The following is a 60,948-nucleotide window of genomic DNA, read 5'->3' on the forward strand; positions in this document are numbered from 1 at the left end:
TTAAACAAGAGCAGCCCTCACGAGAGCGCCTATGTGAAAGCATTAAAACACACACACGCACGGGCCCATGCACACCCACCACCAGCAGCCACACACACAATCAGCACATATACACCCACCACCAGCACACACACACACACACACACAGATCAGCACATACACACACACACACATCAGTCCCCCACCACACACATGGCCCACATACCAGCACACCCACACACCAGCAAAAACACCCACACACCCCAGCACACACATACACCAGCGCGCGCGCGCACGCGCGCGCACACACACACACACACACACACACACTTTAAATATAAATTCTGGTGCTATCACTTCCAGGACAGTTGAAGGCTACTTGACTCTGGCCTCCCTTTCCTCATTTGCCGACTTGAGATGACAACTCCCACCTCCAAAAATGTCATAAAAATTCACTTTGCCTGTATTGTGGAGGAACAAACCCAGTTGTTTCACAGAGCCAGAGGAGACACTGGAGTTTATAAAAATTAAGTGGAGGGTCCTATTGTCCAGGGAAGCAGAAGGAGGCATCAACACACAAGCTCGGAGATCCCTTGTGGCTCCGTGGGTTAAGGATCAGGCATTGTCACTGCTGTGGCACAGGTTTGATCCCTGACCCCAGGAACTTCGGCATGCCCTGGGCAGGGCCAAAACAAACAAAGAAACCCAAACAAAACAAAAACCTGTATGTAAAGAATCACCGGTGTAATGACGAAAGGTTGTTACAGTACAGTGGGGGAGATTATGGTCTTTTCAAAAGCAATTGGATAATTCCATGGAAAAATACTACCTTTGACAGCTGCTTCACCCCACCTGCAATCATGATGTCAGGTGGGCATAAATCAGAGGGTAGAGCGTGAGGTCGGCATTCTGGTGGATGGAGACGCCCCCTTCATCCCTCCCCTGCAGTCTGCAGCCACTGAGACAGCCAGTCTGCATCCACTAAGGTGCTTCTGTCCACCACACCAGGGGGCCAGAGGACTCTCCGTATCTGTACATCAGCAGGCGGGAGGATGGGACACGTAGAGGGCAGACCCGACAGAGCAGCTGAGCAGGCGCCTGCAATCCCAGGCCTCTGGCCCTAGCAGCTGATCTGCCAAGCTTGAGAACCTGGTCATAGCAGGGTGCTGGGGCACCAAAGTTTGGCCTCCTGACTGCAGCCATGCCCTTGGTCACAGGTAACTGGGATCATGTCCCACCAGCCATGAAGACTCCTGTAATTCCTACCGTTCCCCATCCACAGTGTGGATCCCACAAATGTGCCAGCACTGGAGACAGCAGAGGCCTCTGTGCACACCCAGATCCTGCTGCTCCCCCTCCACCGTAGTGGAGCCTGCAACTCAAGAGATCTCAGATAGGGTGAGAGGGCCCACCCTCCCGGGGACCTGGAATTAGCAGGGCACAAGTGATCTCAGAGGAACAATCATTAATAGTGAGGGCACAGAGAGAAACCTTTGAGAGAGACAGTGGAGGGTGCGATGTGCCCCCTCTCACATAAAATCAAGGACAGCTCTGGCAAGAGAAACCAAAAATGTGTGCCACGTTGCTGCCACCTATTGGAAAACAAAAGCAAGTCCTCTAATTTCAAAGCTGTTGAATACTTAGAATCAAGTTGGAAAGGTGTTTGCTATGTAAACTGTCCCTGGACAGTGACAACTCGGCAGGAACCTCGAAGAACTACAGTCACTGTGTACCATAAACAGAAAATGACAGCCCTCCTGAAGCAACCTAAAGTCATGGAGCGTTGTGATGTAACCATTAGAGAAGTCAGAAGAGCTCTCAGGAAACTCAAATGAGCTACAAAAACCCTCAGAAGGTAGCTCAGTGAACTCAGGCATATGATGCATGAACAGAAAGGATACTTTACAGAGAGCTTGCAACTCTAAAAAGGAACCAATCATCAATTTCGGAGCTGAAGAGGTCAATACACAAGATGAAGGATACACCGGAAAGCCTTGGAAACTGAGCAAACTACATGGAAGAGAGAATCAGCAAGCTTCAAGTTAGAAGTCTGGCAATGACACAAGCACAGAGCATTAAGGTATTTAAAATGAGGAAGAAGAGGAGATCAAGATGCTGAAGGAGGAGGAATCTGAGCTCACCTCACCAACACATCCAAACTACAGCTACCTGTGGAGTGACTCTCACTGAACTCCACCTGGGGATGGCAGAACAGCTCTGTAAAACCAAGGCTGCAAAGGTCCACATGGGATCAAGCAGGAAGGAAGGAATGATCGTAGTTTTTAACTGAAATAGAAAAGGCTCCCACAAGAATGAGAAGTTAAAGAAGGTAAATCATGCTGGTAAAGACAAATATATAGTGAATGCTGTGGATCAAGCCTTAAATAAGATAGTATGAGGCTTAGCAGACAAAAACCACAAATCAACTATAACCACAATACATAATTACTTAATGGATAGACATGAAGATGTAAAATATATCAAAATCAGGGAGTTCCCACTGTGGCTCAATGGTGGACACAGGTTTTATCCCTGGCTTTGCTCAGTGGATTAAGGATCTGGCGTTGCCATGAGCTGTAGTGTGGGTCACAGACATGGCTTGGATCCCACCTTGCTGTGGCTGTGGAGTAGGTTGGCAGTTACAGCTCCGGTTTGACCCCTAGCCTGTGAACCTCCATGTGCCACAAGTATGGCCCTAAAAAGACAAAATAAAAATAAAATATGTCAAAATGACAACATGTTGAGGGTAGTAAATAAGATAGAGCTTTGAGAATATGTTTAAACTTAAGTGATTCCATTTAAAACAAGTAGGTGTAGGAGTTCCCATAGTGGCTCAGAGGTAACGAACATGACTAGTATCCATGAGGATGTGGGTTTGATCCTTGGCCTCACTTAGTGGGTTAAGGATCTGGCATCACTGCGAGCTATGGTATAAGTCGAAGATGTGGCTCGGATATGGCATTGCTGTTGCTGTGGTGCAGATTAGCAGCTATAGCTCCAATTCAGACCCTGGCCTGAGAACTTCCATATGCTGGGCCTACGGCCCTAAAAAGACCAGAAAAGTAGATATTTATAGGTCTATATATATGAACTCCATGGTACCCCCAAATCAAAAACATACCTATATACACAAAAACTAGAGAGAAAAGAACACAAACATAAAGAAAATCATCCAGTCACAAGGAAAGAAACAAAAAGTATAAGTGAACAGAGACGAACTAAAAAACCAGAAAATTAGAAATAAAATGGCAATAAGTATATACCTATCAATAAATACTTTAAATGCCAATGGATTAAGTGCTCCAGTCAAAAGACATGGGGTGGCTGAATGGATGAAAATGCAGGACCCATCTACGTACTGCCCATAAGAGACTCACTAGACCTAATGACACACATGGACTGAAAGTGAGGGGATGGAAAAAAAGATATTTTTCACCACCAGAAATTGACAAGAAAGCAAGGGTAGCAATATTCATATCATATAAAGCAGATATTAAAATCTATAAGAGAAGACAAGGTTTTTACACAATGTTCAAAGGCTCAAGTAAAGGATACTTCACTCATTAACATGTATGCATTGATCCATATATACAATGATATATATACATGCCATGATAACATATACATCAATAAAGGGATCATGAAAAGGATTTTACACTTATAAACAGCCAATAAGGAGCACCTAAATATAAGCAGCAAATAGTAGCAGGCATTAAGGGAGAATTTGATAACAACACAATAATAGTAGGGGACATTAACAAGCCACTGACCTCAATGGACAAATCAGAGAAAATCAATAAGGCAGAAGGGTTTTAAATGACACAATAGATCAATTGGTCTTAGTAGATATGTAGAGGACATTATATCGAAAACAACAGAATATGATATTTTTTCAAGTGCACATGGTATGTTCTCCAGGATAGAACACACTCTGGGACACAAAACAAGTCTCAGCACATTGAATAGAAACATCATATCAAGAAGTGTTCTGACCACAGTGGTATGAAATGAGCAATCAAATCCAAAAAGAAAAGCTGGATCTAACAAGCATCCCACAGCTTGTCAGAATGCCAGATCCTTAACCCACTGAGCCAGACCAGGGATCAAACCCACATCCTCACAGAGACAATGTCAGGTCTTTAACTCACTGAACCACAGTGGAAATGCCTATATATTCTTCTTTATGTTCTTTTTCATCACAGTCTATGCCAGGAGATTGGGTACAGGTCCCTGTGTTATACAGTAGGACTTTGTTGTCTATCCATTCTAAATGTCATAGTTTGCATCTTCTAACCCCAAACTCCCAATCCACCTCACTTCCTCCCCATCCCCCTTGGCAACGACAAGCCTCTTCTCTAGATCTGTGAGTCTGTTTCTGTTTTGTGGCTAGGTTCATTTGTGCCATATTTTAGATTGCACATGTAAGTGATATCATAGGATATTTGTCTTTCTGTTTCTTAGTTCACTAAGTATGACAATCTCTAGTTGCATCTGTGTTGCTGCAAATGACATTATTTCATTCCATTTTTATGGCTTAGTAGTATTCCATTGTATATATGTACCACATCTTCTTAATGCATTCATCTGTCAATGGACGCTTAGGTTGCTTCCATGTCTTGGCTATTTTGAATAGTTCTTATGTCAACATTGGTATGTCTGTTCCCTTTTGAATTGTGGTTTTGTCTGGATATATGCCAAGGAGTGAGATTTCTGGATCATATGGGAATTCTACAGTGTACCATTTTCACTGACTTGAAAAAAAAGTATAGTTGATTTACAGTATTATATTAGTTTCAGGTGTACAACATAGTGATTCAATATTTTAATAGATTATATTCAACTCAAAGCTATTACAAAATAATGGCTGTATTTCCCTATGGTGTAAAATAGACGTTTATTGCCCACCTGTTCTATACGTAGTAGTTTGTATCCCTTAATCCCCTCCCCCTATCTTGCCCCTAATTTCTCTCTCCCCACTGGTAACCACTAGTTTCCTAGATCTGTGAGGTCATTTCTATTTTGTTATATTCATTCATTTGTTTTATTTTTTAGATTTCATATGCAAGTGATCTCGTTGAGTATGTAACTTTATCTGCCTTCTTTCACTGAGCATAAAACTCTTCAGGTCCATCCATGTTGTTGCAGATGGCAACATTTCATTATTTTCCATGTCTGGGGATGATTCCATGGTATATGTATATACTATGTCTTCTATATCCATTCATCTGTGGATGGTTGCTTACGTTGTCTCCATATCTTGGCCATTGTAAGGACGCTACAGTGAACATTGCAATGCATATATCTTTTCTAATTCGTGGGGTTTTTGGCAGTGCCCACTGCATGTGGAAGTTCCCAGGCCAGGGACCAAATCTGCACCACCGCAGCGACCAAAGCCACTTCAGTGTCAATGCAGGGTCTTAATCCATTTGGCCACAAGAAAATTCCTAGTGTGTTTGTATTTTAAGGGTATGTACCCAGGAGTATAATTGCTGGGTTTTCTGAGGAACCTCCATACTGTTTTCCACAGTGGCTGTACCAATTTATTTTCCCACCTACAGTGCACAGAATTTCCCTTTTCTTCACGTCCTCACCGACATTTGTCACTTGAGGGCTTTTGATGATATCCATTAGGACAAGAGTGAACTGATAATCGCACTGCGATTTTGATTTGCATTTCCCTGACGATTAGTGTTGTTGAGCATCTTTTCATGTGCCTGTTGGCAAGCCATCCGTCTACAGTGTTTGCAGCCATTACCGAGATGGAAATATTAGTGCTTACAATGTGGAAAATTTCTCTGGAAAATGGTTTCTAAGTATTCGAATACTGTACAATCTTGGAAGTGTTTTAATGTCAGGTTTCTCGCTCCCCATGTTCTCTTGACCAGAAGCAGTTACAACATCTTTTATCTGCAGATCCATTGAACAGTGACCAATTTTATTGGAAATTCCACATGGTTATCAAAGTAAAGTAGGAACATTGTGGCTGTGGACCTTTACCTGAACTCCACGCCTGCATCGAAACAAAGCTGTCTTTCTGTTCCTAACACTAAGGCGCTCATTAGCTTTATGTCCCAAAGGCCTAAGGTAATTGCAGATACTATGAAGAAATAACAGGCCTAAGAACAAAAGAGAGGCTTGAGTCAATGGCAAGAAAAGGGACCATGTTATTGATGGCCTCAAGGTACACGATGGTTATGAAAAGATAAAATTCAAGCAATGCATCCCCCATTTATCAAAAATCCACTATTGTTTCAATATCGATGGTTTTTTTCAGAATGATTTGTTCCAGATATGGACATTTGCCTTAAAAGACAGGCATTTCAAAGCATTGACTCAGACAGAGGCATGGAGGCTTTCACACTTATTTTAAAGGGTCGATGTTGAGGTTTTCTCTGTGTTGACATTTTCACTGGCCACAGAAGGAAAAATTAAGGTTAGCGTAGTCATCTGGGATCTGTATATCATAGAACATAGACTAAAAGAGCATCGTGAGAAAAAACGTTAGAAGGAAAGTGGAAAGGGATAGAGGAGTGGAAAGAGGAGGAGCAGTGGGACGCGGAGGAGGAACAGAGAGGAAGACAAATAGGAAGAAAGAGAAGGGGGGAGGGGAGGAGAAGAGGAAGAGAGAGAAAAGCCCATGAGGTGGAATATTAGGGGCAATGGGCAGAAGGAAGGGAGCAAACGCTCTAAGATCCGGTATAGACCTGAAAACAGTCTCATGCGTGCTGTCCATCAGTGGAACCGAGCTTGCCCGGCTCCTTCTCCTTGGGTCCTGGAAGTAGCTTTCTTGTGTACAGGAGGTGAGGTCAGCCTTGTCATATTCACTCAGCCCCGTTCAGTCCACGTTCCTCAGTTTCCAACTCTTGTCCCTTCACGTTTCCACCAGGGCAGGGCCCACACTGCCAGCAGAGCCAGGAAGACCAGCCCTCCCATGCCCATCCTGAAGGAATTCCCCACAGTGTGGTCCTGGAGAATGGGGGCTAGGGGAGAACCAGACATCTTTATATGTGAGCCAGGCCCACCCCCACCAGGAACTCTGAAACAGAGCCCATTTCCCTCCCACTTTGCCACGGTTCCTTCTGCCTAGATCCTCTCCCATTGTCCTCAGAGCATCAGGAACCCCTGGAGCTGCACACAGGTAGGAAGGACTCTTATTTAGCCCTCCCTCGTCTTGGCAGATTTCCTTTGAGCCTACTGGGTACCTTCCTCATGCATGTCCTTTAATATTTCTGCCAAGTGAACAATGTCAGAAACCTCCACCTCCCCTCTGCACCGACTTCACCCCTTGTAACTAAAGTGCGTTCTTTTCTTACCTCCTGGAGAGGGAGCCCTCGTGTGGCCCACAAACAGGTGAGGAGAGGAAATTCAGAAGTAATCCAGTCCACCTACACTGAGTTCCATGAAAATAGACCTCGTCCCCTGTGTGTCCAGCTGACTGTGCCTTACGTGAATCCGGTGGCCCGCATCCTTCTCTAGTTGTCACGGGGATGAATTGGGACGTGCGGTTCAACCTCAGTTCATTCCCCTTGGTAATGACCAGGGCCCTCCTCTCTGAAACTCCCACAGATGAGCCCCAAGTAAGCCCATCCTTCAGAGACAGGGTGTTTGGATGACCCAGAAGCTCAGGAATTTTCCTCTTTGGGCGACACTCGAGAGAGGGAGTGACCCTTGGAGTGAGTCTAGCTAATGATAGGAGAAAAGCCTCATGGACGTGTGGCTAAGCCCAGAGCTCCCCAACAGGACCTGAGATTCTGTTTTAGTTCCTCACCAATGCTGTGAGTTTCCAAACCAGGAGTGCCCCCTCCCCGTGGGCTGTGGGGGGTTCTTACTCTCTTACCTGTCTTGAGGCCTGGCTTGGGGGCTCCTGCAATAAGAAACACAGCAGGGTGAGGGGTGGGGTCCAGTGGAAGTTCTAGCCGAGCTCTTCCTCCTGAGTTCTGCACTGTGAGCCCTGTATTCCTTCTTCAAAACAGCCAGGATTTTGGCCTCACTTGAACGTGCTATGATGTAATTGGATTTTCTTTTCTCCCGGATGTGGCTGCATAGGCACCTCGCAGACTGAGAGATTATACATCCTTCTTACTGTGAGCCTTTCCACAGCTGGCTTTGTCGATTTCCTACTTATCTAAGTCACCTGCCTCACCTGGGCAGAGAGTCTTCAACGCATCAAGAGCTGTGAGCACAGTGCCAGTTGAGGCTATGGGATGGTCCTATTTGCTGAGAATTAGGGAAACGTACACTCTTGTGACTGTCATGCGGATGGGCCATCACTTTAGCAACTCAGACCACTTATCTCTGGGAACTGGGCTTCAGGAGGACCTTGGCTTCAGCCCAGGTGTCCTGGAAGACAGATAGAGGATCCCTGAATATTCACAGGAGAACCTTCGGGACATGTTCTGACCATCTCTTTTGTTCTTTGTCACTAAACTTCATGCTCCAGAAGAGGGACCCAGGGTGGCTGCGGGGTCTGAGGGGCAGTAGGATGGGGTTGGCTGGGGCGACACTGAGGTGACAGAACGCATGAGCATCGAGGCCAGAGGAAGAAGCTGGGGTTTTCTTCTGAGTCTACTGGGGAGCCACTGAGGGAATCAGCTTCAGCTGTTGAGTGGATTCAAGATTGGGAATGATCACTGCAAAGAACCCAACTCCATGAGGCAAAGCAGGAAGCGTATAGGGCTTACAGTGAGGTCCACTGCATTTTGATGGAGATGCCAGCTCCATGTGCACTTATACCTGTGTGAGCTAGGCAAGCTAGGAGAACTCAGGTGCGCGCACACACACACACAGCCCTAACATAAGGGTGGGCCAGCCAGGAGCTCTGTGATTCCTTCCACCAGAATCCACTGAACGACCCCTCCCTCCCCTAGGCTAAGGTCGCAGAGTTGGAGCAAGATGGTTCTGGATGAAGATGTTCATTCTTCCCCAGGCGCAGGTGTCTCTCCTGCCACCTGGAAATCCCTCTGTGCGGGAGAGGCCAGGAGAGGTTTCTAGCAAATAGATAAGGTGATGGGCTGGTGCAGCCTGTGATCTCCCATCACGGGCTGTTGGCTCCCTCTCCTGGGTCTGCCTTGCCCCTCTCTGCATCTTCCTGGATGTCGCATGGATCCTGAGGGGGACCTCGCATGAGACAAGGAGGGGGGTTGGAGGCCCCCCTCTGACTCCATCTTGGGAGAAGCTAGGACACCCTAGAGTCTTACATGTGGTCACTTCTGAGGACTGTTTCTGGGGCTTGTTCTTGTCCCTGTGCCCACAGTCCCTGTGCTCCCCACCACCACCTGGGGATCCTCTCAGACATGCCTTACAAGTTAGTCTGAGTCACAAGACATGGGATGTGCTCACCTGTGCCAGAAAGGTACAGTGGGTCACTTGATTCCGACCACCTGTAGGGAGAGGGATTGAAGGAGCCATAGCAGCTGTAGATCCCACTGTGGGCTGGGGTCCCAGGACCCAGGAGAAGTCTGCCTAGGCTGTGCTCTTGTGGCTCTGCCCTCTGCTCTGCTAGGATCCTGGGGCCTCCCCCTCCCTCAGCAGATGGTACACCTCAAAGGAGCTCTGGGAACCGCAGGACAAGGTCACGTTGTCTCCTGACCTCACCTGGACTGAGAGAGAGGGTTTATGGTGTAGACCTGGAAGAAAGAGCAGCAGTTTAGATAGAAGAGCTCTTCCTTACTCACACTGTCCTTCATGCTGCACCTTCTTCTTACAGTCTTTTTTTCTTGAAACTCTTCTCTGTAAGTGGTTGGTTTTCTGCCTGTTTCTTCTATCTGAATCACTTTTTTTTGTCTTGTTCCCATCTTTCTGCATCCATCTATCTATCCATCCATCCACCTAGCTACCTACCTATATTTATTTTTTATCTAGCTACTTATCTATTTATCAATTATATCAATTTGTATCTATTACTTGTTCACCTCCATACCTATTATATATCTACCTACTTACCAACCTGTCTATTTATCTATCATCTATCTGCCTGTATGTGTTACTTATGTACCTATCACCTACCCACCTACCTATTGTCTATCTATATATCTACCTACTATTTATCTATCCTTTATCTCTTATCTTTCTACTCATCTGTTTATGTACTTATCTATCATCTGTTCTCTATCTGCCTGTATCAATTACTTGCCTACCCATCATCAACCTACCTACCTACCATCTACCCATCTACTTACCTATCCTCTGTGGTCAATCTATTATCCATCCACCTATCGTCTCTTATCTGTCAATCAGTCTGTCGATGACCCGTCTATCATCTCTATGGCTATGCTGTGTCTCTACCATCTCTCCATCTCCACATCTCTCTCTGCTTCTCTGACTCTGCTTCTCTCTGGGGAGCTGTCATCCACCTCCACACGACCATCCTTCTCTATCTTTGTGGGCCCCTCAGGGCTCTGAATTTGAGGACTTCCCTGACCTCCCACCTTTCTCTCTATTTCTCTACCCTTTTCTTCCTCACCCTCTCTGTGTCTCTGAATTGCTCTCTCACTCTTCTCTCTCTGTCTCTCTGCTATCACCTTTGTATAAGCACATGGGGGCTCTGTCCCTCTCACATCCTATAATTCATTCTCTGCCCCTAGGTGCATGCCTTTTTCATGAATCTGAATGTCTTTGACTCTGCCTTCTCCCTCACTGTATCTCTGTGGGTTTGTAGCTCAGTAATCCTGTAACAGCTGGGCAGCTTGGAACATGAGCCTGAGAATCCAGAATGGGGCCCCAGAGACACACAGCAGACAGGAGCTGGTGTTCAGATCCTTAACTCTGAACGAGTGAGGTTTCCCCGTGTGTGCCTTTCTCCTTCCTGTCTGCGTCTCCATGTCCTTTTCTGTCTGAATGTCCCCCTCTGTCTACACCTCCTCCACCTCTCTCCCTCCCTTGTTTCTGATTCTCTGTCTCCAGCAGCACCAGACTCCATCCCCACTGTGCTTGTCCTTGGCACCTTTGCTGTTGTATCTGATCCCCACAGGCCCCTTTCCTGATTTCTGTGCCAGGGGTGGGGAGGGTGACCCCTCCAGGATGCATTTCCAGGCTTTATTACCAGCCATGTTCATGCTCTTTTTGACAAACTGGAATCCCTGGTAGGAGGTAAAAATGGAGCAGTAAGGCAGGGACTACAGTACCTCTCAAAGTCCACCGAACCCACGCCTGTGGATGTGGGGACAGCACATCTCCTTCCATGTCTGTGTCTTCTCCAATGTCTCACCTTCTGCAGGGCACCCTGAGACCAGCGCCACGAACACAGACCCCGCCCTATGTCACTCCAGCCTAGCGGTGGCACCAGCATCCTGCCCTTACCTGTTGCTGGGTAGTCTCATGTCCCCTCGTTGCAGTCCTAACTTGTCCTTCACCTGGATACCTCTCTTGTTACCTAGTGCTGCTATAATACTTTGCCACAAACATAGTTGCTGAAAAGAACACAAATTGGTTTTCTTGTAGTTCTGGGGTTGGAAGTCTGACACAGGTCTCATGGGGTCAAAATCAAGGTGTTGGTAGGGCAGTGTTCCTTTTGGAACTCTAGGGAAGCATCTGTTCCTGTGCTGTTCCAGCATCTAGAAGCTGCCTGAATTCCTTTTCTCGTGACCCCTTTCTCCATCTTCCCAGCCCGCAGGGGGTGGTGGAGTCCTTCTCGTACTGCCTGACTCTAAAGTTCACTCCACGTTTCCGTCTACCCTGGTGACTACACTGAGCCTGCCTGGATAATCCAGGGTCCTCCTAATCTCCAGGTCACCAGAGGGAAGAGTTGGGAAAGGGGGAAGGCAATTTAGAGGGAAGGGATTCAGAGATACAGAGTAAAATGTATAGGTAGACAAGCTGCAGGAATATATTGTATGGGAGTTTCCACTGCAGCAGAACGGCATCAGCGGGATCCACAGTACCAGGTTCAGGTTCGTTTTCTAGCCCTGCACTGTAGGTTCAAGGATCCGGCATTGCTGAAGCTTCAGCATAGGTTGCGACTGTGGCTCATATCTGATTCCTGGCTGGGGAACTCATTATGCCACGGGGTGGATATATATATATATATATATATATATATATATATATATATATACTATATAGCACAGGGAATTGTAGTCAGTGTCTTGTAATAGCTTTTAATGGAGTACAATCTGTAAAAATATGGAGTCACTATGCTCTGCACTTGAAGCTAATATAACACCTGAATAGTCTATAGTCAAAATTTCAAAAAAGGAATTCTGCTTTCAAATTGTGACATCAGGAGTTCCTGTTTTGGCTCAGTGGGTTAAGAACCCAGCAATCAAGACAGTGGAGGAGTAAGACGTGGCACTCATCTTCTTCCACAAACACATTAAAAAAAAAAAACCATCTACATGTAGAACAATTCATACAGAGCATCTACCGAACACCAGTAGAAGACCTTAAACCTCCCAAAAGGCAAGAAATCCTCCTCATAAATGGGTAGAACAAAAGGGAGAACAGAGAGAGAGAATTGGATGGAACTGGCACTCCTGAGAGGGGAGCTGTTAAACAGGAAAGGAACCCACATCCTGAAAAGCCACCTAACTGGCAGGAGATCATCCAAGACGGAGGGACCTCAGTCGAAGAGAAAAGCACAGAAGCTGGACTGAGGAGGGCAAGTCAGAGAGAGAGCTGCACAGACCATCTACACCACCGTCCCCTGGACACCACAGCCTGAGATACTCTGGGAGGGGCGGGCACTGAGACCCAGGCTTCAGAGGTCGGTTCCAGGGAAAGGACTAGGGTTGGCTGTGTGGAGACATCCTAAGGGGCCAGGGAGTGGTGTGCCACCAGCTGGGGAGTGGAGAGCCACAGCCAAGGGAGCCCGGGAGGAGGTCTGTGCCTGCAGGAGAAGCAAGGTGCCATTGTTGGGGAGGGCAAGAGGAGGAGGGGCAGGCAACCATAGGAATGTCTCTCCCTGCACAGGCACCAACTCTCAGAGCACAGGCCCCTCCAGTGCAGGCCTCAGGTGTCAAGGAGCCACTTGCATGGGCTGTGGGCGATGGGGCACTTCTTCTTTGGGCTGCAGTTGGCTGGACACCTCTTGTGGGGCTTACAGCAGTGCAGGGGGCGGGGAGGTGCCAAGTGCAATGTGTTGGCTCTTGTGTGGTCTACAGGCAGCAGGGACAAACCACAGCAGTCATCTCAGGCACCAGAGGTGGGCGTGGCCTGCTACCACTAGGGGTCTGTGAACAGGCACCACTTGCAGCCTCAGTCACCTCAGAGGTCAGCAAAGAAGAAGGCACTGCAACCAATCACCAGTGGTTGTTGCTTTCACTCCCCTGGGAACTCACCTGCCCTGCTTCTGCCACTGCCAAACACTCTGGACGCCACCTACACCTGTCTGATCCCTGTCACTTCCCAGGGCCCTGTCACTTCCTTGTGCCACCTTCCCTCGGGTCCTTGTCACTGTCAAGGGCCCAGCAACCAGGCACTAGCTACCAGCCCTGCCCATTGCCTCCGCCTCCCTGGAAGCACGCATGGCACCCTAAAAATAAAAAGTAAGTTATCACAAAATACCCAGGGGCATGCACTCATATCAATAGTCCTCCGAGACTATTGATACTTGTTTCCCCTAAACTCACAGAATGAGAAAAATGTAAGCAAAATGAAGAAGCTCAGGAACCATTCCCAGTTAAAAGAATAGGAGAATTCACCTGAAAGAGCAAACAACGAAACAGACTTCTGTGGCCTAACAGACACCGAGTTCCAAAAGGAGACAGTGAAAATCCTGAAGGAATTAAGCACGAATATGAAAGAATTAAGAGTGGACATGAACAGTAATGCAGATTACCTTAGAAAGGAACTAGAAACTATAAGGAGGAGCCAAGAAAAAGTAGAAAATTCATTTGCAGAGACACAAGCTGAGTTAAAGGCCTCAAAGAGAAGAATGGATAATGCAGAGACATGAATTAGCACCTTGGAAGATAGAAAAATGGCAATCACCCAATCAGGACAGCAGACAGAAAACCAAATGAAACAACATAAAAGCAACCAAAGGGCTCTATGGGATAATAGAAGGCAGGCCAATCTGTGCATAATAGGGATTCCAGAAGGAAAAGAAAAGGAAACGAAGATTGAAAGTGTAATTTGAAGAAATTATGACTGGAAACTTTGCAAATCTAAAGGGAAAAGTTATCAAGATACAGGAAGCACAAGGGCCCTGAACAAGTTGAACCCAAACAGGCCCACACCAAGACATAATAAAAATGGCAAAAGTGAAAGAGAAAGAGAGGATTCTGAAGGCAGCAAGAGAAAAACAACGCGTTCATTGTAAGGGAACACCCATAAGGCTGTCAGCTGATTTTTCTACAGAAACACTATAGGCCAGAAGAGAGTGGCAAGATATCTTCAAAATTCTAAAAGGGAAAAATGTGCAGCCTAGAATACTCTACCCAGCAAGAATATAATTTAAAATAGAAGGAGAAATAAAGAATTTCTCCAACAAAAATTAAAAGAGGACAGCCGTATAGTACGAAATTGACAAAACAATGTAAACCAGCTGTAATGGAGAAGAAATCATTAATAAAGAAACTAAAATAGGAGTTCCCATCGTGGCGCAGTGGTTAACGAATCCGACTAGGAACCATGAGGTTGCGGGTTCGGTCCCTGCCCTTGCTCAGTGGGTTAACGATCCGGCGTTGCCGTGAGCTGTGGTGTAGGTTGCAGACGCGGCTCGGATCCTGCGTTGTTGTGGCTCTGGCGTAGGCTGGTGGCTACAGCTCCGATTCAACCCCTAGCCTGGGAACCTCCATATGCCGCGGGAGTGGCCCAAGAAATAGCAACAACAACAACAAAAAGACAAAAGACGAAAGACAAAAAAAAAAAAAAAAAAAAAAAGAAACTAAAATAAAATATAAGGAGAGGTAATTTCTCCAAGAAGCAAAAACTTACAGAGTACAGCAATACTTGTTACTGCAAATGGCATTATTTTCTTTATTATGGCTGAGTTGCAGCAACATGGATGGAACTAGAGACTCTCTGAGTGAAGTAAATCAGAAAGAGAAAGACAAATACCATATGATATCACTTATACCCGGAATCTAATATCTGGCACAAATGAACCTTTCTACAGAAAAGAAACTCATGGACTTGAGGAACAGGGGGCAGGGGAGGGAGTGGGGTGGGTTAGGAGTTTGGGGTGAGTAGATGCAAACTATTGCATTGGGAGTGGAGAAGCAATGAGCTCCTGCTGTATAGCACGGGGAACTATGTCCAGTCACTTGTGATGGCACACGATGGAGGATACTGTGAGAAAAAGAATGTATATGTTTGTATGACAAGATGATGGTGAAGTTCAGAAAAAAATCTTGTATAGCCAGTATCTCCTGGCTCACTGGCAAATGGTCTTTAGTCATAATAATGAAATTAGTAAACACTGACCTAAACAAACAGGCAAACCAAAAATGCACCAAGAAATGAATACACTAGAAAAGAAAAAAACAGATACGGAGAACAAACCCGCAGTTACCAGTGGAGTGAGGAAAGGGGAGGGGAAAGACGGTGTGGGACATGAGGACATGCAAACTCTTACGTATCGATTAAGCAAATGCCAAGTGTACATCAGAGGGAATACAGCCAATATTTTATAACTACGAAGGGGGCATAATCTATAAAAATTGTGAATTACTGTGTTGTATACCCGAAACGAATATAATATTGGAAGTCAACTATACTTCAGTACAAAATTATGTAAGAAACAAAATACTTGGGGAGTTCCCATCGTGGCTCAGCGGTCAATGAACCCAACTAGGAACCACGAGGTTACAGGTTCAATCCCTGGCCTCGCTCAGTGGGTTAAGGATCCAGCATTGCTGTGAGCTGTGGCATAGGTCGCAGATGCAGCTCAGATCCAGCCTTGCTGGGGCTGTGGTGTAGGCTGGCGGCTACAACTCCGATTCGACCCCTGGCCTGGGAACCTCCATATGCCGCAGGTGTGGCCCTAAAAAGACAAAAATAAATAAATAAAATGAATTCTAATGTATAAATCAAAGTGATTTTCCAAGCTAATATTTCCAGTAATGTGTCAGTCCTCATTAAAATTTATTGATTTCCCTGTAGCAGGATTATTTAGAATCCTAGGATTCCACTACTAGCAAGGAGCAAGAAATGTTACTTCTGGATCTTTTAGTCTTCCTGCCTCCCTCCCTCCGTCTCTCTTTCTTTCTCCCCCCTTTTTCTCTCTCTTTCCCTCCTTCCCTCCCTCTCTCCCTCCTTTCTTTCCTTCTTTCTCCCTTTCTCTCCCTCACTTTTGTTCCCACACCCACGGCGTATGGAAGTTTGCAGGTTGGGGGTGGCATCACAGCTGCAGTGGCCGGCCCACACCACAGCCACAGCAACACCAGATCCGAGCCAGGTCTGTGACCTGCAGCACAGCTCACAGTAACGCTGGATCCCTAACCCACTGAGCAGGGCCAGGGATCAAACCCGTGACCTCATGGGTACGAGTTGGGTTCGTTACCGCTGAGCCACAACAGGAATACCTGTATCTTTCAGTCTTGTCTGAAATTCATCTGATTGCTCAGAGATCCAGACTCAGAGATTCATCACCCTCGTTCTCTCTCTCTGTCTCTGTGTTTTATTTAAATACAATAATCTATTAACATAAATTTGTAGAAAGTCACCTTTATTACAGCCAATTAAGAAGGTAGGAAAAAGCGCACTCCAGCATATTTCTTAAAAAAAAAAAAAAAGCCCCAAAATATTAACAGCTTCCATCTTGAATTCAACAACCATATCACCTAACCCTCCTGCATATTTTGACCATATCCTTTTCTCTCTTTCAACTGCATATCTTAAAATTTGAGATAACTTTTCTATTAAGCATTGTAAATACAGTTTTATATCAATTATATCTCCTCGTAAAATAGGTGTTTTTATAAATGTAAACACAGATATTTATATACACATACATAATGTACACACATATAAAGTTACAAAATTAAAAACTGATAAACCTTTGCTTCTTCTTTTTTGTACCTAGGTTAATTTTGCTATTGTACACACAAATTTTTTTATAGCTCTGTTTCATTCTTTTGGATTACAATATAATACATCTTGCATGAATATATCAATTTGCATTTATCCTTTCTTGTTATTATAGACAGTTGTCTCATCTGAATATCTGGGTAACATAGGTCATAAGTCATTTTTAACAATAGTATTCTTCTAATACACGAACATTGGATATCTTTCTGCTTGTGTGTTCTTCAGTCGATTCATCGGCCTTTTTTTTTGTCCCCAGAGTCTGTTTATTGTCTCTTTTTATTGATTTTTATTTTTTCCATCACAGTTGGTTTACAGCGTTCTGTCAATTTTCCACTGCACAGAAAATCGACCCAGTCACACAAATATACATACATGCTTTTTCTCACATTATCCTCCCTCATGTTGCATCACAAGTGACTAGATAGAGTTCCCTGGGCTATACAGCAGGATCTCATTGCTGATCCACTCCAAAGGCGATAGTTTGCATCTGTTAACCCCAGATTCCCAGTAGGAGAGTCTCTAGTTCCATCCATGTTGCTGCAAATGGCATTATGTCATTCTTTTTATGGCTGAGTAGTATTCCATTGTGTATATATACACCACATCTTCCTAATCCCATCATCTGTCGATGGACATTTGGATTGTTTCCATGTCCTGGCTATTATGAATAGTGCTGCAATGAACATGCGGGTGCATGTGTCTCTTTTAAGTAGAGTTTTGTCCGGATAGATGCCCAAGAGTGGGATTGTGGGGTCCTACAGAAGTTCTTTGTATAGATATCTAAGGTATCTCCAACTGTTCTCCACAGTGGTTGTACCAGTTGACATTCCCACCAACAGTGCAGGAGGGTTCCCTTTTCTCCACAGCCCCTCCAGCACTTGTTATTTGTGGACTTCTTAATGATGGCCATTCTGACTGGTGTGAGGTGGTATCTCATGGGAGTTTTGATTTGCATTTCTCTTATAATCAGCGATGTTGAGCATTTTTTCATGTGTTTTCTGGCCATCTGTATATCTTCTTTGGAGAAATGTCTATTCAGGTCTTCTGCCCATTTTTCCATTGGGTGATTGGTTTTTTTGCTGTTGAGTTGTATCAGTTGCTTATATATTCTAGAGATTAAGCCCTTGTCAGTTGCATCATTTGAAACTGTTTTCTCCCATTCTGTAAGTTGTCTTTTTGTTTTCTTTTGGGTTTCCTTTGCTGTGCAAAAGCTTTTCAGTTTGATGAGGTCCCATGGGTTTATTTTTGCTCTAATTTCTATTGCTTTGGGAGACTGACCTGAGAAAATATTCATGAGGTTGATGTCAGAGAGTGTTTTGCCTATGTTTTCTTCTAGGAGTTTGATGGTGTCCTGTCGTATATTTAAGTCTTTCAGCCATTTGGAGTTTATTTTTGTGCATGGTGTGAGGGTGTGTTCTAGTTTCACTGCTTTGCATGCAGCTGTCCAGGTTTCCCAGCAATGCTTGCTGAATAGACTTTCTTTTTCCCATTTTATGTTCTTGCCTCCCTTGTCAAAGATTAATTGACCATAGGTGTCAGGGTTTATTTATGAGTTCTCTATTCTGTTCCATTGGTCTGTCTGTCTGTTTTGATACCAGTACCACACTGTTTTGATGACTGTGGCTTTGTAGTATTGCTTGAAGTCTGGGAGAGTTATGCCCCTTGCTTGGTTTTTGTTTCTCAGGATTGCTTTGGCGATTCTGGGTCTTTTGTGGTTCCATATAAATGTTTGGATTGTTTGTTCTAGTTCTGTGAAAAATATCATGGGTCATTGGATAGGGATTGCATTGAATCTGTAGATTGCTTTGGGTAGTATGGCCATTTTTACAATATTGATTTTTCCAATCCAGGAACATGGAATATTGTTCCATTTCTTTTCATCTTCTTTGACTTCTTTGATTAAAGTTTTATAGTTCTCGGCATATAGGTCCTTTACCTCCTTGGTCAGGTGTATTCCAAGGTATTTGATTTTGTGAGGTGCAATTTTAAAGGTATTGTATTTTTGTATTCCTTCTCTAATGTTTCATTGTCGGTATACAGAAATGCGACTGACTTCTGAATGTTAATCTTATATCCTGCCACTTTGCTGAATTTATTAATCAGTTCAAGTAGTTTTGGGGTTGAGTCCTTAGGGTTTTCTATGTATAGTATCATGTCATCTGCATACAGTGACAGTTTGATCTCTTCTCTTCCTATATGGATGCCTTTTATTTCTTTTGTTTGTCTAATTGCTGTGGCTAGGACTTCCAAAACTATGTTGAAGAGCAGTGGTGAGAGTGGGCACTCCTGTCTTGTTCCAGATTTGAGTGAGAAGGCTTTCAGTTTTTCCCTATTGAGTATTATATTTGCTGTGGGTTTGTCATAAATGGCTTTGATTATGTTCAGGAATGTTCCCTCTATACCTATTTTGGCGAGAGTTTTGATCATGAATGGATGTTGGACTTTGTCAAAAGCTTTTTCTGCATCTATTGAGATGACCATATGGTCTTTGACTTTTCTTTCGTTAATGTGGTGTATGATGCTGATTGATTTGCCTATGTTGAACCATCCTTGTGAACCTGGGATGAACCCTACCTGGTCATGGTGTATGATCTTTTCGATATGTTATTGGATTTGGTTGGCTAAAATTTTGTTGAGAATTTTTGCATCTATATTCATCAAAGATATTGGCTGATAGTTTTCTTTTTTGGTGGTATCTTTGTCTGGTTTTGGAATGAGGGTGATGGTGGCCTCATAGAATGTCTTTGGGAGTGTTCCTTCTTCTGCAACCTTTAGGAAAAGTTTAAGGAGGATGGGTCTAAGTTCCTCTTTGTATGTTTGGTAGAATTCACCTGTGAAGCTCTCTGGGCCTGGACTTTTTTTAGTAGGGAGTGTTTTCATTACCTATTCCATTTCATTTATAGGGATCGGTCTGTTCAGTTGATCTCTTTCTGCTTGATTCAGTTTTGGCAGGCTGTAAGGTTCTAGAAAATTGTCCATTTCTTCCTGATTGTCAAATTTCTTGGCATATAGTTGTTCATAGTATTCTCTTATGGTATTTTGTATTTCTGCAGTATTTGTTGTGATTTCTCCTTTTTCCTTTCTAATTTTGTTTATTTGGGTTCTTTCTCTCCTCTTCTTAGTGAGTCTGGCCAGGGGTTTGTCAATTTTGTTTACCTTTTCAAAGAACCAGCTCTTGGTTTTATTAATTTTCTCTATTGTTTTTTGAATCTCTATTTCATTGATTTCCTCTTGATCTTTATAATTTCCTTCCTTCTGCTGACTTTAGGTCTTGTTTGTTCTTTTTCTAATTCGTTAAGGTGGAGGGTTAAGTTGTCAATTTGGGATCTTCTTTTCTGAAGAAGGCCCGTATCGCTATGAATTTCCCTCTGAGCACTGCTTTTGCAGCATCCCATAGATTTTGAGAGGTTGTATCTTCATTATTGTTTGTCTCAAGGTATTTTTTAATTTCCTTCTTGATTTTCTCATTGACCCATTGGTTTTTTTAGTAGCATCTTGTTCAGTCTCCATGTAGTAGGTTTTTTCTCATTTCTTCTCTTGTGGTTGATTTCTAGTTTCATGCCACTGTGGTCAGAGAAGATACTTGAAATAATTTCTATGCTCCTAAATTTGTTGAGGTTAGCTTGGTGTCCCAATATGTGGTCGATTCTTGAGAATGTTCCATGAGCATTTGAGAAGAATGTGTATTCCGATGTTTTTGGATGTAGTGTCCTGAAGATATCAATTAAATCTAACTTTTCTATTGTTTCCTTTAGGATCTCTGTTGCTTTATTGGTTTTCTGTCTAGAGGATCTGTCCACTGATGTGAGTGGGGTATTAAAATTTCCTACTCTGATTGTATTCCCATCAATTCCTCCCTTTTGTCTGTTAATATTTGTTGTATGTATCTGGGTGCTCCTGTATTTGGGGTATATATGTTGATGGTAGTAATACCCTCTTCTTGAATGGATCCCTTAATCATTAAGTAGTGTCCTTCTTTGTCTTTCTTTATGTCTTTTGTTTTCAAGTCTATTTTGTCTGATATGAGTATTGCAACTCCTGCTTTCCTGTCATGTCTATTAGCATGAAATATTTTTTCCCACCCCTTCATTTTCAATCTATATGTGTCCTTTGTCCTAAGGTGAGTTTCTTGTAGGCAGCAGATTGAAGGTTTTTGCTTTTTTATCCACTCTGAGTCTTTTGATTGGAGCATTCAGTCCATTGACATTTAAGGTGATAATTGATAGATGATTATTTATTGCCATTTTAAACCTCGTGTTCCAGTCATTCTATGATTCTCCATTCTTCCTTTCTTTTTTTGTTTGGATGGTCTCCAATTGTTTTCTGCTTGAGTGTTTTTCTTTTCATTTTTTGCAAATGCAATGTTTGGCTTTGATTTGTGGTTGCCCTGTTTTTTAAGTATGCTAACACCTTCCTATGACTGTGTGTTTTAGCCTGATGGTCCTGTAGTTCAAACACTTCATTACTATACTAAAATTAAGAAGAGAAACAAAAAAAGAAAGAAAGAAAGAAAGAAAGAAAGAAAGAAAGAAAGAAAGAAAGGAAGGAAGGAAGAAAGAAAGAAAGAAAGAAAAAGAGAAAGAGAGAGAAAAGAAAAAAAATTAAAAAAAGAGTCTATTTATTTCCTTACTTCCCTTGCCCACATTTTATGATTTTGATGCCTTTTTTTTCTTTTTAATTTTATTTTGTTTGAAACATGTTCATGATTAAATCTGTATACTGGCTTATTTGAGTGACTGCTTTCTGATTGTGGTTTCCTCAATCCTAGTTCTTCCTCTTTTTTTTTCCCTTTCTTTCCTTCCTTTCTTTTTGGTTTAGAGAAGCCCTTTCAGTATTTCTTTTAGCCTGGGTTTTGTATTGCTCTATTCTTTTACCTTTTGTTTGTTGGAAAAAATTTTAATTTCCCCTTCTATTTTAAATGATGTTCTTGCTGGATATAATATTCTAGGTTGCATATTTTTTCCTTTTAGCACTTTAAATATCTCTTGCCATTCTTTGTTTCTTTTTCTGATGTTTTGTTATTTGTGTATAGAAACATAACAGATTTTTGTATGTTGTTTTGTATGCTGCAACATTCCTGAATTCTTTGATTAGTTCTAGAGTTTGGGGTGGCGTCTTGAGGGTTTTTTGGTATATAGAATATCATATCTTCTACAAACAAAGACAATTTTAGTCCTTCCTTTCCTGTTTGGGTGCCTTGTTTCTTGACTTGTCTGCTTGCTGTGGCTGAGACTTTGAGGACTCTGCTGAGTAGAAGTGGCGAGAGTGGGCATTGCAGCCTTGTTCCTGATCTTGAAGGAAAGGCTTTTAGTGATTCATCACTGAGTGTGAGGTGCACTCTGGCCTTGTCATGTATGCGTTTAGCTATGGCTCCAGGTTCAGCAGCTAGGAACCATGGCAGGCTGTGATTGGAGCTGGTGATGTGCACACACTCCCAGCAGGGGCCTGTGTACGTGTTCAGGACAGTTGCAGACGTGCCTGTAGTGATGGGGGCCAAGGCAGGAACAGGGTGAACTCAGGGCTCACTGGCAGCTGCAGAGGCCCCGGCTGCACATTCTCCTCCCAGGCATGCACACTGCAGTGGAAGCCAGCAATAGTTGTGTGGTTGGGGCGGGCAAGTGAACAGTTATGGGGAAGTTAAGGCAGGTGCAGTGATGTTGAGAAGTGACAAAAGGCAGAGGTGGGGGTAAAGCTCTCAGGGTGCTCTCCTGTGGCTGCCCTCTCTCTGCATCAGCGTGCACATTGCACTGAGGTTGGTGACCTGAGTCAGGTCGATGATGTGCAGGTGCACAGCTGGAGGGGCCTGACAGGCATGTGGGAATATGCCATGGTGCTGTGGCTGTGTCCTGCACTCACACAGTCACAGAAGTTTGCGGTGGCTGCTAGTGTGATTGAGAAGCTGGATGGTCCTCACTTGGGAAACATGATTTATTCCTTATTTCTCCACTCTGATTTGGTACATCCACAAGGCACCCTCAGATTGGCCGGGAAGGGAGTGTTTTCACCAGAGAAATAGACAAAGGAGGTAAATCTTGGAGTTTTAAACAATGACTTAATCCTAAACCCCATTTACCACCACACCACCTGAATGACACTTGAAACTCGGGGTTCATTCACCTGATGGTGTTTCTGAAAAATCCACACCAGGTGTCCTCGGATGAGGAGAGAAGACCTTTTGGAGTCTAGAGAAGTATTAAGGAAATTGTTTTTGATTGATCTGTCCCAAACTAGATGTGATTTTTCCTAGTGTGTTCTGTAATTTAAAGCATATTCAGTGTTCTGAGATGAGGGTATGGCAGTCAGTATCACACACCAGAGAATGTCAAAATTAAAAATAAAGGAAACTACATTGCAAGAAACTGGACCAGAGCACGCAGGTGTGTAAGGTCTGGGCACACACCTGCTATGTGGGCTGCGCCTCAAGTCCCAGGTGAGAGAAGACAGGCCGTCAGAGAGAGGCGTCCAAGGAGGAGGAGAGCACCTCGGTTTAACAGAGGCAGAGCCCTGCACAGGGACGCCCCAGTCCTCACCCCGCACCCACATCCCGTCTCCCCCTCCATGGTCTCAGCAGGCAGTTCTCACAACACTGCAGATTCTCTTCCAGAACCTCCTGGCCCATCGGCTCATTGCCAAGGTTCTGCCACTCTGGGCGGTGCCCTGTGGCCTCTGTGCTCAGCTCCTGGCCGCATCTTGGGTTCCTCCATGGCCGTGTCGAGCCTGGAAGAGCAGAATCCCGAGGCCCAGCAGGATCAGGGCAGCCACGGCCATCCGGACAAGGTTCTCCACTGTGTAGTCTTCAGGGGGAGAGGCTAGAGGTTGTGGACAGAGAGGTCACAGAGGTCAGGGCAGATCCCAGTCCCCCCAGAATCCTGGGCACAGCCTCCCCTTTATAGGACATGCACCCCAGAACCCAGCCCCATAACTGAGGATTTCTCTTCCTCACCACTCGTGGGATCTGGCTGGTTTTGAGATGGGCGGATGGTGTCTGCTTGTCTTGAGAATCATGAAGTAGGGATGTGAGTGAGGAGCTGGGGACACACAGCCCTATCCTGGGTTCTGTGCCCCCTCAGTGGAGTCTTCCCTGTGTTCCCTCTTGTATGACTGTCTCAGACTTTTCTGGGATTCAGGACACTGTGCTGAGCGAGCTCCAACAGGATAGACTCGGGACACCCCCCCAAGAACAGGAAGCTCAGCTGGTCAGTGGGGTGTGACCCAGCCATGTCCCCCGGGAACCCCCCCTCCACAGACCCACGCTAACCCCTGTGGGGGACTGAGTCCGTGGGGGGGAGGGGAGCCTCCCATCGGTGGAGAGGTTCCTGTGGGTCTGATGGGAGGTGAGGGGGCTGGTACCAACATCTCCCTCCCGTGACCCCCTTCACCCACCACCCTCAGAACCCCTGGAGCCATGGCTCCCCCCATCTCTGCCTGACCCCACCCCCCCAGACAACCAGCCTGTCCTCGAGCCTCTGAGCAGCATTAGCTCCTCCAAGACTCAAAACTGCCCTGGGGTGGCCTGTGCTCCCTGTGAACAAATGGGCTCCGAGACTCCCCCGTTGTTGCACTGGGGCCTGGGGTGGGGACCAGGGCTCCCAGGGGTCCTAGGAATGAGGCCAGGAAGGGGCCAGGGGCTGAGACTGCCCCTGGAGTCCTCGCCTCACTAAACTCTCCCTACACCTGCCCTGTCTCCTCCCGAAGACCCGCCCATTGCCCACCTGGCAGCTTCCAGACCCGGGGGAGGGGAGGGGGAGGCAGGGGCAGCAGGGCCTTTGAGGGGCAGGTCCCCTCACTCCCAACCCAGCCAGGAGCTCTCAGGGCACAGGGTCCTGGGTTGCCTGAGCTCAGGACAAGGTCAGGGTGCCCTCACCTGAGACCATGAGCTCCAGGGGGTCACTGGGCTGTGACAGCAGATAGGGGTCCCTGCTGAGTGAGCTATAGCACCTGTAGGTGCCCCCATGGGCCAAGATCACAGGACCCATGGAGAACTGGGCCTGGTTCTGCCCAGCTCGATGCTGTAATCCAATTCGCAGTGGGGGATGGACCACCCCCTCCTTGGACAGAAGGAAAGTGTCCATCGGACTCCATGACTGACACAGCAGGGTCACGTTCTGTCCTGCGGCCACTGAGGGGCCCAGCTGCACCGAGAGGGAGAGTGTGGCAGGGAACCATCCTAGAGAGAAGGAGGTGGTGAGGGGCTGCCGGCCGGCCTGGTTCTGAACAGAGACTCGGCAGGGCCTCTCTGAGCACCCTCCTCTGTGTGTGTCTGTGTTTCTCTGAGCCTCTCCATACTCCTGACCTCCAGTCTGGCTGTCCCTCCCTCCCAGGGGACCCCTCCCCCTGGTCCCGGCACCCCCCTGGGGCTCCCCCAGCAGGGCCTGTGCAGAGGCTGGGTCCCCGCCTGACCCGCTGGCTCCTCACCTGCCACCAGGATGTCCAGGGGGTCACTGGGGGCCGACCACAGGGAGGAGAGGTTGTGTCCACCGTAGCATCTGTACCGGCCCCCATGGAGGCCGCTCACCTGGCCCAGGCGGAAGTGGGCCTGAGAGAGCCCAGCCTGGGGCTGCCGGGCAGGGCGCTGGCGGAGGACCCGTGCCCCCTCCTTGGCCAGAGCGAACCTGTCATAGCTGATGGCAGAGCGACACTGGAGGGTCAGGCTCTGTCCAGAGGCCACGACAGGGCCCTGCGGGGTCAGGAGGGAGGGCTTCCCAGAGCCCCCTGGGGAGAGAGAGCCCTGAGTTAGGGGCTGCTTCCCCCATGACCCCCTTGTCCCTCCTGGCCCCCAGGTCTCACTGTCTCTCACACTCTGGGTTCTGGTCCAGGAGCCCTACCCCCTGAGCCTCCCCCTCACATGGGGCTCTGCTCTGAGCCAGGCCCCCAGGGACCTGCCTGGGGCCCCAAAGCCTCTGGGACCAGGCTGGGCCCCCCTCACCTGAGACCAGTAGCTCCAGGGGGTCACTGGGGTGTGACCACACCTGGGGTTTGTCTCTGAAATAGCCATAGCATCTGAACGTCCCCCTGTGGCTGGGGGTCACGGGGCCCACAGGGAACAGGGCCCGGGTCTGCCTATTAGGGTGTTGCTGTGTGTCCAGGGTCCAGGAGGACTTGTGTTCTCCTTCCTTAGTCAGGATGAACCTGTCATATCTGTCCTGTGAGCCACACTGGAGGGTCACATTCCCTCCTGAGGCCACCACAGGGCTGGGCAGGGCTGAGAGGGCGGGTTTTCTGTGGGCTCCTAGGAGAGAAGGGGGCAGCTTGTTACATGGGGCTCATGGCCCCTGAGCTCCCCCAGGGCTGGGCTGTGAGAGGGACCCACCCTGAGAGCAGACTCCCTTCCTGAGGTCAGAGCCTGAGGCTGGGCCCCCTGAGTGTCCTCTCACCTGTCACCACCAGCTCCAGAGTGTCACTGGGCTCTGACCTGCCAGAGGGGCTGATGTAGTAACAGCGGTACCTCCCTGCGTAGACCTGGGTCATGTACGGGATGGAGAACTTGGCCTTGTCCCCAGCCTCCAGTGGGCTCAGTCGGTCCCAGGGAGTTTGCCTTCCCTCTTTAACCAGATGGAACTTCTGGTCCCCCAGGGTCCCCTGACACCAGATGGTCACAGGGCTCCCCCGGGTGACCAGAGGGCCTGGTTCAGCCCAGAGGGTGGGTTTGGGGAGGGTCCCTGGAAGGACAAGAGAGACCAGGTCACAAGACCTCCCCGCCCCCAGGCCCCCAGCTCTCAGCCCAACCCTACCTGGCTCCCCACCCTTCAGCCCCTCCCTGCCGTCTCCATGCCCAGTGCCTGGGGGTGGCCCCTTGTCCCCACGGAGGAGAGGAGGTGCTGGGACCCCTGGGCATCGACTCACCTGCCTGCACCTGGGTCCCCAGGCCCACACTCAGCCCTGGAAGAGAGTACCCGTGAGGACTTGCCCTGGACTCTGAGCAGAACCTCTCATGCCCGGGCGCCCCCTGAGTGCTGGGTGTCCCGAGAGCACAGGCTGGTATGGGGAGGGGACAGGTCCCTCCCAGAGCAGGGCTTCCCTCCCCGCTGCATCTCACCGAGGCAGAGCAGGGCTGGGAGTGTGGGGGTCATGGCGTCTCCTTCCCGTGGTCCAGGCTGTGCAGATGGGGAACTCGGTGCCCTCAGAACAGACAGGGCCCAGGGTGTGGCCCCTAGAGGCTGGTCCTCCCTGTCATGGAGTTGTCACATCAGCAGCCCCACAGAATGGAGGACACCTCCTCCCCAGTGACTTGCTCTTGTTTCTATTACACATCAGCAACAAATCTGGTGCCTTCTGGAGATGCCCCTTCTAGGTAAATGTGACCAAGGCATGTCCTTCCCTCTCAGAGTTACCCATGGCATGTCCTTCCTCTTCAGCCTGTCCCTCAGCACATCCCCGTCAGTTCTCAGGATAACTAGGCAGGGTCCACCAAGGTTTTTCAGAGCTCAGGTCATTAGAGATGCACATCTAGCATCTAAATGCAGCTCAGTGCAGGTCAGCGCGGCTGTGAGAGCAGAGGAGAAATACAAGACTTAAGGGAAGGAAACAGGAGTCCTCCCCCAGCCCAGAGTGTGGGGTTTCTCTCCATTACAGCTCCTCCCACGACTTCTCTTTTTCTTTCAACAGCCTCCACCCCACCTTCCTGGGAACAAGCCCCAGAGTCTTCCTTCCTCCTTGGTCTCCTCGATCACTTGAGCAGAGTCTCCTCCTCATGCTGTGGTTCTGTCTTTAGAATTGTGGGACAGAGAGTGGGTTAGTGCTCTGACTCGAGGGACAGAGCTGATATTATTTAAATATTCCTCATCATGCTTTGCCTATGCACCTTGAGCTGTGAAGTCCTCTCTCTGAGTCTCTGTTTCCTTGTCTGCAGCTTGTGGTGTTGACCCTACTCCTCAGAGAGTTTGTAGGCTCAGTGGTGCCAGGACGTGAAGGGACCTGATATTGGTGCATTTGCAGACCTGGTGAAGACGTGTGGGGTGTGATGTGAGAGGATCTGGGTGTCAGTCGCCAGAGTCACAGTGGATGCTTGATGTTAACACTCACCACCGTTACCTCCCTCTGACCTTGCTACTTCAGTTTTTATGAAATATGTAGGTAGAGGCTATTGTAGGAAAAGAGAAATGAAATTCCCCCAAATAGAGAAGGAAGCATAGCAAAAGAATGAGGAATATGAAGGAACAGAGAAGGGTCTACTTTTCAGTTCCTCTATATCAGCCAATTCTTTTTTTGTTCTGACATATTTTCCATGTCAATTTCCTTTCTTCCTAGTAATGATCTATTATTTTTTAAAAATATGTGATAGCATATCTATAACACACGAGGCAATGTCTCTACAAGCAAATATTACTAGAATTTACATAACTTCTAAGAATTCACTGATTTCTGTCCATAATGGTATTGACTAGAAACAAGCAAATGAAGTGAACTGTTTCCCCAGAAGTTGCTCCAAGGCTCTCCCCAGACTGGACATCATCAGCCCTGACCCACTGTGCTCCCCCCAGATGAGCAGGGGGCTGTTGGCTGAAGCAGGAGGTCTGAGGAGGACTCACCCACCAGAATCCAGCCCCACAGTCCTTGACACAGCCCAGGAAGTGTATGTAGATATGACACATATAACAACTGAAATGTAGATCGGTGAGGATGAAGGGACCTCTGTGTTCCTAGGTTTCTCCATTTCCTTGAAGAGTTAAATACTAGCTTTCACTTGGCTGTCAAGTCAGGTATATACATGGTCATCTGAGAACAGCCACTCAAACAGCATCCTAAGAGGACTAGTTACAGCACCCATGGAGAAGTTAAAGTGGAATGCTAAAAATATTTTTAAAATCCAAGAAAAGGCAAGAAAGGGAGTTCCCGTCATGGCGCAGTGGTTAACGAATCCAACTAGGAACCATGAGGTTGCAGGTTCGATCCCTGCCCTTGCTCAGTGGGTTAGGGATCCAGCGTTGCCGTGAGCTGTGGTGTAGGTTGCAGATGCGGCTCGGATCCCGCGTTGCTGTGGCTCTGGGGTAGGCCGGCAGCTACAGCTCCGATTTGACCCCTAGCCTGGGAACCTCCATATGCCGCAGGAGTGGCCCAAGAAATGGCAAAAAAAAAAAAAAAAAGAAAAAAAAAAGAGAAGGCAAGAAAGAGTAAACAGAAGAACCAGAAAGAGGGGATACACAGAGTAAAATAAAATGGCAAACCTACATAACAGTCTTAGCTGTCATTACATTATATGTAAATGGGCTAAACACAGCAATTGAAAGACAGAGATTGGCCTTAGAAAAGACAACCACAAACAAGACTACCCAATGTAGCCTAGAAGAAATTCACTTCTAATATTATGATGTAAATAGCTTGAAAGTATAGAATGAACAATGTGGATGAACCTTGGAAACATTTGAAGGGAAATAAACTGGCCACAGAATGTCACATATTGTATGATTTTACTTACATGCACTGCCTAGAAGAGCCCGATTCCTTAAGGCAGGAATTAGAATGAAGTGAACCCCAGGGGCTGGCGGAAAGGGGCATGAGTCATTGTTGTTTAGCGGGCATAGAGTTTCCATTTGGGATAATGAGAATGTTCTGGAAAATGGGCAGTGGTCATTATTGCCTAACATGGTACTTAAGGCTACTGAACTGTGCACTGTGATAATGTTTAAGTAATGGTAAAGTTATGGTGTATATATTTTACCACACTAAAAAAGTAGGAGGATGAAGAATGTACCATACAAGGATTAATCCATAGAAAACATAAGCGTTTGTATTAGTTTCCATTTACCATAAATTACCACAACTTAGTGGATTAAAATGACACACATCTAATATCTTACAGTTCTAGGAGATGAGGAGTATACAATCAGACTCCCAGGCATAAAGTCAAGGAACAGCGAGACATACATTTATTTCATCTCAGTCCAGAACCAAAAATCTGGAAGCCATCTGAACTCTACATATCCAGTGATATGTATCCAGTGACAGTGGAAAACTCCTGTTTAATTTGAATAGAACATCTTTCTCTTATTTTGTATTTTCTGGACACAACACTGTGTAGTCTCTGAGTCATACAATATTATTCTTATCCACTTCAGAGCTTACAGCTTGGTTTTGTTTTCCTACTGAGTTGGTCCCGCCAGTGCCATAGTGAATAGACATGGCCATAGGGCACATGCTTGGATCATTCCCACTCATAAAGGAAAGGATGATGCCTAGTGTGGATTCTTACACATGCCTTCATAAATGACAGGGAATTCCCTTTTGTTTCTGATGAGTTTTTAATTTTCATTAAGCGTTCTTGGTGTGTTTTTTGAAGGGCTTTACATCTGTTGAAATAATTGTATTTTATCTGTTCTATTAACATGTTGGATTATGTGATTCCTCCTTCAGACCATGCAAAAGGCTCCATGTTGCACTTAGTCCCCAACTGCCCTTAGCCCGCTTAAGAGGTGCCCAGCCACCCGCAGCCTGTACTAGTGGTGCCCTGTTGCTCTGAGCCCATGCAAGTGGCATCTCACCACCAGGAGCCTGCACCAGAGATGCCCTGCCCTCTGAGACTCCTCAGGTGTGCAGGATAAGATATTCCTATAGCAGTCTGCTCCCCGCCTCTCACCATTTCCAACAATAGCACCTTGCTTCTCCTGTAGGCCCAGACCTTCTCCTGGGTTCTCTCAGCTGTGATGCTCTGCATCCCAGGCCCTCAGGCTGTCTCCACATAGCCAACACCAGTCCTCTCCCTGGAACTGACAGCAGGAGCCTGAGTTGCAGCACCCAACACCTCGCCCCTCCCCAGTATCTCAGGCTGTGGTGTCCAGGAATGGTGGCTCACATGGTCTGTGCATCTCTGACTCTGTTTTTCCCTCCTCAGTCCAGCTGCTGCGTCTTTCTCAGAGATGTTGAAGTCCCTCTGTCTCAGCTGATCTCCCTGTTGGTTAGGCGGCTTCCTAGGGTGTGGGTATCTTTCCTCTTTAACAGCTCCCTCTCAGGAGTGCTAGTCCTATCCTGATTCCTTCTCTCTCTCTTTTTCTTTTTTGCTTTTGTTCTGCCGAGGTATGTGGAGGGTTTCTTGCCCTTTGGGGAGGCTTAAGATCTTCTGCCAACATTCAGTAGATATTCTGGGTGAATCGTTCTACATGTAGATGGGTTTTTCTTGATGTGTTTGTGGGAGAAATTGAGCAAGACATCTTACTCCTCTGCCATCTTGATCGCTACTCATTGTGTTTTTTTTAAGATTTTTATTTTTTCTATTACAGTTAATTTATGATGTTCTGGCAAATTTCTGCTGCATAGCAAATTGACCAGTCATACATACATATACATTCTTTTTCTCACATTATTCTCTATCATGTTCCATCAAAGGTGACCAGATGTTCTTCCCTGTGCTACACAGCAGGATCTCACTGCTTATTCACTCTAAATGCAGTAGTTTGCATCTACTAACCCCAAACTCCCAGTCCATCCCACTCCCTCCCGCTCCTCCTTGGCAATGACAAGTCTGTAGTCCATGAGTTTGTTTCTTTTCTGTAGATAGGTTCATTTGTGCCATATATTAGATTCCAGATATAAGTAATATCATACAGTATTTGTCTTTCTCTTTCTGACTTACGTCACTTAGTATGAGAGTCTCTAGTTCCATTCATGTTGCTGCAAATGGCATTATTTTGTTCTATTTTATGGCTGAGTAGTATTCCATTGTGTATATATACCACATCTTCTTAATGCATTAATCTGTCAATGGACATTTAGGTTGTATCCATGTCTTGGCTATTGTGAATAGTGCTGCAATGAACATAGGGGTGCATGTATCTTTTTCAATGAAAGTTTTATTTGGATATATGCCCAGGAGTTTGATTGCTGGCTCATATAGTAGTTCTATATTTAGTTTAATGAGGCACCTCCATACTGTTTTCCATAATGGTTGTGCCAATTTACATTCACACCAACAGTGAAGGAGGGTACCAGTTTTCCCACACCCTCTCCAGCATTTGTTATTTGTTGATTTTTTAATGATGGCCATTCTGACCAGTGTGAAGTGGTACCTCACTGTAGTTTTGATTTGCATTTCTCTAACAATTTGTTATGTTGAGCATTTTTTCATATGCTTCCTCCTGGCCATATGCCTGTCCCTCTTCTAGGGAGATTTTTAAAGCAGAATTCAGGGCTTATTCTTGAAGTACAAAATAAATAAATAATAATAATAATAATAATAATGACTCATTATTGTTACCCACAGAGTGAAGCAGGGTTGGGTATTGAGTTTCACTATCATGGTGACTTCCTTGCCCACCCTGGGCTAGGTGCAAGGGCAAGAGGACAGAGACCGCAAGACCACGCTGACTAAGAGGATGCTGTGGGCAGCTGCCCACCACCCCCACTTCAGGTCTCCACACTGAGGTTCTCACAGGAAGCAGAGCAGCTCTCTCCCTACACCTTGGTCTCCGTTGCCACCCCAACTAAGATGTAGGACTTCTCCTTTTGCAGACAACCATGTCTGCCCGTCATAACCCCCAGATGTGTGCTCCAGGCATTTTCCACACATGCCATCAAGTGAAGAGACCCCCGTGTAGGGATTAGAGTTGGACGGTCAGAAGATGAATGGCTCCTGCCCAAGCTATCACCTGTCCCCACACTTCAGTGGTTTGTGTTCATCTCTCCATGCTCCTAGGTCAGGGGCTCCTGTTTGGATTAAGGTCATGTAAAACAAGGGCATGAACAGAGACCTTGGGCTCCTTTCTTACAGCCTTGGTCACACGAGGGTTGATGAGAGAGGGGAATTCTGATATACATGGAATAGAAGGTTTTCACACACCACTTTCTGGTTAGATTCAGGCTCTGCTTTGTGGTGTGATGCGGCTGAGTCATAGTGCCTTTGCTTCTCCTTCCTGGTGATTCTGGCTTCCCTAGGCTGGTGAGGTCAGCGTGCCCCAGGCTTCTCCAGAGTAAAGATGTTATTTGCTCTTTGTAATTAAACACTGGTTTGTGAGGAGATATTTTGAGGGTTTGTCCACAGCATGTTCCTTATTAAATTCCACTTAATAGTTTTAGCCGCTCCTGGCTATCGGCTGTAGCAAAACCTTCTCCTCGCCCAAATGCATCCATTCACATAAAAATTGCATTGTTTGTGACACTTTTAAATGTCTGTGACATATGGCCCCATCCTTCTTGTATTTCTTCTGCCAGAATAAGGAGAGGCACCTGGGCTTTCTTACTTCCCCATGACTCAGAGTCCACCTGGAGAGTTTTAATTTCTGGTTGAGTTAGTACCCCGACCCCCACCACCCATAAGACTCTTCTCCTTTTGTGTTTTCCTAAAACACAAAAGTTCTTTTTACATTTTTACTTTTCCACATGAAGTTCGGTATCAACCTGTCTAGTTCAAGCAGAGATGCTTGTTGATGTGTTTTGAGGGCTGACAGGCATTAATCAGTTAGAGATGAAGAACTGCCATGTTTGTGATGCTGAGTCATTCTGTCCAAGGATGAGGGTGTCTCTTAATTTCTTCAAATCTAATTTTGTGCCATTCAGACATGGTTGATAGATACATGTTTGTGTGGGTTCAGTTTTGCACGTTTCTTTTTTTTTTTTCTCTTGGATTTAAGTTTTCTTTTTTATTACTCAATGAATTTATCACATCTGTAGTTGTATAATGATCATCACAATTCAGTTTCACAGGATTTCCATCCCACAACCCAAGCACATCCCCCTACCCCCCAAACTGTCTCCTCCAGAGACCATAGGTTTTCCAATGTCTGAGTCAGTGTCTGTCCTGCAAAGAAATTCAGTCTGTCCTTTTTTCAGATTCCACATGTCAGTGAAAGCATTTGATGTTGGTGTCTCATTGTATGGCTGACTTCACTTAGCATGGTAATTTCTAGGTCCATCCATGTTGCTAAAAATGCTGGTATTTCATTCATTTTAATGGCTGAGTAATATTCCATCGTGTATATGTACTACCTCTTCTTGATCCACTCCTCTGTCGATGGACACTTAGGTTGTTTCCATGTCTTGGCTATTGAGAAAATAGCTGCAATGAACATCGGAGTACGTGTCTTTGCGAGTCATGGTTTTCTCTGGGTAGATGCCCAGGAATGGGGTTGCTGGGTCAAATGGTAGTTCTGTTTTTAGTTTTCTAAGGAATCTCCACACTGTTTTCCACAGTGGTTGTGCCAATTTACAGTCCCACCAACAGTGTACTAGGGTTCCTTTTTCTCCACACCCTCTCCAGCACTTATTGTTTGTCGACTTTTTGATGATGGCCATTCTGGCTGGTGTAAGGTGGTACCTCATAGTGGTTTTGATTTGCATTTCTCTAATGATGAGTGATGTTGAACATCTTTTCATCTGCTTTTTGGCCATCCATATGTCTTCTTTGGAGAATTGTCTGTTTAGATCTTCTGACCATTTTTTGATGGGGTTGTTTGTTTCTTTGGTATGGAACTGCAGAAGGTGTTTATAAATTTTGGAGATTAATCTCTTGTCAGTTGATTTATTTGCAAAGATTTTCTCCCCTTCTGTGGGTTGTCTTTATGTTTTGTTTAAGGTTTCCTTTGCTGTGCAGAAACTTTTAAATTTCATTAGGTCCCTTTCATTTATTTTTGTTTTTACTGTCATTACTCTAAGAGGTGGAACTGAGAAGATGTTGCTGTCATTTATGTCAGAGAGTGTTTGGCCTATGTTTTCCTCTAAGAGTTTGATAGTGTCTGGTCTTATATCTAGGTCTTTAATCCATTTTGAGTTTATTTTTGTGTATGGTGTTAGGGAGTGTTCTACTTTCATTCTTTTCCATGTGGCTGACCAGTTTTCCCAGCAGCACTTAATGAACAAGCTGACCTTTCTCCATTGTATGGTCTTGCCTCCTTTGTCCTAGATGAGTTGGCTGTAGGTGTGTGGGTTGAATTCTGGGCTTTTCTATCCTGTTCCACTGATCTCTATGTCTGTCTTTGTGCCAATACCATGCAGTTTTGATGATTGTTGCTTGGTAGTATAGTTTGAAGTCCGGGAGCCTGATTCTTCCAGCTCCATTTTTCTTTTTCAGGATGTCTTTGGCTATTCTGGGTCATTTGTGCTTCCAAACAACCTTTAAAATATTTTGTTCCAGTTCTGTGAAAAATGTCCTTGGTAATTTGATAGGGATTGCATGGAATCTAAAGATTGCCTTGGGTAGTATCGTCATTTTGATAATCTTGACTCTTCCAATCCAAGAGCATGGTATGTCTTTCCATCTATTTGTGTCATCTGTGATTTCTTTCATCAGTGTCCTATAGTTTTCAGAGTACAGGTCTTTTGTCTCTTTCAGTAGGTTCACTCCTAGGTATTTTATTCTTTTGAATGTGATGGTAAATGGGATTGTTTCCTTAATTTCTCTTTCTGGTCTTTCATTGTTGGTGTATAGAAATGCCGTTGATTTCTGTGTATTAATTTTGTATCCTGTGACTTTGTCAAATTCATGGATGAGCTCTAACAGTTTTCTGGTAGAGTCTTTAGGGTTCTCTAGGTATAGTATCATGTCATCTGCAGATAGTGATAGTTTTACTTTTTCCTTTCCAATTTGGATTCCTTTTATCTCTTTTTCTTCTCTGATTGCTGTGGCTAGAACTTCAAAACTATGTTGAAGAGTAGTGGCGAGAGCGGACATCCTTGTCTTGTTCCTGATCTCGGTGGGAACTCTTTCAGCTTTTCACCATTGAGAAGGATGTTAGCTGTGTGTTTGTCATATATGGCCTTTATCATGTTGAGGTAGGTTCCCTCTATGCCCACTTTCTGAAGGGTTTTTATCAGAAATGGGTGTTAGATTTTGTCAAAGGCTTGTTCCACGTCTATTGAGAGGACCATATGGTTTTTATTCTTCAGTTTGTTAATGTGGTGTATCACACTGATGGATTTGCAGATATCGAAGAACGCTTGCATCCCTGGGATGAATCCCACTTGATCATGATGTACAATCCTTTTAATGTATTGTTGGATGCAGTTTGCTAGTATTTTGTTGCCAGTGGTCTTTTTAAAAGTTAATAAACAAGGGAGTTCCCATTGTGGCTCAGGGGTAATGAGCCCCACTAATATCCATAAGGATGAGGATTCAATTCCTGGCCTCGCTCAGTGGGTTAAGGATCCAGCATTGCTGTGAGCTGGAGGTCACAGACACGACTAGGATCCCGCATGGCTGTGGCTGTGGCTGTGGTATAGGCTGGCAGCTGCTGCTCTGATTTGACCCCTACCCTGAGAACTTCCTTAAAAAAAAAAAAAAAGTGATAAAGAGAAACCTTGACTAAACAGTCAGCAGGGGGAGCTTTCGTGCCCTGAGATGGTAACTGGCAAGGACTCAGCCAGTGAAAAGCATGGATTCCCTGTTTATTCCAGCTTCCCATCTCCCTGTCCTGTCTGTAAAAACATCTCGTTCCCTTGCCTGGCTGGAACCTGCACATGCTCGCCATGGAGACAGACACCAAACTGCAATTCTCTGTCAATCCCCAATAATCCCATCTTTACTGGAGAAGTATCTGGCAGATTCAGCTCAACATCCAGAATCCACTTAACCCCCAGATCTGATTTTCTAAATACTTCCCCAATACTCTCAGAGAAAAGGTGGATTGCTGGTCAGGATAGAAGGAATACAAGATACACCTGGAACTCCGTTTTAACCTAGAAAGCAAGACAGCGATCAAATGAAGAAAAAGTGCATCTCTAAAAGCACCCCTGGGAGCTTGAAAGGGCCCCTGATGGCCAAGTCTGGGAAGCTGAGCACCAGGAATTTCATGGGGACAGTTGTATGTTCCCCCTACTGAGCTCCAAGGATGCAGGGGCTCATTGCAGGCAGGGGGTCATTGCAATGAAAAAGCCTGCCGCCCCCCCCCCCACCCACTGCTCCCTGAGATGACAGAGTCAGAGTAGCAGAGAGGAGGCTTGGGTACAGTTTCAGAAGAAAAGTAGCTTTGCGCCCCAGCCCTGCCTCATGCGGAGGATACAGGGGGAGGGGGAAATGCGACCTTTATCTGGCATCCAGGATCTAGAGCTGCATTCACCCACCCACCACTGCAGCACCTCAGAGATGAAGCCCTGGACAGGATGGGTGCCAGGCTGGGCTGTGGGACATGGGTGGTCAGAGGTCTGGGAAGAAACATTAGGAGTGAGTCAGAGAGCTTATAGAAAAGCTCTGCCCAGAATCCAATTCCAGGAGCTTGGGGGCCTCCTGAAGACACAGTGTGTGGGTCCCCAGGTGGGGGGAGTCCTAGTTCTGCTGCAACCAATGAGCACAAACACAGTGGCTTAGAGCTCCCATTTATCACTACATGGCTCTGGAGGCAGGCAACTGGCGATGGGTAAAATCAGGGTGTCTGCAGGGCTGTGCTCATTCCTGGAGGCTCAAGGGGAGAATCCACTTCTGTGTCTTTCCCAGCATCCGGAGGCACCTGTGTTTGCGCTCTGTCTCCCAGTTAAGGAGGGTGTATTTACACTGGCTATTGAAAACAATGCTGCTACGAACATGAGGTTACAGATACCATTTAAGTCCTGCTTTCATTGTTTTTTTTTTTTTTTTTTTTTTTGCACGCAAAATATGAGTGGGATTGCCGGATCATATGCGTAATATTTGAGGAAACTCCATCTCGTTTTTCACAGAGGTTGTACCATTTTGTGTGCCCACTGGCATCCAGGTATCTCCTCGTCCTTGCCAACATTTAGGTCTGCTCGGGGATGAGTCACTGTGGTTTTGATTTGCATTTCCTTCCCTGGGCTTTGGATCCCAGACAGTGGGGACACGAGGAGACGCCAGACCAAGGAGGGCAGACCCCATTCCAGGAGGACAAGACATGGGATGTGGGGGAGAGCCAGACAGGTGCAGCTGGGGGCTCACCAGCTCAGGCAGGTGAGAGGTGACAGGTATCAGTGACAGTCAGGGCCCTGAGCTGCAAGTTCGTGGTTCCCAGAGGCAGCTGGGAATGTGGGGCTCCAGGGGGAGGGGGGGAGGCGGGAAAGTCCAGCCGGGAGTCCTGTGCTGAGACATGGAAGGGATGCCCCAGGTGCTGACATCATCAAAGAGGGAGGAGGGGACACCGAGGAGATGGCTTGAGCTCAGCCGCGTGGAGCTTCTGAAATGAAGCAGAAGGAGGAGGAAAGGGAAGACGGAGGCAGAGGCTGTCTTAGAACCAGAGGGGTCCTGTCTTAGAACCAGAGGAGAAGGGAGACCAGAGGGAGTACGTGAGGGGCTGTGAGTATAAACCCAGGAAATCCAGGATGCATCACCCTTCCCCCATGCCCTTCTGAGGACAGTGTCCCCCCAAGGTTCACTGTGGAGGGTGCTGTGTCTCCTCAGGTTCCATCAGGAGCCTCAGGATCCCAGGGAACATCCTTCCTGGGGCCCTGGGGTCCAGTCCCTCTGCTGGGCACCCTCGTGTCTCCATCCCTGGGGTCCATGTTGGGAGCCGCACCAGCTGTGCCCAGCTTCTGCCAGAATCACCACCAGGATCAGCAGGACCACACCGGCCACACCCAGGCAGACACTGTTCCCCATCATGTAATCCTGGGAGGTGGTGGCTAGAGAGGAAGGCGAGGGGGAGGGGTCACCGACAGGCGGACAAGACTTAGCCCTAGCCAGGACCACTGTGACAGGAGCCCATCCCATGTGGTCCGAGGACTTGTCCCCAGCCAGCCCTTTGCAGGGCACAGCCCCAGGTGACTTACCTGTCCAGGTGCTGGAGTCTGTGGGTCGGAGACTGATTTCATCAGGGGCTCCTAGGGGTCAAGGACAGCGTACGCATGTCTGGGGCAGCCTCCCCCTTCTCAGGCAGACCTCAGCATCCCAAGCCCTCCCAAGCTCCTCCCTCTGCTGGACCCCTTCCACCCCTTCTCCATACCCAAGACCACTGGGTGGGTTTGTGTCCTCGGCTCCCCCACCCTGCCCTCCCACCCCAGCCCCACAACCAGAGGACCTGAGGGCAGGACAAGGCTGGAAAGTTCAGACCTGCCTTTGATCAAACGCAGGCTCAGGGACTAGGGTGGGTTTCCCCCTCCTGGTTCTCAAACCCCTCAGGAGTCAAAGGGCTTCTGCTGTAGGGGGATACCAGGGTATTTCACTGCCACTGTGTGTCCATCCTGCCCTTTGTGAGGGTCAGAACCCTGTCCCCTCAGGGCAGGGGACAGACACTGGGACCTCTGGCTGGACCACTGTCCCTCACGTGCTCCCAGCCCTGAGCTTGCTGACCTGGCTCTGGGGTGAGGGGCTGGGAGATCTAGGGCCCCTGAGCCAGGACAGAGGGTGGAGCTGCTCTGCTCCCCCCTCCTCCCAGCGCCTTTACCTCCTGGCTCACTTCTGTGCATCCCCCTTTCCTCCACTCCCTGCTTCACCTGCCAGCACCTGAGCATCTTGGGGAAGGACCAGGGAAGGGATGAGATGAGGATGAACCCTATCTCCATCCCTAAGAGAAGAAGGATGATTCAGCTTGCCCTCTCTTGGGGGTCTCTGCTCCTCCCCACATCTGGGATCCTGAGGGCTGACCTCTCCCAGATGGGTCACTGTGCACCCACAGTTCCCCCAGGTCACTGGGGTCACAGGGTACCCACAGGTGTGTACCTTGGGGCTGTTCCAGGACCCTGTACACCTGACCCTGAGGTCACACGAGGATAAGGGGAAATGGGAGAGAAGACACTGGGCTTTAAAGGAAGAAAGCCTCCCTCTCTCCTTCCCGGAGGGTTCAGGTTGTCCCCGATGGACCCTGACTCCAGGAATCCTGGGGGCTTAGCACACACAGGGGCAGGGACAGCCTCACCCCAAAGGTCCCCCAAAGCACCATCCAGCCATGATCAGGGGCCGCCTGACCATGGGATTTGCCCAAGGGGGGGTGGACCACCCCTCAGGGAACACATAGCCTGGGGGCCCCACAGACTTTGCCCAGTGAAGGCAGTTTACCACCATCCTGAAGGAAAAGGCACAGGGTCCCTTGAAAGGGCTCCATCCTTCCCCGTCTCTGGAAGCCCACTCCCCACAGCCCAGGGGTCCGGCTCGGTGTCCACTGAGATGCTGGGGCTGAGTGTCCAGGACTTCGTGGAGCCTGGATGGGACCAGGGTCCAGGGACTGAGCCAGATATGAAGGCAGAGGAGTGTGGGGGGGGGGGAACCGGGGACCAGGGGGCTTGCGGGCCCGTGGGCAGAGGACACAGCTGGGGACAGCAGCCTGGGGCCACCCTGAGGGCAGAGCAGAGACGTCCTCATCTGTCAACACCAGCTCCAGGGCCTCACTGGGCTCAGACCAAATGCCACGTTGATAATAGAAGCACCGATTACACCGGGCAGTGTCTTCACTCACAGCAGCGATGGGGAACCTGGCCGCTGTCTGGTGTGGACTAATTTGAATCGTGTTACTCTCATCCTTGTACTTATGCGTATTCTCCTTGTACTGCAGGTGGAATGTCTCAGCCCCAGCAGGGCCCTGGCACACGATGGTCACAGGCTGTCCCCAGGGGACCACAGGGCCTGGCTCAGCTGTGATGGAGGGTCTGGGCAGGGCCCCTAGGAGGGGGAGAGCAGAATCTCAGGCTCCGTTATGAAGAATTCAACACACAACACAAGTCACTCCTTTTACTGGCTCCATTCAATTTTCTTTTCTTTTTTTTTTTTTAAGAAACTCACCAAGTTGTGCAGCCTTCACCACAATCCAATTTTAAAGCGTTTCCACCATCCTCCCCAAACCCCCTCACACCCATTCCACCGAGTCAGTTCCCTTCACTGCAGCTATGTTCCCACTTGACTTAAGGACCCGAGACTTGGTTCCAGCTTGCTCCTTGCAACACAGGGGGTCAGAGCAGGCTGCGGCCCCCAGGGCATGTCTGTTTCAGGGGCAGCTCCCCCACTGCCCAGGCCACTCTGGGGGGACAGCAGGGGCTGGGAGGGAGGCCCAGGCTGGGAATGACCCCGTCACTCTGGGGACAAGGAGAGCAGGAGTGTGTGTGGGCAGGACTGCTCCGGGCTGGTCTGAAGGCAGCTGCGAGTCCCCCTGGGATTGTATGGGGTGAGGGGTGCACGTGCAGAGCTGCAGTGGAGGTGAGGGCTGAGGGGGAGCTGGGGCCCAGAGCCCAGCAGGGGAGGGTCCCATTGTCCAGGGCGAGTCCTCCATGAAGCAGTCCTCCCTGGGTTTCTGTGTATTTCCACCTTCATCTCTGCTCATTTCCATTTCCTGGGGACGGAGGCTCTGGAAACCCCGTCTGTCTCATCTAGGCTGGGGGCAGGGGAGAGGGCTTGCTGCCCTGAAAGGGGAAGCTGGTCTCCCCTTCAGCAAGACGCCCCTAGAGGCAGGGCGCTGGCAGGGCTCACTCACTCCTCCACTGGCTCTTTGTGTCCTTCCACCCCGTCTTAGGTCCCCTCTGCCCCTTTACAGATACTTCCGTGTACCCCTGGTTCCACAACCGTGAGACACACACGCGATCCCTGCCTTCTTCGCGGGGCTGAAAGTCTCGAGGGAGGACGGACGTTGATGAATCATTGTGCAAATCCCCGTGTCCAGACTGTGGCCTGTGCCCTCGGGCGCGTGTGGGAACCCCAGGGGCAGACGGGAGGCAGAGCTGCCTCCCCGGGGAGGTCGGAGGGCGCGGGTCCCCAGCTGAGAGCTGAGGTCCAGCAGGAATCACCCAGGCTGGGGGTGGGCACGTGGGGCAGGCAGGGCACAAACACCGGGTCCAGGTCCGGAGCTGAGGGGGAAGGAGCCACGCGAGAGAGAAAGAAAAGCGAGGAGACCTCTGAGCCAGCGGGGCTGGGGACGGGCAGACCCGGACCCAAGAGGGGCGCACGCGGCTCAGTCTATCCAAGGTCAGCTGTGAGAGGGCGCTCAGCAAAATGGACATTTTCCTGAAAACAGAAACCGCTGAACGCAGTCATTCGACCCTAAGAATTATCATGCAAAACCCAGCACCGGGTGATGCGCTGTGAGTGGGGGGCTGGAGAAGCGGGACCCGGGAGGACTCCCGGTCGGTCGGGTTCTGCCCTGGGTGAGGTCGCGCCCTCCGCGCAGGGGATGCAGAGGGAGATCTGGGCTCGCGGGCTCAGCCTGGTCCTGCGGGATCTGAACCGTCTCTGCGGGGCCCTGAGAGCAGCGTGGACAGCGAGGGAGAGACGGGGCGGCTTAGGCCTGGGGGTTGCTGGCAATTCCGGTACTATGTCAGCTGCCAGGTGCCCCCCCGCCCCCAGGGTGGGCACACGCTGTCGTCGGGCTCAGCCTTTGGGGGTCAGGGAGAAGACTCACCTCGGCACGTGCGGATCGTCTGGCCCAGACAGAGCGCTGCAAGGCAAGTTCTAGTGAGAAAAACGCCCACTGCGCCTTTCCTCGCGGGGCTGTGGCCAAGGGGGCTGGAGGAGCCTGCGGGGGGCGTCATCCTTGTAACTTCCAGCCCCCTCCCCCACATCGCCTCGGAGCACAAGCCCCCTTTCTGCCCCGAAATGGTCTCCAGACAAACCCAGACCCCAGGGTCCTCAGTCTGAATCAACTCCACACCCAGGTACCTGGTTCTAGGACTGACCCTTCTGTGGGCAGACTGAGGGGCAGCCCTGGGTGGGAACCCCTGTGCCCCCCTCGGGTCCCTGAGCCTCAGGGGCTGGGGTCAGGACTGAGCCGGGGAGTGCAGCCTCTTGGCCCCTGAACCCGCCCCCCCATTCCAGGACTCACCGAAGCACAGGAGGGTGGTGGGATGGGGGGCCATGGCCCAGCCCCTGCAGCCGGTGCCCGTCCTGGAGAGATTATGGGGGAAGGACAGAGCCTGCCTGATGACACAAGAGAAGAGGATGTGCTGCCCGGGGGCCCAACTTGGGGTTTCCACACTCAGCGCCTCACACAAAGGGGAAGAGCTTGTGCCCTCCTCTCCCGGCTTCCCGCGCAGGAGACAGAGGCAGGGCCGCACTTCCAGCAGATGCTCCAATGCTCAGGTGAGGCTGAGCTCCCCTCCAGGTGAGCCCCCTGAGGGAGGAGCCTCTTTCTCCGCCTCTGGGACAAGCAGAGTGTGGGTTTGTGCCCAAACTGGCAGGACTGTCCGTCCCAGGACCACACCCCACCACCTGTTCTTGGGGAAGGTGTTACACCCCCATATCCCCCACTTCCGCATACTTAACGTGAAAAGTGGGACGTCCTCAGTCCTCCTCCGAGTATTTGATCTAATGTTCAAGTCCCAGCAAGGGAGGGAGAGCATTAAAAAGATCCTACTTGCAGTTCCTGTTGTGGCTCAGTGGGTTAAGATCCCAACTAGTATCCATGATGTTGCGGGTTCGATCCCTGGCTTCACTCAGTGGGCTGAGAATTCAGTGTTGCCGTGAGCTGTGATGTTGGTGGCAGATGTGGCTTGGCTCTGGTGTGGCTGTGGCTGTGGCCTAGGCCAGCAGCTGCAGTTCTGATTCAGCCCCTAGTCTGGGAACTTCCTTATGCTGCAGGGGCGGCCCTAAAAAGAAACACAGAACGTGTTCACGGGGCCCTCTTCCCATCTTCTCCAGGGACATTGGAGCCAGGAAGGCTCCAATCAGCACATGCAAATCCTGAATGGATCAGGAGATAGACCTTGGGACCTGGCCCTGGGCTTGGGGCCAGATGGGGCCCTCAGCCAGGTGCTGAAATAAAGAGCAGGACCCAGGGGTGAGGAAGTTTGTGCAGGCGGAGCCCAGTAGGACAGGACCCCTCATGGATGCCCGTGCCCAGGGCCTCTGAGGCCAGGGGAGAGCTGCTTCTCCTGGGGCAGCCGGGGCAGACACTGATGGTGTCTACACAGCAAACATTGCTCAGTTTTCCCTTCCTAACAGAAACCGAGTTTTGTGTGAGTGGTTGTGGTCCAGCCCTGGGGCTGGAGGCTGCATGGAGTGAGGAAGATTAAGTTTGGGTTAACGCAGTGCAGCATTCTCTTGTCGGTGAATGCAGTTCTTCATTGACTGGCCTGCCTTTATTTCACTTCCAATTTTCTTCCTCTTCTTCCTCTTCTTCCTCCCCGCTCCGCCTCCTCCTCCTCTTCTTCTTTTCTCTCCCTCTCTCTCTTTTTTTTTTCTTTACTTTTTAGGGCTGCACACGCAGCATATGGACGTTCCCAGGCCAGGGGTCGAATCGGAGCTGCCGCTGCCAGCCTACACCACAACCACAGCAACGCCAGATCCGAGCCACGTCTGCGACCTACCCCACAGCTCAGGGCAACACCGCATCCCTGACCCACTTGACAGGGCCAGGGATAGATCCCACCTCCTCCCAGTTACTAGTCAGGTTCACTCTTGCTGAACCACATTGGGAAATCCAAAGGCCATTTTCTTCTGTTCTACAGTTCTAGGTTGGCAGTTAACTTTTTCAGTACATGAAATCTGGCTGTAATCACTTCGGCTAAACTGTATCTTCTTGTTGCTGCTTTGAAAATAATGTGTCCTTTCTCAGTGCTTTTAAGATTTTTGTCTTTGGCTTTCTGCAGTTTTTCTTTGATGTATCTCCGTGTGTGTGTGTGTGTGTGTGTGTGTGTGTGTGTTCTGACGTTTATTGATGTGTCGTAGATAAAAGTGCACGTGTCAAATGCACAACTAGCTGAATTTCCACCAAGTGAGCACTCCTGTTTTCCAGCAACTTCTCTCCAAAGGTCATGACTATGGTGACTTCTAACAGCATGTATTTGAGGTCCATTCTCTGCAGAGACTATTTCTTCACATCGATGTGCATATTCTCTGCTGTCTCTTTATGTGTGTGGGTGGCTTCTGCTCAAGCACGGGTTTGTAAGACCCGCCCGTAATAAGGCGGGCAGATGTAGACCTTTGGCTCTGGTCACTCTGGAGTATTCCACTGTGTAAACCACCACAGGGCGTCTACGCATCCTGGTGCTGACAGGCATTTGGACAGCATCGCGTTTAGGTGATGATGGATGGTCCAGCTTTGACCATCCTAATGCATGTCTGGTGATGAGCGTTCACGGGTGTTTCTGTTGGAATAAACCTAGGAGTGCATCGCTGTGTTTGTGCCATGCGTTTACTCACCTTTGATAGGTCTCCCAAACGTTTTGTAAAGTGATTGTATCCATCTGCACTCAGTGCAGCTGAGTGTGCTGGTTGCTCCACTTCCTCACCAGTGCTTCATGCTTCCCATGTTTGTATTGCAGCCATGCTGTTAGGGGTTGGCATGGCTCTGATGACTAGTGCAGTGGAGAACATTTTCATGTGGTTTTGGTCACCTGGGTATTCATTTTATTTGTGTGAAATATCTGTTTGAGTCATTTTCTCACTTAAAAGTTGGGTTGACTTTTTTCTAAACATCAGGAAATGTTATCTTTTTTTTTATTATGTGTGCACGTCCTTTGTCAGATATATTCATAGCGAAAATTATTTTTAGCTGTGGTTCACTCTCTTCTTACTGAAATATAGCTGATGCCCAATATCATGTTAGTTTCGGGTATGCCACATAACAAAAAAAAATCAGTTTTTTTTCTTTTTATGATTGCACCTATGGCATATGGAAATTCCGGGCTAGGAGTCGAATCAGAGGTGCATCTGCAAACTACACTTTTATCTATGACACATCAATAAAAGTTGGCTGTCTTCAGGTTAATACCCAGCATTGAAGTTGCTGGATCATGAGGCATTTCTACTTGTAGTGTTTTGAGAACCTCCATACTGTTTTCCACGGTGGCTGCACCAATTTACATCCCCAGCAACAGGGTATGAGGGTTCTGTTCTCTTTACAACAACATTTGTTATTTGTTTTTAGATACTAGACATTCTGACAGGTCTGGGGTGAGATTGTGGTTTTGATTTGCATTTCCCTAACAATTAGTGGTGCTGAGCTTCTTTTCATGTCTCTAGTGGCAACTGGTGTGTCGTCTTTGGGAACGTGTCTGTTCAGATCCTCTACCCATTTTTTAAATCAGACTGTTGGGTTTTTTTCATGTTGAGGGGTATGAATTATTTGTCTACTTTTGATAGTCCTCCTTTATCTGATATGATATGCAAATATCTTCTCCGGTTCAGGATGTTGCCTTTCCATTGTGTTGGTGGTTCCCTTCACTGTGCAAAAGCTTTTTTGTTTGATGTAGTCCCATTCGTCTACTTCTGCCTCTATACTCCTCGCCTGAGGAGATGGATCTAGAAAGATATTCCTTGGAGTTCCCATCGTGGCACAGTGGTTAACGAATCCGACTGGGAACCATGAGGTTGCAGGTTCCATCCCTGCCCTTGCTCCGTGGGTTAACGATCTGGCATTGCCGTGAGCTGTGGTGTGGGTCGCAGATGCTGCTCGGATCCCGCATTGCTGTGCCTGTGGTGTAGGCTGGCAGCTACAGCTCCGATTCGACCCCTAGCCTGGGAACCTCCATATGCCACGGGAGTGGCCCAAGAAATGGCAAAAAGACAAAAAAAAAAAAAAGAAAAGAAAAGAAAAGAAAAGAAAAAGACAGACGTCCAAGGGCATTTACTGCCTGTGTTTTCATCCATGAGTTTTATGAACTCAAGCTTTATATTTAAGCTTTTCATCCACTTTTAGTTTATTTTTGTATGTGATGCGAGAAAATAGTCCAGTTTGACTCTTTCACATGGAGCTGTCCAGTTTTCCCAAGTGCCATGTATGGAATAATCTGTCATTTTCCAATTGTATAGTCTTGCCTCCTTTGTCGTAGATTAAATGACCATGTCAGCATGACCATGTAAGAGATTTCTGAAATCTCTATTCTGTTCCATTGATCTATGTGTCTCTTTTTGTGCCCCACCATACTGATTTGATTACCGGAGCTTTGCAGTATAATTTGAAATCAGGGTGTATAATTCCCACACTTTATTCGTCTATTTCAGTATTTTTTGGCCATTTGAGGTCTTTTATATTTCCATTAGAATGTTAGAATTCATTAATGCCATTGGCATTTTGATAGGGATTGCATTGAATCTGTAGATTGCCTTGTGTAGTATGATAATTTCAACAATATTAATTTTCCAATCCATAAGTATAGTATTTATTTTTATTTATTTGTATTTAAAGACATTACTTTCATCAGCGACTTACAATTTTCCAAGTATGTGTCTTATTTAAATTTATTCCTAGATGTTCGTTTCCTTTTAATGTATTTGTAAATGGAGTTTTTTTTCCTCTTTTTTCCATTTCTTTTTGCTCTTTTTTTTCCTGCTTTTTGGGGCCGCACATGCAGCATATGGAAGTTCCCAGGCTAGGGGTCGAATTGAAGCTGCAGCTGCCAGCCTGCATCACAGCCACAGCCACACAGGATCTGAGCTGCATCTGTGACCTGCACTACAGCTCAGGGCCACACCAGATCCTTAACCCACTGAGGGAGGCCAGGGATCGAACCTGCATCCTCATGGATGGTAGTCGGATTTGTTTCTGCTGAGCCACAACGGGAACTCCTAGATTGTTTTTTCAGCTTATCTTTCTGAAAGTTCATTGTTAACTTCTCAACCTCCATAACCTGTGAGCCTGTTCATATAATAACATCTCCTCTTGCTCTCATATGTATCTACATAACCTGTTTACCAGGACCTGTCAGTTCCATTTATCTGGAGAACCCTGAATAATTTAGAGGGAGGTGTGGGAGAGAGAGACACAGACAGAAATCAGCACAGATTGTCACTTAGGAAAACTAAGATGAAGACCATTGAGTTAGCAGATGCAAATCTCTAGAGGAAACGAACTTGAGTACACATAGGAAGTGAAAGATCAGTACTAATTAAAACTGAGCTGGAAGGCAGGGCACCCACCCACTCTGAGCCAGGACGGAAACCTCCCAGCTGGTGAGATGCAGCAGGTCCTGAGGTGGGAGCAGCGGGTCTGGTGCCCACGCGGGTCTGCGGCCCCCGTCACTTCAAGCTGGCCGACCCTGGGCACATTAATCTCAGTCCCTTGTTTCTTCAAGAAAGATGGGGACACTCTGTGGAGGGTTCCATACAAGGATTCAACGTGCTAATGCTTACATAGAACTGAAATCTTAATCGCACCCTTGTAAGAGCTGCCTGGATCTGGGCTGAACTTTAAAGATATTCTTAAGGTATATAATAACATTTTAAATACCAGACCTGTAACAGACATGCAGGTTTCTTACGTTTCTATTTTTAAAGAACAATAAAAGATGGAAAAAATGAGAGCCGGACACTGGCGCCTCCTCCTGGACTTTCAGGGGAACTTTCCCTTTGTAATCGGAATGGAAACTGACTCCACAAGCTGGGAGGTGACCCCAAGAAGCAGGCTCGGGGCTCTCCTGGTGAGGGGGGTTCCCGCGACCCCATATGCTGGGAGGCACAGCTGGTCCCGCTGTAGGGAAATGGCCCTGCAGATCCCAAGAGTTTCTTTGTTGAGCCAGCATGGGGTGGCCTGTTTAGAAGCCCTGTATCATCAGCAACAACGCTAAATAATCAAGTGGGTAACTGTGAACTCACTTAACTCTGTGTGAACTGACTTTAGGAAATGACACAGGGACCTGGGAAGGGGAGGAGGGATATTTCATATAACACAGCCATGGGGCCCGCCCACGTGTCCGTGATCAGCGGTCAGAAGCGAGGAGTGAGGTCTTGCAGGCGTGGGATTCAGAGCGCGCTGGGCGGACTGACCCGAGGCACGTGGAAGAGAAGATGGAGAGCAGACTCGGGCAGATTTGGGGCTCCGCTCTGCACACCCAAGTCAGGGGCTCCGCAGCCACAGCCACTAAGGCAGCCACACCCCTCACCCGAGTGAAGGCCGTCCCGCTGTCGGAATGTGTTTCATCTGTGTAACTATTACAGCCAATAGACCCCAATGTGTAAAGACTCATTAGTTCCTCTCCCAAGTAAATGGCTGATTCCAGCTCAGCAGGGAGGTGATTTAAAATACCGTATAAGAAAAAGAATGTGTATATATGTATGACTGGATCGCTATGCTGTACAGCTGACATTGACACAATACTGTAAATCAGCTCTACTCTAATAAAAAGAATAATAAAATACCATGTATTAATTTTAAAATGGGAAGGAAAGTGAAGGAGCAGATGAGCCAATGGCTGTCAATGAAAAGATACTTTGCTCCTCACAGTTCCCAGGAGGAAGGGGCATGCATGCCACCAACCAGGGCCTCATGGGGAAGCACTAGAGGCTGAAAGAAAGAGATGGAGTGAAGGGGAAAAGTGGGCAAGAAACTTTACTGTATCTTCCGTGAGAAAGAATGGGTAGGGAAGGGTAAGCAGACTTGGGATTGGCTGGTTTAATGATTTCAGCACTTTCTGGGGCGGAGGGGGGTGTCCCTAGTTGGCCTGTCCCTGGCCCTGGGGTGACAGTGGGTAGGGGCCCAGACTATGGAGTCCCATAAAGCAGGTGCTGGGGGGTGAGGATTGGCTGGGTTTGGGGGGGCTTACTGTTTTTGAAAAGTACACCCCAGGAAGAGGCCAGAGGCCAATGTAAGTGACTCAAGTATATTATCGGGTTATCTAGGAAAAGGCATGTCTGGTGCCAAACTTAAAATTAGCTATGTAGTTATTTTACCAGCAAGATGAGTTTATTTAGGAATGGCAGAGGAGTCAATGGCCATACCCCACTGAACCTGCGGAATCTCTTCTATCTCGGAGGCTAAGCAGGGTCTGGCCTGGTACTTAGAAGGGAGGAATGGCAGAGGAATTGCAATTCAGGAATTCAAGCTATGGCAAACTACAGGCAAGTCCAGAGAGCAAAGGATACGAACAGTTTATAGAGAAAAAGGAGGAAGCTAGAAGGAGACAACATTGAATGAAAGTCCCTTGGAGGCAATCAAAGAGTTTATAACACTGAAGGATTTTCATTGACTCAGCTGTGGCTGATTCTCATTAGTGGAGCTGTTGCTGTTTTCTCATAGGCTGGGCTGTGGCTGTTTTTCATTGGCTGGGCTGTGGCTGTTTCTTATTGGGTGGGCTGTGGCTATTTCTTAGGGCTGTCGATGTTTTTCATTGGGTGGCCTGTGGTTGTTTCTTATTGGCTGGGCTGTGGCTATGTACCATTGGCTGGGCTATTGTGGGGTGGGGAGAAAAACATCCCTTTTCTACTGGCTAAAAAAGTAAACTTCCTGATCAAGACCATAAACTAAGCTGGGATTGAGTGCGAGGGCGAGAGCTTTCCTCTTCAGGGCTTAGCAACTCCACTTAAAATGATTCGTTTATTTATTAATTTTTACACCAGCATATGCATACAGGGCATATGTTAAGGCATCAACTTTACAGAAGCTTTAAACATGACTAAGACAAGGGGTACAGCAGGCTCCATACCATAGTCATCCCAGGAAACAGGGGCCACATTCGGTGTTGTTCCAAGGTCATTCAGGGTATCGGTATCCATCAGCAGAAGGAAGAGCAATGAGGATCTTATGTGGGAAGTTTATGGGCCAGGCCTGGAAGCAGCTCCATCCATCCTGGTCACACAGTGCTGGCTAGACTTTCTCCCAGGACACACCTAACTTCGAGAGAAGCTGGAGAGACCTTTTCATCTCGCTGGGAGTACAGGAAGGGATGACACGGTGCAGGTGAGTAGCCATAGTCCTGTCACACAGACAGGAGCCACCTGTCACTTTGGGCACCTGGGGTTCACAGACGGCTGGGGCTGTTTCCCAGTCTCCGTTGCTTCCTACATAACCTCCTCTTTGTAGAGGCACTGGGGGTGCAGAAATTTGACTCTCAAACATTCAGCATTTCACATACTAGTGAGAGAAGGAAACACTCCTACAAGGAGATACTTGGAATTCAGGGTGAAGCATTCAAGCACCAAGGAAGCCCATGAATAGAGGCAGTGCTGAGGACTGACACCCACTCAGACGGAATAACACCCACAAAGCGGTCCATGTCCTAAGCCCTTGAACCAGTGGGTGTGCTTCTTAGGTGATGAAAGGGTCTTTGCAGGTGTGATTGGTTAAGGCTCTCAAGCAGGGGAGGGGAGCCTGGTTATTCCAGGTGGACCCAATGTAATCACAAGGATCCCTGCAAACAGGAAGCAGGAGGGTCAGAGAGAGGGAAGGAGCGGAGACCACCCAAGCAGGAGCCCTGGTCAGAGGGAGTTTGGAGAAGCTCCAGGGCTCCTTGAAGACGGAGGAAGGGGCCACAAGCAGAGGAATGCAGATGGCCTTTGACGCTGCCAAAGGTAATGGAATGGATCGTGCCCTGGAGCCCCCAGAAGGAACACAGCCCTTGGTTTTAGCCCAGGTTAGCTGATTGCAGACTCCTGACACCCTGATGTGTAGAATATTAAGGTGTGTTGTTTGGTGCCCTTAGGGAGTGGGCATTTGTTCCAGCAGCAATTGCAAGCTTTTGGGAAGAACAGCCTCCAATCCCAAGCCTGAAGGGCGTTAGCCAGATGAGGGAGTGAAGCTCAGATCAAGGACACTGTCCTTCAGCTGATGGGACCTCTGGTGTTTGGCGAGTGCATGGCGTCCAGTAGGAATGGAAAATGGGGAACTTTAGTTCCTCCGAGTGGGACCTAAAGCTTGTGCCCTGGGGTCTCATCACTGCCTTCGCCAGGCCACACGTGTCCGTGTGTGGGTGTGTGCATGTGTGCGTTCCTACAGTGTGTGCATGTGTAGGGGTGTGTGTCTGGGCCAACGTGCGTGCCTTTGTGGGTGTGTGCCTCGACCCAGACCCAAGTCCCCTCAGACGTCTCCTCCCTCGTCCCCGAGTCACACGCTCAGATCAGAAAACACTGACGCCCGATTCTCTGGTTCCCCTCACTAGGGACGGAGGGACTGTGGGTGGAGAGACTGGGACCCAGGACCTGTGAAGCCCAGCTCCACACACATAGGGCTGATGCAGTTGGGCCTGTGGGAACATTTATTATTACGGAACAAGGTGAAGCATGTTCCAGAAGACGTGGTCTGCGCTTTTGGCTGCATAAGTACAGCCCAGGGTCAAGGTCAACAGCTGAAGCCTGGGAATTTCATCAAGTCAGCTGAGAGGACAGTTAAAATGGATCTCCGGGGACAGGGGGGGATTCATAGGACACGTCTGGAATCAGCTGGGTGACTGTAGGGCCACCGCTGGGTCTCTGGAAACAGGTGCTACACATTCTCTCCAAGGAGCTAGTTGACTGTGGGAGGGACCACATGGCTGCTGAATCTTCTAGATGAGGATCAGGGCTGTGGGGACTCCAGCTCTTGCCTCCAGGAGTCGTGACAGGATGACTGTCCAGAAAGGGCAAAACCCTCCAAATAGCCACCTCAGGCTTTTGCAAGAGTGACTCGCGGTGTCTTTGCTACAGAGGCCAGGGGGGCTTGGGGTCAGTGTCTGGAGATGGCTGCGTATGTGCTGGACTCGGCGGATAGCGGGGTCACAGCTCTGGCCGCCCTCTGTGTGAGGGTCCGGTGGTCCAGCAGGGCATATGTCACCTCCTGCAGGTCAGCAGGGGTCTGGGGAGAGAGACCGGGGTGAGTAGCAGTGGCCGAGGTGAGGGAGGGGTGCTGGGAAGGGAAGGCTGTGGTGGCCAGCCTCCAAGTCTCCCCCCCACCCAAGAGGCCACCTCCTGAATCACCACTGTGTGGTCCCCTCCCCCGGAGAAGCAGGCTTGGTCTGTGTGGCCAGCAGAATATGACAGTGACGCCATGTCACCTCCACATTGAGGCCACAGAAGACGTTGTGGCTTCCGCCCCTCCCTCCCCAGGGCCCCTCCCTCTGGGGGAGCCTGGCTGCCATGCAGTCACCCATGTGCTGCAGCCCAGGGAGTGAGCCACCTTGGAAGCGGACCCTCCAGCCTGAGTCCAGCCTTGAGCCAAACGGAGCCCTGCTTGGCATCTTGACAGCAGCCTCATGACAGAGCATCAGCCAGCACCACCCAGCCCGTCTGCTTCCACATCCCTGGCCCAGGAAACTGAGCTAATGCCGCCAAGCTGCTAGCTGTCCGGTGTTTTGGTCACAGCAATAGGCGACTAACACAAGGACTTACCGAAGCTTCCGTCTCTCTGTCCTTCTCAGGAAGTCTGTGGACAGTGGCCGGGTCTAGAGAGGAGAGGACAAGGGAGCTGTTCTCTGGGGCAAACTCACCTGAAACCTCACAGCTTCCTATTTGGTCTTGCCCCCCCACCCCCATCTAGAACAGAATGCCCCCAAACTTGCTCCCTGAACATGGCTTCCTGGATGGCAGTGAATGCCCCCTTCCCCTCCCAGACCTGTCCCACCCTTGTCTGTACCTGGTGTCCCATCTAGGACGTCAACAGCTGGGCTGAGCCTGCAGAGAAAGAACAGTGAGCCCTGAGGGCTGCCTGGAGGCGGAGGGCTGGGGGGCTAGGGGTCATTCCCAGAGTCCTCACCTCTCCTGGGGCTCTGGCTCCTTGCCTTTGCTTCTGGGGGGCCCTGAGGAGAGTCAGGTGTGAGTTGAGATGAGAAGGCTTCTTCCCAGAACCCCAAACAGCCTGCCCAGGTCACCCCACCCGGTCCCTGAGACCTACCCCGTTTCCTCTGATGCCAGCGCTGGAGGAGGAGGAGGACCAAGAGGAGGAGACAAAGGAGAAAGGCTGCAGAGACCCCGATGAGAATGTAAACATGCTCTGTCCACGGGCCTGGGGGAGCAGGGAAGACATAACTGGATAAGCAGCAGCGTGCATTTATCCAGCACCTGCGGCATACCACCACACACTGGCTGCTTGTCATGTTCACACCTACCTACAAATCTCTCAGGTGCCTAACAGTCCCAAGGCCCAGGAGTCATTTCCCCGCTTACAAAACTGGGGTTTGGGGGCTGAAGTCCTCTGTCCACAGGGCGTGGGCAGAGCTGGAATATGACCCATTCCCCCTTTGCCCAGAAGGCACAGGCCAGGTCCTGCTTCTCTGTGCCCATCACTCACCGGGATTGTTTCCATCCTGTGAATGCGTCCATGTGTCTCCTAGGAATGAGGCATCAGGAGGACATGGGTCAGAGGCCTGAGCTGGACAGAGCAGGCTCCTGAGTCCCCCCCTCTCCACGGGGTCTCCCTGGTCCCCAGACCCGGACCTGCTCCCTCTAGAACAGCCCCGTGGAACTGTCTGTGAGGTTGACATGCTCTACTTCTGGGCTGTCCGCTCTGGTAACCACACGTGACTGCTGCCCTTGAAATTTAAGTGAAAGAAACTGAAACGTCAGATCGCCAGGGGCAGGAGCAGCGGGTCGCGGGGCGGCTCGGTGGTGCCACCAGGCTAATGCCACCCTCACTGGGTGATGGGCACCTGCAGCGTCCCCTTCCCGCGGGAGGTGGTGGGGGCAGCGCCGCTCTCCCCCGTCTTCCCCCCTCGCAGAGACGGACACCCGGTAGGAGGGCCCAGGCACAGGCATCCTCAGCTCTGCCTTCCGTTTTCACAGCTCCCCTTGATGCGGTGGATCTGCTCTCCTGGGAGTGAAGACGCCAAGACCCGATGTCCCGGAGCTGCCCGCCGAAGCCACGAGGTGAGCAGGTGAGACAGTTGCCCGCCAGCCTGGGGCTGGACTCCGCGCATGTGCTGTAGGTCCCGCTCCTCTACCATACACCTCCTAAGGGCGCAGCACCACCCATTTCACTGGTGAGCCAGCAGAGGTCTTGGGGGCTCGTCCACCCACTCGGTCTGAGCCCCCCATCCCCTCTTCTGGTTAGCACCCCCTCCCTCCTGCTGCTTCAGAGGCTGAGTCCTCAATATCCTATTTAAGGCAGAAAACTTCATTTCTTAGAGAATCCTGCCCTCAACACCGTGTCGCTGGCCCACCATCCACGGGTCCCCCCTGTGTTTTAACATCTCTGCCCTGCTTCCCCTTATGACATTGATCACAATTTAAAATAATGTATATTATATGCATAAAAAAATATATGGTGGAATTCCCTTGTGCAATTGACTAGAGATCCCACATTGTCACTTCCGCGGCTCAGGTCACTGCTGTGGCACAGATTTGATCCCTGGCTTGGGAGCTTCCATATACCTGTGGGTGAAGTAAATTTAAAAAAAAAAAGCCCTAATAATTATAATCACATAAATCTAGGTATATATAACTTAAAATTGCTTATGTTTTAAAGTATATATTTCAATGACACACTTTAGTATATCGTGTATTACTCATTTATATTAGCACTTATGTGTATAAATATAGTAATTCATAATACATTATAATACAGTATATAACATAACACTGTATATAATAAATGTAATAATGTATTTTATTACTTCTATATTTAATAGTGTAAATATATTCTAATATACTTAAATTATAGATCTGAAATTTTGCATTGAGAGTACATTTACACTGTAAGTTATAGGTTTATGTGTATACACACCCATACACATTTGTATGCATTTCTAGTGTTCATTCTTTATATATAAGTATACATACACACATGCGTATACACTTGTTCTTTTTCAGATTCTTTTCCATTATAAGTTATTACAAAATATTCAGTATAGTTCCCTGTGCTATACCATAGGCCCTGGTTGTTTATCTATGTTATATGTAAAATATATGAAATCTGTGTATCTGTTAATCCCAAATTCCTAATTTATCTCCCCCTATCCCCTTTGGTAACTCTAAGTTTGTTTTCTATGTGTGAGTCTATTTCTGTTCTATATAGAAATTCATTTGTATCGTTTATTAAGATTCCACATGTAAGTGATATATGGTATTTGCTTTTCTCTTTCTGACTTCACTTGGCATGATGCTCTCTCTCTGTCCATCTATGTTGCTCTAAATGGCATTGTTTCATTTTTATGGCTGAGTAATATTCCATTTTGTATATGCACCACATCTTTATCCATTTCTCTGTGGTTGGATAATAGACACTTAGGTTGCTTCCATGTCTTGGCTACTGTAACAGTGCTGCTGTGAACATAAGGGTGTATGTATCTTTTCAAATTAAAATGTTCTGGTAGATGCCAGGAGGGGGATGGCTGGATCATGTGGTACTGCTTCTCTTAATTTTTTTTTTTTTTTGTCTTTTGTCTTTTGTTGTTGTTGCTATTTCTTGGGCCGCTCCCGCGGCATATGGAGGTTCCCAGGCTAGGGGTTGAATCGGAGCTGTAGCCACCGGCCTACACCAGAGCCACAGCAACGCGGGATCCGAGCCGCGTCTGCAACCTACAGCACAGCTCACGGCAACGCCGGATCGTTAACCCACTGAGCAAGGGCAGGGACCCAACCCGCAACCTCATGGTTCCTAGTCGGATTTGTTAACCACTGCGCCACGACGGGAACTCCCTGCTTCTCTTAATTTTTAAAGAAATCTCCATACTGTTTTCCCATAGCGATTACACCGATTTACATTCCCTTTTCTCCACACCCTCTCCAGCACCTTTTGATGATAGCCATTCTGACTGGTGTGAGGTGATACCTTGTTGTAGGTTTGATTGGCATTTCTTTTTTTAAATGATTTTTATTTTTTCTGTTATAGCTGATTTACAGTGTTCTGTCAGTTTTCTACTGTACAGCAAGGTGACCCAGTCACACATACACGTATACATTCATTTTTCTCACATTATCATGCTCCATCATAAGTGACTAGACATAGTTCCCAGTGCTACACAGCAGGATCTCATTGCTTATCTATTCCAAAGGCAATAGTTTGCATCTATTAACCCCAGATTCCAAGTCCATCGCACTCCCTCCCCCTCGGCAACCACAAGTCTGTTCTCCATGTCCATGATTTTCTTTTCTGTGGAAAGGTTCATTTGTGTCATATATTAGATTCCAGATATAAGTGATATCATACGGTATTTGTCTTTCTCTTTCTGACTTACTTCACTTAGAATGAGAGTCTCTAGTTCCATCCATGTTGCTGCAAATGGCATTATTCTTTTTATGGCTGAGTAGTGTATATATTGTGTATATATAACACATCTTCTTAATCCAGTCATCTATCAATGGACATTTAGGTTGTTTCCATGTCTTGGCTATTTTGAATAGAGTTGCACTGAACATACAGGTGTATGTGTCTTTTTCAAGAGAAGTTTTGTCCAGATATATGCCAAAGAGTGGGGTTGCTGGGTCATATATTAGTCCTAGGTATATTTTTCTAGGATTCCTCCATACTGTTTTCCATAGTGGTTGTACCAATTTACATTCCCACCAACAGAGAAGGAGAATTCCCTTTTCTTCACACTCTCTCCACCATTTATTTGTGGACTTATTCATCATGGCCATTCTGACTGGTATGAGGTGGTCCTTTATAATAGTTTTGATTTGCATTTCTCTAATAATCAGTGATGTTGAGCATTTTTGTCATGTCGTTGTTGGCCATCTGTACATCTTCTTTGGAGAAATGTCTGTTCAGGTCTTTTGCCCATTTTTCAATTGGGTTGCTGGCTTTTTTGCTGTTGAGTTGTATAAGTTGTTTGTATATTTTAGAGATAAATCCCTTGTCAGTTGCATCATTTGAAACTATTTTCTCCCATGTGTAAGTTGTCCTTTTTTTATGGTTTCCTTTACTGTGCAAAAGCTTGTCAGTTTGATTGGGTCCCATTGGTTTATTTTTGCTTTTATTTCCGTTGCTTTGGGAGACTGACCTGAGAAAGTATTTGTAAGGTTGATATCAGAGAATGTTTTGCTTATGTTCTCTTCTAGGAGTTTGATGGTGTCTGGTTTTACATTTAAGTCTTTTAAGCCATTTTGAATTTATTTTTGTGCATGGTGTGTGTGTTCAGTTTCATTGATTTACATGCAGCTGTCCTGGTTTCCCAGCGATGCTTGTTGAACAGACTGTCTTTTTCCCATTGTATATTCTTGCCTCCTTTGTCAAAGATGAATTGACGGTAGGTGTCTGGGTTTATTTCTGGGTTCTCTATTCTGTTCCCTTGGTCTGTCTGTCTGTTTTGGTACCAGCACCACACTGTCTTGATCACTGAGGCTTTGTAGCATTGCTTGAAGTCTGGGAGAGCTATGCCTCCTGCTTGGTTTTTGTTCTTCGGAATTGCTTGGCAATTCTGGGTCTTTTGTGGTTCCATATATGACTCTGGATTGATAGTTCTAGTTCTGTTGAAAATGTCATGGGTCATTTGATAGGGATTGCATTGAATCTGTAGATTGCTTTGGATAGTATGGCCATTTTTATGATGCTAATTTTTCCAACTCAGGAGCATGGAATATCTTTCCATTTCTTTGAATCCTCTTTAATTTCCTTGATTAATGTTTTATATTTCTTGGCATATAAATCTTTTACTCCTTGGTAAGGTTTATTCCCAGGTATTTGATATTTTGGGGTGCAGTTTTAAAAGGGATTGTATTTTTGTAGTCCTTTTCTAATATTTCATTGTTAGTATACAGAAATGTGACTGATTTCTGAATGTTAATCTTATATCCTGCTATTTTGCTGAATTTGTTGATCCGTTCAAGAAGTTTTTGGGTTGAGTCTTGAGGGTTTTCTATATATAGTATCATGTCATCTACACAGAGTGACAATGTTACCTTTCTCTTCCAATTTGTATACCTATTTTTTTCCTTTTGTTAGTCTGACTGCTGTGGCTAGGACTTCCAATACTATGTTGAATAACAGTGGTGAGAGTGGGCATCCTTGTCTTCTTCCAGATTTGAGTGGGAAGGCTTTCAGCTTTTCTCCATTGAGAATTATATTTGCTCTGGGTTTTCTGTAAATGGCTTTGATTATGTTAAGATATGTTCCCTCTATACCTACTTTGGTAAGAGTTTTGATCATGAATGCCTATTGGACTTTGTCAAATGCTTTTTCTGCATCTATTGAGATGATCATGTGATTTTTGACTTTTCATTTAATGTGGTGTATGACGTTGATTTATTTGCATATGTTGGACCATCCTTGTGAACCTGGGATGAATCCCACTTGGTCATGGTGTATGATCTTTTTTATATGTTGTTGGACTTGGCTAAAATTTTGTTGACAATTTTTGTGTCTATATAGTTTTCTTTTTTGGTGGTATCTTTGTCTGGTTTTGGTATTAGCGTGATGATAGCATCATAGAATGTCTTTGGAAGCATGTTTCTTTAATAATTAGCAATGTTGAGCATCTTTTCATGTGCTTGTTGGCCATCTGTGTGTCTTCTTTTGGAGAAATGTCTCTTTCGGTCTTCTGCCCATTTTTTGATTGAGTTGTTTGGGCTTTTTTGATAGTAAGTTGCATAAGCTGTTTGTATATTATGCAAATTAATTCCTTGTCAGTAGCATCATTTGCAAATATTTTATCCTCGTCCATGGGTTGTCAGTTCACTTGCTTCTGCTCTGAACTTAAGTTTTCACAGCGAGAAGGGAAGAAAGGGAGAGAGCTAGCCCCCCTTCCCATAGCAGGTTCAGGATCCTCCGGTGGGGGGTGTCTGTCTTCTTCTAGGTTGTTCAGGCAGAACCGTCAAGAAGCCTCTTCTCTCTCCTAGTGGAAGATGAGCTATCAATCCCTCTGTCCTCTCAGTGCGGAGGAGCCAGCAGTGGAACTTGCCCACTAGGGGGCGAGGTGGGCCTGCGGTCAAACCCCAGGGCCTCCTTGGGCTGGGTCCGCCCCTTGTGCCTTTGCCCAAGACACTTTAACCTCCTTTCTGCCTCTTAAAAGGGGCGGTGGCTCTTAGAAAGCCTGGGACATCCCTCCATGGTGGGCTTGGTGGCATTACTGCCGCCAGGTGCCCGGTGTGGGGTTATCTCTATTCTGTGAGCGTTGTTAAGAGCGTCCTTGTGAATATCAGGGACTGGGCAGTGCCCTGGGCAAGCCATGCCCTTCCCAGGGCCTCACCTGTCCCTGATCTAAGCCCAGGGTGGAGTGCTTGGCCCTGATACCCAGCACAGAGCCCCCCAGAAACCCCTCCAGGCTGAGGTCAGCTACTCACCAGCTGAGGAGGAGGGCTGGGTGTGGGGGGAGCTGAAATCCCAAGCAGGTCTTATGATCAAGGGCAGGAGAAGGACTGATGCCGTGTGGGGGTTGCCGAGGATCTGTCCCACTCAGCCTGGCCCCTCTGCACCCTGAGTGAGCATCTGTCCACAGGTCACATCTGCCAGACTCAATCCCCTAGATTCCTGAGAAAATGATGCAGGGACCAGACAAGGGAGAGACCCCTGCTCCATTCTACTGGACAGATTCTTGCTGTCCCAAATTTACATGGAGCAGCTCTTCTGAGGTCCCAGGAGTGTGCGGACGGGGGTTGGAGTGTCCCTTAGGTAACCCTGACTCTAGGCATCTGGGGGGCTGACCACACACAGGGGCAGGGACAGTCTCACCCCCAAAGGTCCCCCAAAGCACTGTCCAGCCATGGTCAGGGGCAGCCTGGCCAAGAGGGAGTGAACCATACTTCAGGGGACACATAGCCTGGAGGCCCCACAGACTCTTCCCAGTGAAGGCAGTTTACCACCATCCTGAAGGAAAAGGCACAGGGTCCCTTGAAAGGGTTCCATCCTTCCCCATCTCTGGAAGCCCACTCCCCACAGCCCAGGGGTCCGGCTCAGTGTCCAGGACTTTGTGGAGCCTGGATGGGACCAGGGTCCAGGGACTGAGCCAGATATGAAGGCAGAGCAGTGTGGAGGGCACCAGGGGGCTTGTGGGCCTATGGGCAGAGGACACAACTGGGGACAGGGGCCTGGGGCCACCCTGAGGGCAGACCAGAGACGTCCTCACCTGTCAACACCAGCTCCAGAGTCTCACTGGGCTCAGACCACCGGTGACTTTGATGATAGGAGCACTGATAATGCTGGGCAGTGTCTTCACTCACGGCAGCGATGGGAAACCTGGTCTCTGTCTGGTGTGGACCAATTTGAGACACAATACTCTTACCCATGAAGTCACTTCTTCTTCTTCTTTTTTGTTTTTATGGCCACACCCACAGCATATGGAAGTTCCCAGGCTAGGAGTCAAATCAGAGCCATAGCTGCCAGCTTACTCTACAGTCACAGCAATGCAGGATCCAAGCCACATCTGTGACCTACACCACAGTTCATATCAACGCCAGATCCTTAACCCACTGAGTGAGGCCAGGAATCCAGCCCGCATCCTCATGGATACTAGTCAGATTCATATCTGCTGCACCACAATGGGCACTCCCCATGAACTCACTTCTATCCTCCTTCTCCGTCGGATTTTCTCCGCCCCAGCAGGGGACTGGCACACGATGGTCACAAGCCACCCCTGGGAATCACAGAGCTTGGTTCAGCTGAGGTGAAGGATCTGGGCAGGGCTGGGCAGGGCCCCTAGGAGGGGTGAGAGCAGAATCTC

The 60,948-nt window shown here is 47.8% G+C and overlaps 3 protein-coding genes across 7 annotated transcripts; all 3 read right to left on the reverse strand.

Annotated features, from left to right (window-relative positions):
* On the reverse strand, positions 22,858–27,678 carry LOC100525227 (leukocyte immunoglobulin-like receptor subfamily A member 6). Of its 5 annotated transcripts, none has more exons than XM_021094961.1 (9): positions 27,565–27,678; positions 27,279–27,430; positions 26,984–27,114; positions 26,791–26,826; positions 26,322–26,606; positions 25,874–26,176; positions 25,363–25,659; positions 24,812–25,114; positions 22,858–23,756 (listed from the first exon to the last, which is right to left on the reverse strand). In XM_021094961.1, the coding sequence occupies exons 3-9, from the start codon at positions 27,015–27,017 to the stop codon at positions 23,620–23,622; spliced, it is 1,395 nt and encodes a 464-aa protein (XP_020950620.1). In that variant the 5' UTR covers positions 27,018–27,114; positions 27,279–27,430; positions 27,565–27,678; the 3' UTR covers positions 22,858–23,619. The 5 variants fall into 5 exon arrangements, with proteins under 5 accessions (XP_020950620.1, XP_020950619.1, XP_020950623.1 ...); XM_021094962.1 differs by lacking the exon at positions 27,565–27,678 and adding an exon at positions 23,891–23,940 and having other exon boundaries at positions 23,563–23,756; positions 27,279–27,484; XM_021094960.1 differs by lacking the exon at positions 27,565–27,678 and having other exon boundaries at positions 27,279–27,483.
* Positions 38,231–43,130, reverse strand: LOC102160148 (leukocyte immunoglobulin-like receptor subfamily A member 6). Its single transcript, XM_021097573.1, has 6 exons — positions 43,086–43,130; positions 42,555–42,649; positions 42,135–42,170; positions 39,809–40,408; positions 38,584–38,634; positions 38,231–38,436 (listed from the first exon to the last, which is right to left on the reverse strand). The coding sequence occupies exons 2-6, from the start codon at positions 42,586–42,588 to the stop codon at positions 38,231–38,233; spliced, it is 927 nt and encodes a 308-aa protein (XP_020953232.1). The 5' UTR covers positions 42,589–42,649; positions 43,086–43,130.
* On the reverse strand, positions 51,025–60,538 carry LOC100525582 (leukocyte-associated immunoglobulin-like receptor 1). Its single transcript, XM_021094974.1, has 7 exons — positions 60,355–60,538; positions 53,646–53,684; positions 53,250–53,360; positions 53,112–53,154; positions 52,992–53,029; positions 52,748–52,800; positions 51,025–52,214 (listed from the first exon to the last, which is right to left on the reverse strand). Exons 1-7 carry the CDS (start codon positions 60,512–60,514, stop codon positions 52,086–52,088), a joined length of 573 nt encoding a protein of 190 aa, XP_020950633.1. The 5' UTR covers positions 60,515–60,538; the 3' UTR covers positions 51,025–52,085.

This window comes from Sus scrofa, chromosome 6 (genome assembly GCF_000003025.6).
Source record: "Sus scrofa isolate TJ Tabasco breed Duroc chromosome 6, Sscrofa11.1, whole genome shotgun sequence".
NCBI classification, from domain to species: domain Eukaryota; kingdom Metazoa; phylum Chordata; class Mammalia; order Artiodactyla; family Suidae; genus Sus; species Sus scrofa.

What these genes read in the sequence shown, in the direction of transcription:
- LOC100525227 (XM_021094961.1), bottom strand. Translation starts at nt 27,017, where the DNA reads ATGACCCCCACACTCCCAGCCCTGCTCTGCCTCG. An exon ending in CCTGGAGCTACTGGTCTCAG is followed by an intron (nt 25,660 to 25,873) that starts GTGAGGGGGGCC and finishes CTCTCTCCCCAG; the next exon opens with GGGGCTCTGGGAAGCCCTCC. An exon ending in CCTGGAGCTCATGGTCTCAG is followed by an intron (nt 23,757 to 24,811) that starts GTGAGGGCACCC and finishes CACAACCTCTAG; the next exon opens with CCTCTCCCCCTGAAGACTAC.
- LOC102160148 (XM_021097573.1), bottom strand. Translation starts at nt 42,588, where the DNA reads ATGGCCCCCCATCCCACCACCCTCCTGTGCTTCG. An exon ending in CACCACCCTCCTGTGCTTCG is followed by an intron (nt 42,171 to 42,554) that starts GTGAGTCCTGGA and finishes CTTGCCTTGCAG; the next exon opens with CGCTCTGTCTGGGCCAGACG. An exon ending in CCTTTTCCTTCAGGATGGTG is followed by an intron (nt 38,635 to 39,808) that starts GTAAACTGCCTT and finishes CTTGACCCCTAG; the next exon opens with GAGCCCCTGATGAAATCAGT.
- LOC100525582 (XM_021094974.1), bottom strand. Translation starts at nt 60,514, where the DNA reads ATGGGTAAGAGTATTGTGTCTCAAATTGGTCCACACCAGACAGAGACC. An exon ending in CTGGCATCAGAGGAAACGGG is followed by an intron (nt 53,155 to 53,249) that starts GTAGGTCTCAGG and finishes GACTCTCCTCAG; the next exon opens with GGCCCCCCAGAAGCAAAGGC. An exon ending in ACAGAGAGACGGAAGCTTCG is followed by an intron (nt 52,215 to 52,747) that starts GTAAGTCCTTGT and finishes CTCTCTCCCCAG; the next exon opens with ACCCCTGCTGACCTGCAGGA.